Raw genomic sequence first — 72,089 nt, 5'->3', positions numbered from 1 at the left:
CCACTTATCTCTTGTAACGGACAGTACTCTTGATATGGAGAGGGAAGATCAAAATATGATCGTCTTCCATTTCTTATCCATAGCGGAGGGCGAAGTCCGTTTTTCCCTACATCCATTGCTTAGGGCCTTCCTTCGCTATTGGAGTCTGATTCCTTCTAAACCCAACGTAAATTTCTTTCGAATCATCATGGGGCTGATAGAGTTGAACCGACGCCTTAGGATCAACCTTGGCATTCCGGCGATTCGGCATTGCTATGCTTTGGACAAATCTTCCGGTCGGCTGGGGCGATACTTTCTCAGGGCCAAGGACACTGACCATCACTTGATAACCATGCTTGCCAGTTCTGGTAAGAGAGTTAACGACGTAATGGTCAATGTCCGAGTAAATTGGGAGTTCGGTGAAGGCAAAGACCGCCTAGACCTTATTCCCAGACGGAAGGGTGATCTAGGTTGCCATGTAACGCCTCGTGTTTGTTGATCTGCCTTTTATTCGACTTTTTTTCTTTAATCACCCCTTGTTCTTTGTAGGTAACAGATTGAAGAAGATTCTTCCCTCAACCGACGACGCAGTCCTTGAGGAAATTAAGTCTGCACTCAGATACTTCGGCCGTCCAAACGTACAAAAGCAATGGAGAGCTGCTCACATACTCCATCAATACGAACCTACTTATACTACATTCTCGGCCGCAGACGTCATTCCAATTCCATCCGGCGATCAACACCTTTCAGCTCATCTCTTTCCCAGCTTCAAGAGCCTTAGGCAAATTGGTCTCGAAGATTCGGATTCGGGTGAAGACGCGGAGCAGGTGGTAGAGGTAGTTGCCGAACCAACCAGAGAGGTCGCTGAGGAGGCCGAAGAGGTCAACGAGGTGATACGCTCGGCGTTCGACGCTGCCGGACTTAACCAGCCTTCACTATCCACTTCGGGTCGGGCAAAGTTTTCTTCTGGAGATATTTTTGCAAATTTGGTAGACCTACCCGGCGATTTTTTCGAAGGTATGGCTGGGGAAAACCTTACGCAGATGGCGCGAAAGAAAAATACTGAGCGAATGGCTGCTCGAAAGAAGGCCGAGGCCGCCCATTCTGAGCCCACCTTGATTAAAACTTTCGTACCCGTTATTGAAGAGACGGCTAAGGTTGCTGCGGCCGAAGTGGGGAAAGAGGTTGAATAATAGGTCATTGACGAACGGCTGATTCCGGAGGAGCGGAGCAAAAAGCGTAGTGCCGAGGGAGAGGCTGGGTCAGAGATTAGCCCTGCTTCCAAACGGCCTCATTTAGAAGAGTCGGACGTGGTTGCTCCTTTTATTGTTCGGCCAAAGATCAAAGATACGCCAATCTCTTCTGACACTTCAGCCATTAAGGATCCAGCCGTGGCGTTGAGCCTGGCGGCTTCAATTTCCTTGCCGGCTGACAACGCAGCCTTTTGCGCCGTGCCGGATGTTATGGCCGCAACCTTATCTGCACAGTTGGCGCTCCTGGTAAGTGACGATCTCAAATTCTCTTGAATTTGTTTTCATTAAGGTATCTGACGATCCCAACTTGTTCTGCAGACGGTTGGCAGGATCACAGACCTAGGCCGCCACCTGTATGATGCCCTTGGCAGGATTGATCGTTTGCAAACGGAGACGGACGGTCAAAAGAGTAGGGCCGAGTTTGAAGTGATGAGAGCCGCAATAGAGAGTGCGCGAGCTAAAGCAGAGGAGGAGAGGGCTCGCTCAGCTGAACAACTCCGCTCTGATGCTGAGAGTAGGTCAAATGCGAGCGAAGAATCGCTCAAGTTAGCCAAGGAGGCGCTTGCCGAGGTGGAGGTTCAGTTAGAGGAGCTCAAGGCGGCCAAGGAAAAAGCCAATTCTGAGGCTTCTGCGGCATTTAAGGCAGGAAAAAGCGCCACCTTCACGAAATATGTAGATGAAGTCCCCAAATTCGAGAATTGGGGGTTCAAACATGGGTAGCTCAAAGCCCTTGCTACCGCTGGAGTTACATTGGCCTTGCCAATTTCCTACGAGCAAGTGGACGTTGAGCCACTTAAATCTGACCCCGAGGATTGATCTGGGAGACATTTCAATTTTATTAAGTATTTTTAATTCCGATGTAAGTTTTTGTTCGGTAGACTTTTGTTGGTTAAGGGTAGTTTTCATGTATAAATTGGTTACTATTTGCGCTCAATTTATTAATGAAAATTTCCTTGTAATTTCACCACCACTTGTACACAGTTTGTGAAGTTATGTTAATGAAGAATGTTTTGCCTTTCACTACTTTGGATAAAATCATTGCTGTGTTTGAGCTTTCAGAGATTGAATATCTTATGACAATATTGATTTATCATTCATATGTCGAGTATTGTGGGCATTCAAGCCGAATAGGTTGGTGAAATTGCCCTGGCCCCAAGTGGTTCATGATCGTTCGGATGCCGGATGACACGACCTTAAGAATTTTGAAGAATCAATTCGTGAGCCGTCTGGGGCAGTTGAGCCGAGTATATTGATGAATCTTCAGAATTTTGAATAATCGATTCATGAGCCGGCTGGGGCAGTTGAGCCGAATAGATTGATGAATCTGCCCTTGCCCCAGGCGGTGCATGATCATTCGGGCGCCGGATGAGACGACCTTAAGAATTTTGAAAAATGGATTCATGAGCCGGCTAGGGTAGTTGAGCCGAATAGATTAATGAATCTGCCCTTGCCCCAGTTGGTTCATGATCATTCCGACGCCGGATGAGACGACCTTAAGAATTTTGAAGAATCGATTCGTGAGCCGTCTGGGGCACTTGAGCCGAATATATTGATGAATCTTAAGAATTTTGAACAATCGATTCATGAGCCGGCTGGGGCAGTTGAGCCGAATAGATTGATGAATCTACCCTTACCCCAGGGGGTGCATGATCATTCGGGAGCCGGATGAGACGACCTTAAGAATTTTGAAGAATCGATTCACGAGTCGGCTGGGGCAATTGAGCCGAGTAGATTGATGAATCTGCCTTTGCCCCAAGCAGTGCATGATCATTCCGACGCCGGATGAGACGACCTTAAGAATTTTGAAGAATCGATTCGTGAGCTGTCTGGGGCACTTGAGCCAAATATATTGATGAATCTTAAGAATTTTGAATAATCAATTCATGAGCCGGCTGGGGCAATTGAGCCGAATAGATTGATGAATCTGCCCTTGCCCCAGGCGGTGCATGATCATTCGGGCGCCGGATGAGACGACCTTAAGAATTTTGAAGAATCGATTCATGAGCCAGCTGGGGCAGTTGAGCCGAATAGATTGATGAATCTGCCCTTGCCCCAGGCGGTGCATAATCATTCGGGCGCCGAACGATTGAGGTTTTCCCAATTAATGAGATTGCCTCAAGGGCGTTGCCTCTGTAAAGGATAAATGAACAAAGGTACAACCTTTATGAGTTTGGTAAACAGTTGACTCCAGCTCTTGGAGGAAGATTTATCGTGTGAATGTCGAACAGACTCTTCTTTAACAGCAGAGGGGAAGCGAGGACGCTAGCTGAGCTGGGCGGAGACATGAATTGAGGTGGTGAACCTTCGCGCACAGGAAGTAGGAGTTCTAGGGATTGAGAGAGGCGTTAGACTCCTCGACGTCGAAGCAGGTCACCCAGGCGGGACAAGCAGTCGCAGGGTAGATCTCCGCAACCCCGAGTCAAGAGGGGATCTGACACGAATCTGTGCCCATTAAGCTTTGCGGTATTTGTGGGGAATAGACCCATGACAGAGGTGGACTCGATCGTTCGAGACCCAAATGTAGCGGTCGAGTTTGCTCGACAAATTTTTCCTCCTGAGGTTCAGCAGTCAATGGCAGGTCGACAGGACTATGACGTATTTCGCGAAGGCATTCACGGGGCGGTGAAGGGACTTTACACTGCCTATGAAATTAGCATGCAGCTGTGCGATGCCCGTCAAGAATTGGAGAATGAGGAACGTATTCGAAGTTTGGAGGCTCGCGTGGAGGCGGCTGAGCGTGAGTTAAGGAAGACCAGGGCGGCTCAGGCACAACCCGCCGGGCAGGGAAACCCAATTATGGAGGAAAGGGTTACCAGTCGGCTCATCAGTACCGCGCTCGCCGATCGTGAGACAGCGAGTATGTTTGCAATGGAATCTGTGAAGGGGAGGGCCTATGAAAAAGGTTTTCATGAAGGCCGAAAAGTTAGAATCGAAAAGACCAAGGAGAAGCTTGCCGAAGAGGTTTGCCGATGTGAGAATCGTGGATTTAGGCACGGTTGGATCAAGGCATCTCAAGCCGCGGAAGCTTTTCGAGCGTCGGGCATTAATTCGGCATCGCCACTCTACCACAGCAAACATTTTTCCTTTTCCGCTTTTGAAGTCGAGAAAAGTGAGGATGAGGGTGACGCCGTATAAGAATACGCATTGTAAGGTTGAAACGCAATAAAAACTATGTAATTTATTGTTGGATTGAATAAAAACGTTCTATTATAAATATTTTGTCGTAGTTCATATTCGGCATATACGTGTTTCGTTTTATTACATGGATGTTTGAATGAATGTACAAACATTGATCGTATAGTGATACGCCGGCTTATAGGCGCGGTCGTCCCAATCGTGATGGCCGTTTATTCTTAAATGTGGCACTATAATTTCAAGAGGCCAAAAGCCAGTACGTGGAGTGGCTGTGGCAAATTCCAGTCGGCGTGGGGTCTAAATGCTTGGCCGGTTGGATTGATAACGCTACCCCTGTCCTAATCAGTGCATGTGTTCCAAAAAGCCGTTTGGGTACCTAGGCCGTGGTGAATGTCAATCGACGTTCATCTCTTGGGGTTTTGGCGTTAATGAAATTGCCTCGGGGTCACTGCCAGCATTTAAAAATAAATGGAATGGACTCTTCGTGCCAGTGACCTCATTAATATAACGCCATTTGTTGCGTGGGGTTATATAATATTGTGGATGTAAAATAGAGTTTCTTTAATCAGCCAAACTCAAACTTTGGCCGAGCTTGATGCCGCAATGGATCGCAGCGGAGAATTCTCCGGTATGGGAGGTAGGTCGTTAAAAAAGAAACGGGAGGCGTGTCAGCCTCCAAGTCGTCGAAGCAGATCGCCCCGAAAGGAGACACAACGACCATTGCCCTTAACCTTCCTTGTCTTGGATCTTGGCCTTGACATTGTCGATGGTGTCAGAGGGAGGTCCAGAGATACGCTAATTCGGGTACGGTTGGATCGAGGCATTTTGAGCCGCGGAGGCTTTCCAAACAACGTGCATTGATTCGGGGCCTCCGCTGTATCAACATGATTAATTCCCTTATTCGCGTTAGAAGTTAAAGATAGATATTGTAATATTCGAACACGGATTGCGCCCATGTAACAACTGTTTGATCAAATAAAAAGTTTTATTTCAAACATTTGCGTCTTACTCTGGATTTTTTATATGCTTAGCTAAGCACCTTATTTCGAATGTTGGCATTCTTTGTTTCGTTTTGTTCGTGCCGAAGGGTGCTCCGAATTCGGAGGTATGATCTGCCCTAGGGTGTTACACGTCAGAGGCGCTGCGAATTCGGAGTCTTAATCGGCCCAAAGACATCTTGTGCCGATGGGGCTCCGTAACCGGCGTTTCGATGCGGAGACTTTAATCGGCCCTAAGGTGTCATGCACCAAAAGGGGGCTCCGAATCCGGAGACTTAGTTTGGCCAATCGTGATATCCACGAAGGGCGCTCCGAATCCGGAGTCTTAGTCGGCCCTAAGGTGTCATGCACCAAAGGGGGCTCCGAATCCGGAGGCTTTAGTCAGCCCTAAGGTGTCATGCACCAAAAGGGGGCTCCGAATCCAGAGACTTAGTTTGGCCAATCATGATATCCACGAAGGGCGCTCTGAATCCGGAGTCTTAGTCGGCCCTAATGTGTCTGCACCAAAGGGGGCTCCGAATCTGGAGACTTTAATCGACCCTAAGGTGTCATGCACCAAAAGGGGGCTCCGAATCCAGAGACTTTAATCGGCCCTAAGGTGTCATGCACCAAAAGGGGGCTCCGAATCCAGAGACTTAGTTTGGCCAATCGTGATATCCACGAAGGGCGCTCCGAATTTGGAGTCTTTGTCGGCCCTAAGGTGTCATGCACAAAAGGGGGCTCCGAATCCGAAGACTTTAATCGGCCCTAAGGTGTCATGCACCAAAAGGGGGCTCCGAATCCGGAGACTTAGTTTGGCCAATCGTGATATCCACGAAGGGCGCTCCAAATCCGGAGTCTTAGTCGGCCCTAAGGTGTCATGCACCAAAGGGGGCTCTGAATCCGGAGACTTTAATCGGCCCTAAGGTGTCATGCACCAAAAGGGGGCTCCAAATCCGGAGACTTAGTTTGGCCAATCGTGATATCCACGAAGGGCGCTCCGAATCTGGAGTCTTTGTCGGCCCTAAGGTGTCATGCACCAGAAGGGGCTCCGAATCCGGAGACTTTAATCGGCCCTAAGGTGTCATGCACCAAAAGGGGGCTCCGAATCCGCAGACTTAGTTTGGCCAATCATGATATCCACGAAGGGCGCTTCGAATCCAGAGTCTTAGTCGGTCCTAAGGTGTCATGCACCAAAGGGGGCTCCAAATCCGGAGACTTTAATCGGCCCTAAGGTGTCATGCATCAAAAGGGGGCTCCGAATCCGGAGACTTTAATCGGCCCCAAGGTGTCATGCACCAAAAGAGGGCTCCGAATCCGGAGACTTAGTTTGGCCAATCATGATATCCACGAAGGGCGCTCCGAATATGGAGTCTTTGTCGGCCCTAAGGTGTCATGCACCAAAGGGGGCTCCGAATCCGGAGACTTTAATCGGCCCTAAGGTGTCATGCACCAAAAGGGGGCTCCGAATCCGGAGACTTAGTTAGGCCAATCGTGATATCCACGAAGGGCGCTCTGAATCCAGAGTCTTAGTCGGCCCTAAGGTGTCATGCACCAAAGGGGGCTCTGCATCCGGAGACTTTAATCAGTCCTAAGGTGCCATGCACCAAAAAGGGGCTTTAAATCGGCGATATGACGAGTGCTACAATGGGAGTTGGGAAATGAATTTGAGCGACGAAGAAAAATGGTTTGCATTGCAGAAGTGAAATGTATACAAGTATCAAAGCCCATAGGTCGGGTCAGTGATAAGGTTTTCATAAAATCTCTGCTTTTGCCGATTGCGGGGAGCCACGGATTTCTTCAATGCCGTGGGTTGTCGGAAAGCGTACAAGCTGATGATAAGTGCTTGGAACGGCCTTCATAATATGTAACCAGGTTCGCCCAATGATGACGTTATACGGCGAAGGGAGCTTTACGACCAGGAATTCTACTTCGATCGTTCTGGAGCCCGCTCGAATAGGTAGTGTGATCTTTTCTAACGGGTACTCAGGGTTCGTATTAAAGCCGAACAATGGGTGAGGAGCCGGAGACAGATCCGACTTGTTGAAGCCGAGTTTGATGAAAGTCTTGTGATACATAACCTTTGAAGTACTCCCTAGGTCTATGAGAATGCGTTCAATGGTGAACCGATTTACGCGTAATCTGATGACCAACAGATCGACGTGGGAGGCTGTTGCGCCGCTAAGATCGGAGTCATTGAAAGTGATTGTCGGAGCTTTTTTGGGCCATTCGGTCAGAATATGTTGCTTTTGGGGGGATTGGATGCGATTGGATTGCGTGCACGATTGGGGGCGCTGGCAGGCTGTAGATTATATGGATCACGCCAAGTGGGGGTGAGTCCTACCTCAAGGCTAGTGCCTTGATTGGCTTGCCGTTTCTCACGTACTGCTGTAGTCGGCTGTCTTGTACCAGTTCTTCCAGATGATCCTTTAATGCGTAACAATTCTCAGTCTCGTGGCCGTGATCTTTGTGATACTCGCACCGCCTATCCCTTCTTCGCGTGTCGGGAGGTCCCTCCATCTTCGACGGCCATTTGAAGAATGGAAGGTGTTGGACCTTGGTCATTATCGCAGTGATTGGTTCGGACAATTCTGTATACTTCTTGTCAGCACGCCTCAAGCACCTGCTGTCGACTTGCAGTTGTTCATTCGTCCGGTGAGAGCATTGATCGCTTGATCGGTGAGAGTCCCGCATTTTGTCTCTTTTAGCGCGTTGCCGTGGCTCAGGGCTCGGAGGTGGCATGGAACTTATTGGTTGAGCAATTTCAAGGAGTGTTGTTTTGTTAGACGTTTGTCCGGCTTTAATTCTCAAGGCATCGTCTTCGACTTTGCAATACTCCTCAACTTTCTTCATCAACACTCAGACTGTTTTGGGGGGTCTTCTGGTCAGGGAACTGCGAAGAGCGCTGTCAGGGTGTAGTCCCATTTTGAAGGCGGTGATGGCCATGGAGTCGTTGCAAGCGTCGTCAATGAGATTGAAGCACTCCCAATAGCGCGTCGAGTACGCTCTGAGCGTTTCTCCTGACTGGATCTGCATAGCCCAAAGAGAGTCAGCCTGTTTCGGTTCAACCTCATTAGTGATGAACCTGGCTCTGAAGGATTTCTATAATTGATGGAAGCTTTTGATCGAAGCCGGCTCCAGCTTGTAATACCACCTGACAGCTAATGGCCCCAGGCTGTTAGGGAATATTCGGCACATGAGGGCCTCGTTGTCTGCATGCAATGTCATGGCCTGCTTGTAGTGACGGATATGATCAGTGGGGTCTGATTTTCCGTTGTAGAGAGTGAATGACGGAGCTTTGAACTTCTTGGGCAGGGCCGCCCTTGCAATCCGTCGGACAAAGCGATCATGTTGGTCGTCTTCGTCTGAACCGTTTCTTCTGCGCTTGTTCCTTGTACGAAGACTCTTTTCGGAGGAGCTAGAAATTTCGGATCGTCCCCTCTTGTTGAGCTCCGTGGACAGTGAGTTGGAGTCGCTATCAATATCCCTTGGTCGAGCTTGAGGTCGTTGTCCACCTGCCTTCAGAGGATGTTCGGGATCTTGGCGCACAACTTCTCTGGATTTTGCCACTTCTAGGGCCAAGTCTTGACGGAGACGTTCATTTTCAGCGATCATGTTCTCCAGCCTTTGTTCATTCTGCTTTGCTTGTTCCATGATCGCTTGCATTGTCTCTTACGCTGAAGTCGTTGGTGAATCGAAGTTCAAGGCGCGTCTTGCAGCGATGGTTTCTTTTCCGAGCATATTTGCTGGAGTGAGGTCATCTCTCTGTGTGGTCTCGTCGGTGGCTATCGGAGGATCTTCAGTCACGCCTGCCATGGATGTATTTGAGTATTCCCACAGACGGCGCCAATTGTGGAGAAGTGGTTTTGGAAATACTCTTCAGATCCTGGGAGACGCTAGTGATCCTCAGCTAGTCACCTGAAAAGACACAAACACTCCAGTCGGGGGGGCCGGAATTAGTACTTCGACGGACAAGTCAGTTCTTGTACTCAAAATAGCTTGTCTTCTAAGTTAAGCAAAAAGTGATTGTTACCTCCCTACTAAATCTGTTATTCCTGTATTTATACCTGTTTCTTTTGGGCCTCGGGGCCAGGGCCTACTTTTTAATCATTGTCCTTTCTCTTATTCGGCCCATATATTATATTCGGCCCCTAATTCTCGCAGGATACAGCCGATTAATATCAGCCTTCTATAGTGCGCGCCTTCTGACTTTGCCATTATTCGGCTCCCATAATTACATTTAGTTTGATTAAAACTTCCACTACAGTTGATTATTTTCTTTTATTTTCAACACTGTACTCTAGTAATTGTTACTTGCATTGGTTTCTAATACTAACTTATTATTTTCATTAGGCAGTGTTATGGTAGGCAAATCTTTGCACTTTTCTTTTAAAATTTTTTACTAATGTGAAGTCGGTTAAGTTCCAAGTCTAACTTTCATCATTTTTTAATTTCTTTTGCAATGATTTTCTTATTTTAGCCAAGTCTTTTATAAAATCTAAGGCATAAGTCAAACATCCTAAAAATCTCTCTAATTATTTTCTATCTGTTATTTTATCAAGAAATTTATTAATTTTTTTGGAGAACATGACTTTTCATTTTTATTAATCTTGCCTTGATTTCAAGTCCTAAAAATTCTATTTCCTTTGTGTATACACACATTTCTTTTCACTCAACACTATTTCATATTCTTCACATTTTTCTGCTATTATTTTGATATCTATTCTATGTTGTTCTATGGATCTAGAAAAAGTTAAAATGTCATCTATATATACAAGACAAATGTTACTTGGTTCCTTAAAGATGTTATCCATTCTTCTTTGAAATATTTGAGGTGCATTTTTTAATCCAAATGACATTACAAACCATTCATAATGTCCTTGTGTCATACTAAAGGCTATTAGTGGTATACTATCCATTTTGATTTGCCAGTATCCAATTTTACAGCCTATTTTGGAGAACTAGGAGGCACCCTATATTCTGTTAAAAATGACTTACCTATTTGGAATAAAATAACCATCTCTTTTAGTGTTATCATTTAATTTTTTGTAATTTATTACCATTTTAGTTTTTCCTCTTTTAATCTCAGCATGGTTTCTAACCATAAATGCTGGACTATTATGTGGACTTTTACTATCTCTAATTAATCCTTTCCATTTGAGATCTTTTATATATTTTCTAAATTCCTCTATATCATTATAAGTATATACCATTTGTTTTACTGTAATTATTTTATTATGGTCAATTAGGTCTAATTTAGCTATGCTTACATTTTTTTATCAAAATTCTAATGGATCTTCGCTATATAGATTTTTGCATCTTTCTTGTTACTCTTTTTGCATTTATTCCTGAATACTAATTTCTTTCATACTTAGTGTAGTTTCGCGCCCGGTTGGAGAGATTGCCTCCTTACCACGCTTGCTGCGAACAAAGTCAATGTTGTGATGTATAACATCCGTTTTTAGCTTTAAGACTTCAACTAGTTTATTATTATTTATAATACAACAGAGTGTAATGTTTGAGTACAAGAGCTGTATAATATTTGAAAGTTATTTCCTATGATTACATCATGTGATGGTTTATCAGTTGCCTAAAGTTTAGGAATGATAAAGCTGATGAAATTAATTTCTATAACTAAGTTTTCTATAGCGTCATTATATATTATCGTACTATTATTAGCTATTTGAACTATTAATGGTAGATTTTGCTTTTTCCATACATACTCGGAAAAGAGTTTCATTTCCCAAAACACACCGAGCATCCACTGTCTAAGTAAGCACATAGTTTTTAAGTATTAAATCCTTCTATTCGTATTTTTATGGGTATACATATATAGCTTGCTTTCGTGCTCCTCAGATACGATAGCCCTACAGTTCAGATTCTCGTGGTTCTAAATCTAATTTCACAAGTGCAATGTGAAATAGATAAACACAAAAAAAGTCCAAATCCGACAAATTTTTTGGAAAATTGATTTTTACTTAAAAATGCCAAAAATAGACTACCTCGCCAGATTTCAGAGTCATAACCTAAATATTTTTGAAAAATTTAGGAAATCCGTGACTCGTGCCAAAGGCCACTTGCCCGTCATAACCAAAGTGTCTCGGCTTGGGAACTTAGGTATAAGAAGGGAAAGTCATGAATTGAGCACCCCACTCACCCGATCAAAGATCGGCCTCTACTAATCATGATGTGATTCTTATATACAGTATATGCTCTTGTTCCCTTTATTATGTTATCTTTACTATGTGATGAACACAAGTATAGACTAATTCACCCAATTTGAAATATTTTGATTTCATGTTTGTTTTGAAATGTGTTTGAATATATACCACTAGAAAAAGTGATCTCATATATACATTAATCAAATTAACCCAATTTAGGCAAATAGTCTTCATCTACAGGCATTCAAACATGTATATCAAATAAGCATATAGCCTCGTGGTGATATATATGGCAACACTAACATACATGCAATATGCTAAAGCAAGAAATGTTCACCTAGTACTCAACCGAGACAAGTCAAAAGAAATAAAATCATTAGAAAAATACATGCTCTACTATGCAAGTGACTAATGCAACACATACAAAATGCAACTACGAGGCTCAGTTTGTTAACATGGCATATGACTTAACTCAAAGCATATGATATCACACATATTCAATTAAGTAGGAAATGACAATATCGGTTAAAATGATGAACAGAACCCGATGTATGCAAAATGGATACAAGTCATGGTAATATTGTGAAATCAAAATATGAATGCAACATGCAACCATTATAAGCGGATAAATAAAAGGGAGAAAGAAATGGGGACTGGAAGACATACACAATATTACAAGTGTTACAAATTTGCCCTCGTGCAAGAGGGTCCAAATGAATGTCCTAATTAAACTAACTATTACAACACAAAATAAATTAGCTACACTAACTAATTATTACAAATTGAATGAATCTAATTAATCAATTACAACACGGAATTAATTAACTAAGTAACTAGCTATTACGAATTCAAAGGAATTTAACTAATTAATGAACTAACTATTTACAAGTTTCAAATAAATATACTAATTAGCATTAACTTCACGAGCCATGGGAAATGGAGAATCACATATGCATGAACAATAATTTTCGCTCGAAAAACCCTTCTGTTTTGCTGCCAAAACTGTTTTGTTTGTAGTTAGAAAATAATTCTATTTTTGCCCCAGCCTCTGCTCTGTTCTGCTATGAAAATGGTACTGGCTATATAAAATCAAGCGGTTGGCCGGATGGACAGGTGGCCGGCCGGCCATTGTTTTAGGGGTCTGCCCTACTGCAACAGAAAGGAAACAGAGCACAAACAGAGTGTTTCCAGGGAATGTTTGTCCTCTCTGCCTCTCCTTATCATGAAACTGATCAAGGGAATGGTAGACTCGATTCGCAAACCATCAATGGACGCAAACTCATTGCATGATGATCTATGGATCGATGGGACAAAGTCTCAATACATAGAAATAAATGACCAACGAAACCTCCTCCCTATCATGAAATTGCCTCTCTAGGGAAGTGGTCGACATCACTTCTCGAATCATTAACATCACCAATGAGTATATAATGACTCAAGATACAATAGTTTCAATTAATGTCCGATTGAACCCAAACCAATTTTATTATTCTTGTTACCATTTTAGTACAATTTTATTAATCCTTTTTAATTACCTTTCCATTCTTTAATCATCTTAGTCCAAAAATGATAGCTATGTCCACTAATGAAGAAAAGTGTCACACAAGGAATTGTTCTTGGCATGAGAGAGATGCAATACCTTGGTAATGAACATACAAAGAGATTAAATCATTAAGCACGGAAGGGTCTCTTTCGCACGCCTTAAACAACACTCGTTTGAAACGACTCTCAAATAAAGAAAACCAAGAAAGGAGGGAGGGTGTAAAGATCATTATTTACAAGTGTGAGCATATGTATGAAAGTTATGAAAATAAGAGCTATCAACTCAAATAGGTTGGTGTCTAAGGCCTAAACCACAAAATCAATGAGGACTACTACACTACAAGCATATTATGCAAAGCATAAATAAAATAAACACACTAAAACAGTCCTAAAATGAGTAAAAATAGTGCTAGAATTAGTATTAAAAAGCTAGAAAAAGTGAGCTAAAATAGAAGAGAAATAAAGCTAGTAAGTAAGCGAAAGAAATGGGTGGCTAACCCCTCTATGTTTGGACTTCAAAACCACATATTTTATCCTTTTAAAACTCTAAAAATCAGTGGCCAAAAGTTGAGAAAGAAGTGGGAAACACAAGGACAAAAGCTTGTAGAAGGGTGGTCAACTCCTCCACCTTTGGTAACTTTAAATCACAAATTTCAGCCCATAAAAACAGTAAAAAAACAATAAGAAAAGATAGGGAAGTAGTGTAAAGATGACCAAAGTTATACCTCTTGAAGACGAGTAGCTCTTTGATTCACAAACCAACAAGTGATCACCCTCATGAGCTAAAATTTTAGCTCAAGAACCTCATCAAGGAGCCTCAAATATTTGCTTTAGGAAGTATTTGGGTAGTGTATGTGTGTTGCAAGATAGAGAAAGAGAGTGTGTGTGTTTTTCAAGAATTTGAGCTTTGGTAATTTTTTCTAACCTAAAACATAAGGTATGGTTAAATATATATAGAAAAACTGGTTACTATCTCGGAAATATCTGTATTGAGCCAGCTGATACAATGCATGTACATGGAGGGACAGTTGGCAACAAATATCTGTTCTGCTGGGAAACCTGGCTAAATGGCCAGGTGGGGGACGGCTGGCCACTAAATTTTGGCTAGGCGGCCACCTGTTGGCCAACAGGCCTCTGGGTGGTTAGGCTTTGAAAAATCAGGTTTTGGCTGAAAAGAGGTGCAAGATTTTTATGTTATGAAACTCAAAACCGAGGCTCTTTACTGAAGAAAATAAACATTTGCACAGCGTACTAATTTATCATCGAGTGATCAACCTGAGGTGCCCAAGTCTTAAGAGCAGTAAAAAATGGAATGTCTACAATATAATATTAACATTAGTGTATTATTATGACATTTTATTTTCTTCATTCTTTTTCCTGTGTTTTTGCACAAATGTGTTGTATTTCTTTTGTGCATCTTCATCGTCATCATCTTTTGCCTCGGCCATATTATTTTCCTCATCTTCATCTATTAGGACACTCATAGTGTTGTATCATATTATTCTTTTGCTAATTGAACTTCTATCATATTGTATGCTACAATTATCTATAGAGTGTTTTCCTTACTTACATTATCCATTTTATCATTATTTTCTATCGTGCTAGGAGTTTCTATTTTGATATTTCCAGTATTATCGATTTTAATTATATTTTTTCTTTTTGTAATATTTTTAGGGTTATCGAAACTTGCTATCCATCGATTATCTAACTTAATCTCATTATGCTTTTATTCTTTTAGGTGTAATTCTATCTATTGGTATTTTATTAGTAGATTCAAATTTATCTGCTTCTATAATTTTATGTTGCATTTTTGGATCTATAGCATTATCTAACTTATATATTATTTTTCAAAATATTCTTAATGGATAGGTAGTCTCATGCATATCGATTCATACAATTTTTTTTTTTTTTAATGTTAAGTATCTATTTATGAATCTATCTCTTAAACTAATATAATATCTTGGTCTACAATTAAAACTTAATAGTCCCCTACATAGATTATTTTTTATTCCACTGATTATGGACATTCCAAAATTTCGTTGTCTAATATCACACAAAAATACATACATATATATATATATATATATATTCTGTCACTTATCAAATAACGGTATAATTTGTATTTGTACACTCCCTATATACATATATTTATACTCATTATTTTTATTATCTTTAATATATTTTTATAATTTATAAAATTTATTTCTCCTATATCATATTGACAAATATATATATATATATATATATATGTATGTATATATGCTTTTCAATTTAGATATTGATTTTTGATATATTTTGTCTTTTCTTATTATTGTAATATCCAATCTTCTTCTTTTATTTTCTTTCTTTTTTTTCTTTTTTTCTTTTTTTTTTTTTTGGAGAATTTTCTATGGCAAATTGTTATCCTCTTAAATTTTCTATACTTATTTCTTCTGTCATAAAATTTAGCTCTTCATCGGTATCGTTATAATTTTTCTCTTTTATTTCTATTTCTTCTTCAATTAATTATAATATTCTTTTATTATTTTCAAGAGTCAATTCTAATGTTTCTTCTTCTTATAACTCTACATAATCCAAACTTCCTAAAATGTCTATTACTTTATTATTATTTTTATTTCTACATTGATTAGCAAAACGACCTATTTTTCCACATACCCAACATTTACAAGTCTTTTTTTTCCCCTTTGGACAATAATTATTTTTTCTAAAGAATCATACTCTTTTGTTGAAATTATAGGTTTTTTTTTATAATATTTTCTTTTATATTTTTCTCATCTTTGTTATTAAAATGTTTTCTTTTTCTTATTATATGTTTTTATTCTTGAAAGCTTACATTCCCATGAATTAGATGTTTGCCAACAATGTAAACAATGTTTTTTTTTTTTCATTTTTCTTCTTTACTTCATTTTCATATATTCCTACTCTACCCATTCTTTTAAATATTTAATTCTATGATCCAAGATGTCACTTGTGGCATCTCTTAATTCTTTTAAATATTTTTCTTCTATATTAACATTTATAGAATATGGTAATTTAGGAAAAAACATAATTAGATGAATTTTATTTCTCCCTATTTGATAGTAGTAACAGGAATATTAGCATATATAATTTTTTATATATTCCATATTACATATTTCTATATTATTTAATTTTCTCGCACAATCTTTTTTTTTTTTTTATCCTCATCCTACTCTTTTCCTATGAATTCATCTTCAATATATTTTACAAATATGTTTCACATACCTTCTAGGGTAGTTTATGCTATTATTATTATTATTATTATTATTATTTTGTCACTTTCTCTCAAGTTATCATACCAGCTTGCTATTATACCCATAAAGTTATGTTCGATATAATTTAAAAAACTTTGTGCGCTCCAACTGCTATTGATATTTAAGACATAGTACATGTCTCTCTTCTATTGTTTTATTACTTCACTTGTATTTGTAGCACAATCAATGTCTAATAAATATCTTATATTGCTTATTGGTTTTAGTGGTATGTCCCTTAAAAATACTTCATTTCTAAAGGTAAAGTCTACATAATTAAATGTTTCCCTAGCAAAAGATCCTCTATTTAGATAGCTGCAGTGTCCCGTTCTTCTTTTTTTTTTTATAATCATAATCTCTAGTGTTATTTTCCAGTTGTTATTTGGTAAAATTTCTAAAATCTGAGTGATTTGGATTAGGTGGGACGGATGAACTACTCCATTCTTGTTTTACTATTGTCATTTTAGTATTATTAACGTTATTTATTTCTTCAAAATCTTCTAAGATACTATTTTCCTTTTCTTTTTCCGCATCGCTATTTCTTATTAGTTGTTTTAAATCTTCAAGTGGAATGTGCTCTATTTCTCTCAAACTGATTAATCCTTATTGTTTATATATATATATATATATATATATATCTTCTTCTAATTTTATTCTATCATTACTTAATTCTTCATCTATCGTATCTAATTGTTAAGCTGTTTCTAATATTATTTTGTATTTTATTTCATTATCATTTTCCTTTTCAGCCATTTCTTCTAACTATTTTAGGCTATAGTTACTGAACTCTATTATTTTTTTTGGGTTTTTAGGTGAAACTAATTCAAATGGCTCTTATGGATTATTTCCTTTATATGAGTGTGGATATAGATCTAATTCTTTTTATTTTTCTTCGAACATAGCTAATTGTTTTCTGAATCTAGTATAAAATGTCTAATTTCGTTTATTATTTCTAACTGATTAGTTCTAAATTTTTCATTAATTTCTATTAATAGCCTAATTAATGTATTATTTCATTATATTATTATTTGTAAAGAAGTATTATTATTTAAGTCCTCAGATTTTACTTCTTCACTATATTTAATACGCATGCAAATGTTATTGGCAAGGTTGAGACATCAGACTTTAATACCCATTTTAATTGCAGGTTTGCGGATCTAATTTAATATTAACTCACTTTTTAAATCAAAAATATAATCTAATTTTTTTTTTTTTAATTTTGAGTGTTATAATTAAACACATATAATTATTACTTATAAGATTAAACACTATATAATTTTATTTTATTTTTTTTATACCTTTTGTAATTTTTTGAAACTTTTTGGGGGTGAAATTACAATTTCTAAATTCTAGGATGATTGGGCTTGGTGATTTGCCTTTGACTGTCCACCTGTGTTCGGGCAGAAACTTGGGCAAGGAAAATTCGGACCATAAAGATTTCCGTAATTTCTCGATGGAGGGTCACGTGGCTTGTTCCGATTGCGACTGACTTTTCCACTGGACATAACAATAAAAAACTGCCTCTTTTAGGTGATACGGCGGTGCTAAAAAATTATTAATTTAGTGATTTTAAACCTACTATTAATAAGGTGACAAAGTATAGGAAAAAAAAAAACAAAACAGACACAACACATGTCGTGGCAGTGCCACTCATCTACCTTAGGCGATAAGGTCGAATATTAATCGTTGCAGACACCACTATCTACTTCAAATGAATTCGTGGACCAATCATCAAACAACAAATTTATAAAATATAAAACCATTGTGATCACGTAAAATATTAATTTTTTAATTTTTTTCACATAAAAAAGTTTTAAATTTTTTTTTTTAAAGTTAATTTTTTTAACAAAAAAAAAAATTCTCAAACACTAAGGGTATGTTTGGTAACGTTTACGTTTTCAGTTTATATTTACAAAATTTTATAAACTAGTTTTTGTTTATTTTTTGTTTATTTTTAAAAAAACATAAACTACAAACGCGTTTGGTAATTGACAAAATGTTTAAAAAAAATTTAAAATATAAAAAAGATTGAGAAATGACAAGTGGTGGCAAGTGACGGCGGAAGACGGTGGTGAAAAGTGGTGACGGTGGGTGGTGGGTAGCTGGTGGCGATGGGTAGTGGCGGGTGGGTGGTGGTGGTGGTGGTGGTGGGTGGGTGACGGTGGCGGGTAGTAGTGAGTGGGTGGTGGTAGTAGTGGTGGCGGCGGGAGGTTGGTGGTGGTGGCAGGTGGGTGACGGATGACGGGTGGTAGGGGGTGGTAGCGGGTGGGTGACGGTGGCGGGTGGTGGGTGGTAGCGAGTGGGTGGTGGTGGTAGTGGTGGTGGTGACGGGTGGTGGTGGCGGCAAGTGGGTGGCGGTTAGGTGGCGGGTGGGTGGTGGTGGTGGTGGTGGCGGCAAGTGGGTGGCGGTTAGGTGACGGGTGGGTGGTGGTGACGGGTGGTGGTGGTAGGTGGGTAGGTGACGGTGGCGGGTGGCGGGTGGTAATGGTGGTAGTGGTGGTGGTGGCGGCGGTTAAGTGGCGGATGGCGGGTGGGTGGTGGTGGTGGGTGGGTGGGTGACGATGGCGGGGGGTGGGTGGTAGCAGGTGGGTGGTGGATGGTAGCGAGTGGGTGGTGGTGGTGGTGGGTAGTGGGTAGTGGTGGCAGGTGGGTGGTGGGTGGGTGGGTGACGGTGGCAGGTGGTAGCAAATGGGTGGTTGTGGCTGTGGTGGTGGCAAATGGTGGTGGCAAGTGGATGGCGGGTGGCGGGTGGTGGTGGTGGTGACGGTGGGTGGGTGGGTGACGGTGGTGGGTGGTGGTGGCAGGTGGGTGGCGGGTGGGTGGTGGGTGATGGTGGTGGCGAGTGGGTGGTGGCTGGTGGTGGCTAGTGGTGGCAGGTGGTGGTGGCATGTGGTGGTGAGTGGGGGGTGGGTGGTGGGTGGTGGTGCCGGAAGACGGTGGTGGAAAATGGTGGCGGGTGGTGGCTAGTTTTGGGTGATAAAAAAAAAAAAACTCAAAACTCAAAACGGAAACACATTTTTTGTGTTTTCATTTGTTGACCAAATTTAAAACTGAGACTACTGATTTATAAATCAAAAATTTTACCAAATAAATTTTTATTTGAATTTTTAAAATTTTTATAAATATAAATAAAAAATTAAAAACGTAAGTATTACCGAACCACATCTAAACATCGATTTTGTTCGGATTGGACGAGTCTGGTCAATTTGTTCGGTGCACACTTTTTTATGTATATCGGAGTGTTTTAAAAAATTAATAAAAAATTAATTTTTTCACTTTTTTAATGACTTCTTTTGACAAAAAAAAATTGGTGTCTTTTGGATAAAAAAACTGAATTTTTTTGACTAACAAAACTTAAAATATTAAAAAATTGACTTTTTTAAGTGTGTTCCTAAATAGTCCATAATAACGAATTTTTATTACAAATTTAATAATTATGAAATAAAAATGTTAATTTATAATTATTTTAAAATAAAAGAAAGGTCATTACACCTAATAAAACCTTTAATCCGTCCAAATCCTAAAAACTTTAATCTTCACCACAATTTCAGGCAAGATTTTCATGATTTTCATTATTAGTCTTGGAAACTTTTCATTAGTCTCAGTTCTTGATATATACCAAAAATTAGTCTCAGTTCTTTTTTGGCCAAAAGATTTTTTTTTGAGTTTAGGGACTAAATAAATTATTAAAAAATAAAGTTTATTAAAAAGTTAATAAAATATTATATTTAAATTAATTTTTCTTTATTTTTTTCATAAAAATTAAAAAATTAATCTGAATAAACATTTTAACTCTAAATTAAGATAATTAAAAATCAAAAAATCAACTTTACTTTCCAAACGCCTATATTATCCCAACCAAAACTACCAAGTACTTGTGTTTCAGTAAAACAAAAAAATTACCCTTTACTTTAGGATTAGCGGCCATGGAGTTCTTCCTTTCATTCATGACTGCTGCGGTGGCCATATTTGCCTTTCTTCTTTTTCTCTATTATGCTGTGTGCATAGTAAGCAGTGGACATAGAGACAACACTGGTAAGGGAAGAGAAGCACCGGAAGCTGCCGGTGCATGGCCTTTGATGGGCCACCTCCATTTGTTGGGAGGACCCGAACTGCCATACAAGATACTAGGAGCCATGGCCGACAAGTACGGACCGGTCTTCACTATCCGGCTAGGAGTTCACCGAGCCCTGGTGGTGAGTAATTCGGAGATGGTAAAGGAGTGCTTCACCACCAATGACAAAGCCTTCTCCAACCGCCCAAAATGCATAGCAGTGGAGCACATGTGCTACAACTATGCCATGTTCGGCTTTAGCCCTTACGGTCCATACTGGCGCGAAATGCGCAAGATTACCACCCTTGAGCTTCTCTCCAACCACCGCCTCGCCACGTTTAACCACATCCGTGAATCTGAGGTGAAGGCATCGATTAAAAACATTTATGAGCAATGGGTGAAGAAAAACAACAGCACAAGTGCTTCAAATTATAAGGTACCGGTGGTGGTGGAGATGAAGAGATGGTTTGGGGACATAAACTTAAACTTGATTTTTAGGGTTGTTGCGGGGAAGCGGTTTGTGGAGGGAGACACGGCGGAGGGTGAGAGGTGCCGGAAGTCGTTAAGGGATTTTTTCGAGCTGATGGGGGTGTTTACGGTGGCAGATGCGGTTCCATTCTTGAGGTGGTTGGATTTGGGGGGTTATGAGAAGGCCATGAAGAAGACAGCCAAGGAACTAGACTGTGTGCTTCAAGGGTGGTTGGAGGAACACAAGCATAAAAGAATTTCCGGCGAGGCCAAGGCTGAGCAAGACTTCATGGACGTGTTGCTGTCCGTTCTCGATGATGGTGTCACCCAGGAGGGCCCCAAATTTGATGCTGATACAATCAACAAAGCTACTTGTCTGGTAGGTGTTTCATGACAAAGTTATTCTGAATTTAGTTGTATTGCTTAAATTTAAATTTTAATAAACCTAATATACACGTTTTAAATTGGAAAAAATTCTCAACAAGTTTTGTCTAAGGAAAATGTTTGAGGGCCACAATTTTTGTAGTTTAAATGGTTCAAAATTGTCAAAATAACGTCGTTTTGACAATTTTGACGTCGTTTTATACTCAAAACAACGTCGTTTTAGCAATTTTGAACCATTTGAACTACAAAAATTGTGGCCCTCAATCATTGCTGTTTATCTAATATACACATTTTCGTTTCATGAAAGGGTTTGTAAATCTTCAAAGTTCAAATCTTCGAAGTTTAAATTAAATGGTGAGTAAAACCGTCAAAAAAAAAATAATAAAAAAAAAAATAGCAACAGATTTATCGTGAGATAGAAGGAGAAAAGAGAGATTGGCATCATGAGACAAATAGCAACTGATTTACAGATGAGATGAGATATTGATATTTAGAAGACAATAAAGGTGAGAGAAATAAAAGGGTTTTACAGAGCTAGACGAATGTAAAAGTGAGTAAGAGACGAAGTGGGAGAGAAACAAAAGGGTTAGAGAGAGAGGGGTGGAGTCAGAATGGTAGGTTGGAGAGGTGCAAGGATCCTCTTCTCAAATAATCCTGTTTTTTTTTTTTTATTCACTCACGATTATTAAATATATTTAAAGATTTTTACATTTTAAAATTTTTATATAATTTCATAATTATAAATGAATTGAGATAAGAAGCAAGGTGGAAAAAAAAAATAAATAAAAAAAGGCAAATTACAAGCACTTTCTCGAGATTTGATAAAAATACAGATTCTTCTTGAGGTTTGAGAAATTATAAATTATCCCTTGAGAGTCAAATTTTCATAACAAATTAAGAGAAATTAGGGAAAAATATGTATGAAAATAAAAATCTCAAGAAATAATTTGTTATGAAAATATAAACTTCAGAAGGTGAGATGTAATTTCTCAAATCTCAAGAGAGAATCTGTATTTTAACGAAACCTCAAGAGTGTTTGTAATTTACCCCAAAAAAAAATTACAGTTTGTCACCCCCACAGGGATCCAATGTATTTTCCCAAAAATTATTTAGAGATGGGAATCCGTGCTAGATAGACAAAACATGAGAGAGGAACCCAAGGGTGAGAGAGAGAGAGAGAAAAGAGTTTGAGAGCCACAAGTCATAGGTGTGGAAAAGTGATGGCACAGGTCATCTTTTCAATCTTGGAAATCGGGAGTACTTGTTCCGTGTCAAAATACACTTGTTAGATTTTTTTTTTTTTTTGAACATCTAAAAAAAACTTGCTCGTTTTTACTTCTCAAAAAATATTTTTTAAAAAATTTTATTTTTTATTTTTCTTATTTTTTTGTTTTTACTAAATTTTTTTAATATTTTAAGTAATTTTTTTATTTTTTAGACACTTCATATTGTAATTTTTTTTTAAAAAAAAATTCACTAAATATCAAAAATATAAAAAATACAAGAATTCAGTACATTTTTTATATTTTTATATATTTATTAATTTTTTTAAATATTTTTTCACAAATTTTTTACTTTTTAGATACATCTAACTAAGATCCATCTAAAAAAGTAAAAAAATATTTAAAATTTAAAAAATATTCACTAAAAAACAAAATAATACGAAAACTAAAAAATTCAATTTTCAAAAAATTTAATCCACAAATTCAAACCAAACACACTGTTTATTTTTTTATTTTTGGTATTTTTTTGTTTTTATTAAATTTTTTTAATATTTTAAATAATTTTTTTTTTATTTTTTAGACATACCTAATATAAATATACTTAAAAAGTAAAAAAAATTATGAAAAAAAATCTTTTACAAATGTATTAAATACCAAAAATATAAAAAAAAAAAATACCAGGATTCAGTACAATTTTTTTTTATATTTTTATGTATTTATTAATTTTTTAAAATATTTTTCACAATTTTTTATTTTTTAGATATATCTAAGTAAGGTACATCTAAAAAAATAAAAAAAATGTTTAAAATTTTAAAAATATTCACTAAAAACAAAAAAATACGAAAATAAAAAAACTCAATTTTTAAAAAAAATTAATCCAAAAAACTCAAACTAAACCCACTGAATTATTTTTAAAATTTTTTTTTTAAAAATATAATTATTACATTTTAAAAATATTCAGTGTGTTTGGTTTCAGTTTTCTGCATTCAATTTTCTGAAAACTGAGTTTTTTTTCCGTATTTTTTAGTTTTTAGTTAATATTTTTAAAATTTTAATTAAAATTTTCTTATTTTTTAGATGCACCTTATTTAAATATATCTAAATAGAAAAATATATGTGAAAAAATATTTTAAAAAATTAATAAATACACAAAAATACAAAAATTGTACCAAATTTTCATTTTTTTTTTGTATTTTTTGGTATTTAGTGTATTTTTCAAATATTTTTTCACAAATATTATACTTTTTAAGTGTATTTATGTTAAGTGTGTCTAAAAATTTTCTGAAAACAGTTTTTTAAAAATTGGAACCAAACAAGTTGATTAACTTTTTTAAATTATTATTTGATAATATATTTTTAAAAAAATATCAGTTGTCATAATTATACTTTGAGTAATGTTAGAGTTTCTAAAAGTTTTATCAAAATTTTTATTAAATGTCTCACATGGGTATGAGACCCAGGTGAGTCCCACGTGAGTTCCACACCTATGTCAGATATTTGATAAAAATTTTAGTAAAACTTTTGAGATTTCTAATATTTTTGTTATACTTTTTGTGCTGTTAATAAATTTAAAAGAAGGATAAAATAAAAAATTCATATTATTTTAGTCATTGATTTTCGAAAGCAGATTAATATTTTGAAATAATAAAAAATGAAATAAGAGATATTATTTTGAGACGGAGGGAATATATTTTATCAAAAACAACAGGAAATCTATAAATTCATAATATTATATAATAACCTGTATATATTAGTCAGGTCGATTTTAATAATTTATTACATACAAAATCTGAAGCTCGACCGAAACCTGATATTTAATCATGGCATTGGGTTGATACTGACCGTGTAACTCTCGAAATAGTTCGTGTGTGACTTGGGTCTATTAGGATGGGTCCGTTTGAGTGGGTGATTCGATTATATGTATAGCCCTATGGAACATAACCAAGTAACCGTTGAACATGATCGTCACATGGCTATATCCCAGCTTCTCAAATGGAGTCTGGTGATTGGATCACGTAGGCTTCTGCTTGAGAAGAGGCAGATGATCCTCTCTAACACTTTCGTCATCCAACCATTATCTAGTCCTTGATCTAAAAGTCACAAAATATGATAACGACTAGTTATTGAATTGTGACTTTTAGATCAAAGGTTAAATAAAAAAAATAAATAAAAAAAATGTTAGAAAAGATCCAGATTCTTTAAAAGAAGTGTAATAAATTGATTATTACAATTAAAATTTAATAGATTGAAGTGGAATTTGTGTATTGCCACAATCAAGTGGCAATTGTAGCATGATCGCCATTTGATTATTTTCCATTAACTTTGTAAATAGAGGTAGTGTTTGGCAAATGTTATTTTTTTGTTTTTTGGATTAAACTTCATAAAAAGACAAAATAGGATAAAATAATCAATAAAACAAAATATCGCATTAAACTCATAATCATTTCATTTTTTCTCTCATAAACATCACATCTAACTATCAAAAAATCTAACTATCAAAAAATCTATCTTCCCAAACATAAAAATTTTAGTCTATTAAAATAGTCAAAAATTAAAATAATTTTCTAAAATAGCAACTTTTCAAACACCCACATAGTCTCGTGGTTGGATCATATTGACACTTCATAAGTGTAAGAGATTGATTATTATATAATTAAAACTAATAAGGTTCAAGGGGGATTTTTTTATCCTAGTGTTTGTAAGTGTAATTTATTTAATATTTCAATGAATAAATGTAAATAGATCGTGTCATTAGGTTTCTATGTAAATTCGTGTTGTTTATCATTACCTTTTACAAAGTTTTTTTCTTTTTTTTTTAAAAAATTTTAATTTATAATTTTTTTTATGTTGCATATATAGGATGTACTTAATTGTTTCAATGAATGTGTGCTTTGCAGAGTCTTACTTTAGGGGCCACTGATACCACAACAGCTACTCTTACATGGGCTCTAGCTTTGCTTCTCAACAATCGGCAAGTGCTAAAGAGGGCTCAAGATGAGTTACAAATCCATGTTGGCAACCATAGGCAAGTGAAGGAATCAGACATGAAGGAATTGCCTTACCTACAAGCCATAGTCAAGGAAACACTACGTTTATACCCACCTGCGCAACTCTTACCACCACGAGAGGCTGTGGAAGACTGCTTTGTGGGCGGATATCATGTCCCCACCGGCACTCGCCTTTTTCTAAATCTTTGGAAGATCCATCGCGATCCTCAAGTATGGGCAGACCCCTTAGAGTTTCAACCAGAAAGATTTCTCACAATTAACATGGACGTCGATGTGAGAGGCCAACATTTTGAGTTGATTCCATTTGGAAGTGGTAGGAGAACATGCCCTGGAATCTCTTTTGCACTTCAAGTTGTGCAATTTACGCTTGCTAGTCTACTACATTCGTTTGAGTTTGCAACTCCATCTCATGAGATTGTTGATATGACCGAGAGTAATGGGTTCACCAATATCAAAGCAACACCATTACAAGTCTTACTCATTCCGCGTTTGCCTGCTGAAATTTATGGATGATGCCTAGCATGATAGGTATACTCATATGTGGATGTCAATAACATGGAAATATTGTAACTCCAAGATATGTTAATTGCTACGATTTCTATTGCGTTGATGTAGAGTAATAAACATTTAGAGTAATAAACATTTAAAACATGTGATAAAAAACATTTAGACCACAGATTTTAAGTGTGATTAATATTTAATAAAACCTGTGATTAATAATGAGATAAGATCACATGTTGTGGGTGTTTGGGAAGTAGGTTTTTTTTAGTTGTAGCATATTATTGGAGAAAATTTTTTTTATGTTTGGAAAGATAGTTAGATTTTTTTGTGGTTGGATGTGATGTTTATGAGATAAAAAGTGAAATGATTATCGGGTTTGATGTGATATTTTGTTTGGATTTTTTTTTTTTTTTTTTTTTTTTTGTAACCAATTTATCTTTTAGTGAAAAAAAAACAAAAACCAAAAACCAAACTTCCCAAACAACGCCGTTATATGCATTTCTCATCACAGTTAATGCATGTTAGAAAAAAAGATTCGACATATTTGAAGAATAATCAATATTATTTTTGTATGCACATTTAAAGAATGTAATGCACACTATATACTATACTTTGAATCGCAACCACATATTGAATGGAATAACGTCATATATTTCATAAATGAAAGTTGAATGTTCAAAAGTATATATACAAAGGAATTAATAAAAAGTTTTTAACTGTATTTACATAAATTAAAAAATAAAAAAGCTTGAAACACTAAAGTAACGTTTGGTAGAGTTTTCTAAATATGATTTGAGAATAAAAGTTATGTTTTGAGTTTGTGAGTTTTGGAATTATGATTTGAGTGTGAAAAATTTGTTTGGTGAATGAGTTTTGAAAAGAGTTTTGAATTGAGTGGGGAATTTTGATGTGACATATGATATTTGATACAAAAACTTACAACTCATAATCAAACACACAACTCAAAATTCTATTCAAAGCTCATAAAAAATTTTAAAAAATTCTAATTTCTTTTTTATTTAAAATAAACAAGTGGCAATTGTAAAAATAAAAAAATAAAAAAAATACACTGTTTCAGTCAACCTGCCGAATGTCCGGGAGGACGACCAGCCGGACATCCGGTAAGCCCAAATTTTCCCACCTTGGACAGAGTTTTCAAAAATGAGTATGGAATTAACTCTTGAAAACTGTAAACAAACATCATATGCAAACCAAATGATGGAACTAAAGTTTCAAAGGTCTACAAAACAAAGCCTAAGTTCTTAAATTTTTTGACCATATTTTGCATATCTCCAAAAAAATTCTAACTTGAAAAATAAAAACACAAATTAATTCAAAATTCGCTAGAAAACATATGAATAAACTAACTATTAAATTGTTAGAGATTTTAAAGGTCACCCTATAGAAAGTCAAGTAAATGTGTTTACGGTGATGATTGATGATCCTCTCTCCAAGGCCCCGTTCAATTGTCATGAATGCTCCGTTTAGTTGTCAAAAATTTTGTGTGAGAAAGTTAGGGCATCCACAATGGATATTTTAAGTTTGTGTGTTAAAATGTGTTATATGACAAAAAGTGTTAAAAGTGGGACCAAAAAATACATGTTAAGAGCTTGTTAATTTAGTAAGTGAATAGTGAATGAATGGTAATACAATGGATGTGTTAAGGAATGTGTTAAGGTGTGTGTTAAGAATATATATATATATATATATATATATATAATAAATAAAATAAATAAATAATTTAGTTTAATCAAAAATTTCAAGCCCAAAAAAAATCCCAACAAGTAAAAAAAAAAAAAATGTTGTTGACCGATCAACTGACCGGACGTCCGGTCGGTCAACCGGTCAGATCAATTTTTTTTCCCTCTTTTCTTGAAGGGTCTAGAAGTCACGGAGGACTTCTGGCCGGACATCCGGGGGGAGTTCCAAGAGGACGTCCGGGGGGACTTCCTCCAGGCAACTCCTTTCTCTCTTCGTTGGCTAAAACGTTCGTTGTAGTTAACACAATTTCTAACATCTAACACTAACAAAGTGTGCTAACGCTGCCCTTAGCAGCTCCATTGCAGCACCAAACAACAAACATTGCTAGCCAAAAATTAACAACTGACACTAACAGCTCCCTTAACAGCTCCATTGTGAATGCTCTTACTCCCAGGAAAAGTGTAGTAAAGGAAAATGGAACTTCGTTTCCCATGTGTATTCATTTGTTAGGAAAATGAATGGATTGCTCAGATTCCTGCAAAATCTTTTTTACTTTCTCGCAAACTGAACACAAAAAATATTATGGAAAAATTGATTTTCATGTACTTTACTTTCTTTTCCTACAACTGAATGGGAGGGGGCTGAAAAGAAGGTGAAGTACGGGGAAATCAATTTTGCCATAACTATTTTCGTGTTCAGTTAACAAGAAAGTTGTGGAACCATCTATTTAACTTTCCCACTAAGATAATTTTCTTTTCAAAACATGTCTGGAAAAATATACAAGATTTTGTAGGAACGTCAATAATACACTTTTCTTGACAAATGGACCCACAAAAAAAAAAAAAAGCCTCATTTTCCTTTCCTACACCTTTTTTCAGAACAACTTTCTCATACAAAATTCTTGACAACTAAACGGAACTTAATTGGTGAGAATGTGAGAAAGGGTACTACTGTAATATAAAAAAGCTATGTATTCACCCATTGGCGTTGGCAATGGCATTCACTACCTTCACCAAGATGTATATTGGCACAATAATTCCAGTAGTTCGCAAAAGCAACAATTGCCATAGAATGTAACAGAGTGAGTTTTATATCACAATGAGTCTCATAATTGTCAATATTCTACTTTGTGTGTGTGTGTGTGTGTGTGTGTCAATATGAACTAAGTATTGTCTTACCAAGAACAATGGAAAAGAGTAGTCATGTGCTTCATTAACTAATATGGGAAGAGTATGCCGTAAGATCAGAAGAACCATGAATTGCATACAAGAAATTAGAGAAGCCGTCAAAATGCTAACATCAAAATCAAGTAGCCAAGGAGACATATTTCCCTACTTTAGATATTGTTGTGAACAAAATATACACAAGTGCTCACACACCCAGAGAGAGAGAGAGAGAGAGAGAGAGAGAGAGATTAATTACAATTGTAGCAGCAGAATGACAGCAAAACTTGCATCTTGATTCAGAAGCTGCATACTCATCATAGTCTAGATCAACAAGATTAGGCTCAGTTGTCACCATAGCTATAAAGCGAGGGTTATTTAGGCCCCTTCTAGAGATCTCCCAATTTCCCCAGATAAAAACATTTGAATCACAGACTAAATCTAACAAAAACATATGAAAATAGAATATTAAAAACGAAAAAAGAAACTTAAATCAGAAAAGTACCTAAAGTTCATTGGAATACTCCCAAGTTGAAACATAGGAGGAGGTGTATAGCGATTCCGGTTTTGACCCGACTCTTATAAAATCCCAGACTCAAGTTTGATGCTTTCATATTGTTGTTTACCTCTCGTTTCCCTTGTATCCCTTTAGAATTGTCTTTCAGGTTGTTGTTGTGTGTTTGGAATAGGTTGGTTGCTTGTTTCTTCAAACTTTTGTTGCCCTGATTTTGGCTCTTCCGCTTGAGTAAGCATTCTTGCGCTTGAGCAGGCTTCACAAATTTTGCTCCTCTGCTCGAGCGAGAATTGTCAACTCTCCGTAGTTTTGCAGGTCTGCAAATACTGAGAGAGTGAGTTGGACGCTCGAGCGTCTAGTTTCATGCTCGAGCGGGCCTTTCGTCTGCAAAACTTCTGGAAGTGCGTATCCTACGCTCGAACGCCACTTTTCACGCTTGAGCGGAACTTTGTGTTTGACGCTCGAGCGGGGCTTTCCACGCTCGAGCGAACTTCATGTATAATAGTCCGAGAAGATGACATTTTGAATCACTTTTTCTCCTTTCTCTCTCTAAAACTTTTCTAAAAGCTTGTTCTTCAGTCTCTCTCTCTAAAACTCACCTTCTCTCTAAGATCTCATCTAGATCCATTGGGATTTCCACCCTAGTACCTTTGAGAAAAAGGTAGAGCTCATCAAGATCTTCATTTTGAACCGAATAGAAGTGGGTTTCGACATTCTTGGGGTTCCACTCTTGCTTAGCTCGTCTTCTCTCTTTGAGGTAGGGATGTTTTCTACACTTTCATATGATATTTAGCTTAGTTATTTGTATATTGTGTAACAATGATGTGATTTGGAGGTGTTTTAAACAAACCTAGTGTTTGGGCATAAAATGGAAAGAGGGGTTTTGGGTGAAGATGAAATCAATGCTTGTGGGATTTGAAAATGATGTTGTGTTATGTTTAATTTGATGATTTTGCACTTGGCTAATATTTGGGAAAAATGTGGAAATTGCCCTAATTGGATCAAAATATTATTTTGTACAAATAATTGGAGTTGGCATTGAGAATGTGAAATTGAGAGGGTATTATTATTAATGGTGGGATTGGTTATGTATTAACTCATTCTTTTGGAAGTCTTGAATAAACTATCTGTTTGAGATTGAATATCTGTCTAGTGATAACTGTATTGGGCTATCGATGGAGGATAACTTTGACTGTTGTAGAAATTACATGTGAATTTTGTAAATTGAAACTAATCTATTGATGGCTGTCATTGAATATAATTGTGTTTATATACATTGTATATGTATGTTTGTTTGGGAGTAGAAAGGGGATGTGCCCCATTTTTGATTATATATTTAAATACATTTCATATGTATGGGTGATTGTTTGGGAGGAGAAAGGAGATAAACTCCATTATAATTAAGTTGGCCGGAGTGTCCTGGGTGAAAGTCTCGAAATTATACATGGGTGCCTAACCCGCGGACGAAATATCCATAAAATGACAATTGTAGTGCTTGTATAGCTTACGTTTACATGGGTCCCGTTTGACGGTTGCCCGTGGACGAAATATCTGTGAAAAGGAAGTTTAAAGTGTTAATGTACCTGTGTTGTATGATTTGAAAATCATTGAGATGTGGCCTTGTTTGGATTGTCAAAGAGATTATGAAATTGACTCATGAATTAAGAAAGATAAGTGAACGGAATATGAATTGAAGAAAAAAATGGGTTAAGATTTGAATATGGTATCTTTCAAATATATGAATTCGTGGATGTTTTATCGTAGACAATGTATACACTTCTTGTACTTATACCTTTGCTAAATTTCATATACTGTGTTAGATGATTCCTACTGGACTGTGGCTCACCCTATTTGGGAATAACATTTTTCGGTGTTGGTAACTTGCCTCCACCAAGGCAATAACTTAGAGCGACATTTTGAGAGCAAGAACTTCTTATCTTGATTGTCACACCCCAATTTTAATTACACGAAAACATTACCAAAAGCCTGAAATTTAGGTCCATTTTTTTTATTAAAAATATCTATTACCCTTGAGTAATAGAAACATAATAGTACATGTTCTCTCTCATGATGAGCACAACAATAAATATAATACATGCCAAGCTCCCGCTACGGAGTTACAATTAAATAATTACAACCATCAAGGTACAAAGAGATTACACACAAGATCTACATAAACTTCCTAATCCTTCAACCAATCAATCCGAAATCCCTTCCTGTAAAAAAAATGAAACAACAAGGGATGAGCACAATTGCCCAGTAGGAATCTCATAGTTCTAAAACAATAACCATCCTATAGATAGAAATGATCATGTATGCAGGGTGATACCATAGAGTAGAGGACGTTTTGCAATTTCAAAATATCATACGTAGAGTATCTTTATCTCAAAGTTTATTTCAACATTTAAGAAAAACCTTTGACCATAAAAAAACTATCCCTTTTCATTAGAAAACCATAAATCCGTTTTAAAAACAACATATTTAAGGAATCACATAATTTTATATATATTAACCCATTCCAAAATATTCCTTTTTAAATTCCCATCTTAACATTCATCTTTTTATTCCCATTCCCCCCTTTTACTAGTTACATTTATTAAAGCTCCATAACCTGAAATTCATGTTCCCTTAATACCCAAAACGACCCTCATACACTCCATTCCCACCTGTCAATCATCTATTGCTACAACTCTCTAATGTAGAAATCCAAGAACAATTGCATCACATCCGCATTTGCATTATCAACTATAACTCAACACATCACACGGACAATAAACCCTTTCTAATCCAATTTCTCAATTAATCACAAAGTAAAACTCTTAATCTTTCCTTATAAATACAAACAACCCGGTGAGTTCTTTATCACCAATCCCTTATTCAATTACCATTTCATTATCCATTCTTTTCAAATAATTTCTATGTATTCCCATTCCATACCAATTTACACATCAAATGGTAATTTCACAATTTCATCACAAGTCACATATATCAACACTGAACTCAACACACTTCACAACACATTCCACCTTTTGCCGGCTTTATACGGCAGGATAGTGGGCACCCAATTCATAGCATATTCCACCTTTTGTCGGCTATTATACGGCGGGAAGCGAACACCCAAAAATCATTTTCTCAAAAACATATCTTTTTTTTAAAACCATTTTCAACCTTTTAAAACCATCCCCCAAATTTGTCGGCTATTATACAATAGGACGTGCGCACCCAAAATATTTTCGAAAACCATCCGTTTTTCCACTTTTGCCGGCTACAATACGACAGGACTGTGTAGACACTTGTAGACATCCCCAAACGTCCCAGGAGGGAATCCCGTTTTGTTTATTTGGGCTTACTACAGTTCGGACTCAACGTCATGGTCCTGTATCTAATCTCGCGGAGTGCAATGCAAGACCGATGAATCATCAAAGTGTCCAAATCCGGCAAATCATTTTGAAAAACTGATTTTTAGAAAGAAGTGCCAAACATGGACTGCTTTCCTAGATACAAAGTCGCCACCTAAATATTTTATTTTGGGAGAATTTAGGAAACCCTGACTCGTGCCTAAGGCCACGTGTCCGTCATCACCAAAGTTGCCTCGGCTCGGGAACTTGGGTACGATTGGGGAAGGTCGCTTCGTGAGCACCCCCACTCGCCCAATCAAAGATCGGTCTCTACTAACCATAATATCGAGTTTTGAAAACATTATGTGCTCTTATTCCGATTATTAGCCTAAAATTACTATGTGATGCGCACAACATATAAGTATAGACTGGATCGCCTGAGTTGGAACAAAACATTTTATGTTCGTTTTTGAAAGCGATTTGCTACTCACAAGTAGGCTAAAATGCGGATTTTACCACCCTCAAGTGGGCTTAGAAAACATGATTTTACCACTCTCAAGTGGGCTTAAAACTCTCAATTGGTGAATTGTTCCAATTCAAATAACCCAACCTTCACCCACAGGCATTCAGGCAGTTATATCACATAAGCAAATAGCCTCATAGTAAGCATGCTATCATGGCGGTCACTCACACGCATGCAAGGATGCTAAAGCATAAATACTTACCGAGTACTCTAAGCCAAAGAAAGAAGCTAACTAGAAATCATGCATGAATCCTAACTATGCTGAAATGCCTAATGCAACACACGCAAAAATGCAACTAAGATAGGCTCAGTTATTCTAAAAATGCCATATGAAATGCAACAACTGATACACATATTCAACTCGAAATTGAAATACAATGCAGTTAGTATGATGCGCCGAGCCCAGTGTATGCAAAATAGATGAATGGATACAAACATACAAGCATAAGGATGCTAATTTAAATGTGCCCTAAAACTAACCATCATAAGTTGGTAAATAAAAGGGAGAAAGACGTGGGGTTGGAAGACATACATCACACACACGCACACTTATTATAACATTGCCCCCTTCGGAGGGTCCGAATAAATAATACACAACCGAATGAATAACGAATTACAGTTAATTATTACACAACCCTAATTAATTAACAAATTAACTAAAATAAATAAGCTAGCATGCAAAACATATGAAATGGACTGCCTCAGCTCGGTCTTGAATGACAAGGAATGCATGCATGCTCGAGTCGCCTTGCCAGAAAATCCATCACGATGCCCCGATTTGCCTCTGTTTGCAACTGGTCCCAGAATACTGAACAAAACTCCAGAAGGCTGAAACTCTTCCATGCTGTAGGGATACTACCGACCAGTTTTTGCTGTTGGCTTTCGGTTTGCTACAATAGAGAGCAAGAAAGGGGCATGGCAAAGTATTTTCAACATATGTGTGCACGACCACTCTCCCCGTCATTGCATAAGCCCTATGGAGTGTAGTCTTCGATCCTCGTGCCACCAATCACGCATCTCGATGCATGATGACCGAGGAGTCGGATTGCATGACTCAATGTAAAATGAGTGCACATATAAACACAACAAGGCCTAAACTCCATCATGGGTAATCCGGAGTGTCGGCGACCGAGAATCAAGGCACGTTTCGTCACTTGGAGTACAAAACGTTCCTCGTTTCCCGTGTCTGGACTAAACCCTACTCCAAACACAATGCAATACACATGGCATGCATGAATGCAACTCTAACATGCAACCTAAACATAATGCCACTAAATGATGCAAACATGCAAATGATGATATGCAAACATGCTACTAGCATACACAATGCTATGAAATAATCAATGGCATACTCAATGCGCATGAAAAGTATATGGCATACGCAATGCACACATGGAGACTAACAATGAAATGATCAAGGCATACACAATGCAATGGTCAATCATGCAACAACATGGACTAAATGGCATATACAATGCAAGATGGACTTAAACCAAGATAGGTGAGCCTTAGCCACACCCAAATCAGTGGCCAAACATGATGAAATTGGGTAAAGAAAACACATGCAAATATGCGCGAATGCAAGGAACTAAACCTAAGGCACCAAATGCAACTCTACTAAAGCATGGCAAGGGATGAAATATAGCATACAATCACACATTTTCTAGCTCTGAAATGACATGTAAGATGGTCCCGAATCATGTAAACACCTCACACTATGCATGCTAGATGGCCCGGATACCGAAACTAGTGAAGTGCATTACACTAGAGGTACACAAAGCAATGCTCAAGTGACCCAACCAGCCCCAAACAGTCCCTATGCAGGTCCAAGGCAGTAGGAAAATGGTCTAAAATGATGGCTCAAAATGTATAGAAATGAAGCTCATGCAATGGTCCATAAATGAGGTATTTAAGCACGACTCTCAAACACATTTAAAGAGTGGAAAACATGGGAAGATGGCAAAAGTATAGGCTCTAAAATGACATGCTCAATGACCCCAAAACATGAAAGCACCACCATTCAAGCGTGCAAGAAACTTCAAAACTCAAGGCTAGGCAAGGGTATTACACCACGACCATACATAGCAAGCATCATTCGACCATGAGGCATAAAAATAGAGCTAAAGAAGTCCAAAATATGCACAAAATCAGTTTAAGGCATGGCCAAAAAGTGCTAGAATCAAAGACCCCAATAGCATGCAATACAAGCTAGTGAAGAGGGTTTACACTACAAGTATATGAAGCATTCAAGGGGTCACTAAACCAGAAAAAGTTAGAGGTATGACATGCCAAATAAAGCCCAAAAACCCATTGAAACATGGTCAATGCATGCAAGAATGACATGCTCCTTTGATGAGCTATGAAGAGGGTTGTTCTACACATGCAAGATGGACACCCAATATGGAAAAACAAGCTCTGAACAGAGCCTATGCAGGTCCTAAAACTTACCAAAAAATGCCTGAAACATGGCTCGGAAGCATGCAAATAAGGGCTCCTTTGTTAGGCCAAATATGCTAGGGAACAAAACAAGGGGACAGAGGGTCACCCCTCTCTGATTTTGGCACTCAAAACAGCATGATAGCCACTATTTTCAGTGGCTAGAAGGCCTAACAAAGGTCAATGCAAAGGCCCTAATGCATGGCTTAAAATAAGGCCAAATGAAGCATGCAAGGGGTAGATAACCCCCAATAGAAAAATGATATTAAACAAACATGTTAAGGACCTCAAAATAAGACTTTTTTCAGTTTACATCAAAGCTCAAAAATGCTTGCAAGTATGGCTAAAAGATGAAGCAAAATAAAGCTCAAAAGAGGGAATAGGGTGTTACCTTGTAGTTTCGCAACTCCAGCAGCTTTTGGACAAAAAATGTAGCTCTTCAACCTCTGAAAAAGGCATCCAAGAAGCTTAGGTTGGTGTTGGAGGGGTTAGGCTAGGAGATGGTGTGCAAAGGGCCAAAAACTTCACACTTTCTAAGCCTAAAGGGAGAGATATAAAGGGAGATAGGTGTATATGCCTTAACAAAAATCTGAACCTCTCTAAAGGAGAGGAAGGCCCTCTCTTATAGCCAAAGGGGTCCAAAGCTTCTCAAAGAAGCTAAAAACAAGCTTGAAGATCCTCCATACACGTGTATGGAGGATCCATTCTGTGCCTTCCAGCTGGCACAGCTGGCAACAACTCACAGAGACAAGACTGAGGGAGGTAGGCCGACCAGTTCAGGTGGTTGGCCGATCATTTCCCCTGGTCGGCCGACCAGTTCAAAAGGTTCAAGTGAGTGAATGGTGGTCGGCCATCCCAATTGGTGGTCTCCCAATGGAATACAAGCTAGTGGTGTGGTGGGAGACCAGCAAATTTGGCTCAAAAGTCAGGGAGACCAGCTACTTGACAAGAAAAATCGGCTGGCGGGGAAAAGTGGTCTCCAAGAAGACAAGGTGGTCTCCCACCCTTGTACCACTTTTCAAACAATGAAAATAGGGTCCATGCCAAAAATGAACCAAGACAGATGCAAAACGAGGGTTCGAGGGCCCAAACGCGCAGCCGGGTGCCCCGAAAACTAACTGTTAAGCATCGAAAGTGGTGTGCGACCACGAAGGTGGTCTCTCGGGCCACAGTGTCCCTCTAGAGGGAGGAAACAAGGTGTGTGCCAAAAACCAAAGCAAACGGAGAAAGTTAATCCGTCCCGAACCGAGGCGCACGACCGATGGCTCCGAAAACTGAAAATCGAAAACTGGTCTCCAAATGGGAACAGTGGTCTACGACCACGAAAAGTAGCCTACGGCCACTGAGAGATGGTCTACGAGACCTCTCCCTCCCATCGGGAAGAGAGAACAGAACCTGGTTCGCAAATCGAGGCAAAGCACAAAAGAGTCCCGAAGTCCGGAGGCAAGGCTCTCAGCTAAGACTCTGTAACCTCAGAACGAGCACAACATGCGCAATCACCGAGCGCTCAATCGATGACGTCTGAATCTTAAGGTCGGTCAAAAATTGGGTGTCTACAGTTGTCCCTCTTTGACAGAACTCGAAAGTCATAAGTGACGCGAGTGAATGTCAAAGTCCAGAGACGACCCATTTTTGACAAGGCCGAAGACTTAGACAAACAGGCGAGATAAAAGAGATGGGTCCACAGGCGCGGGGGGGGGGGGGGGGCGAAATGCAAAATGATATGCACAAAGCCGAACGTAACTCATGATCATGCAAAGAAACAAGCTATAATGAAGCAAATATTCATAATAAATGCAACAGTTTTAAGCAAGAATGCAAAGCAAAACTACATTTTATGCAGATAGGATGTAAGAGAATTACAATTCTCGCTATGTTTCACGGAGAAGATACAATACCTGTGCGATTCGTCTGGTTGCACCAGCTTGAAATGAACCGTACATAAAATATCATGCTTGCAAAAGAGAGAAACCTAACAGGCATAGCATAGTTAGCAACATATGTTCAACGCTATATCGAATGCAGACAAACATGGTGCCGATGAAAAAGTACATGGCAATGCAAGAAGAAACGTGCGCGACAACGCAAGTTAAACATGAAGGTATGACGATACCAGTGAAACATGCACAACAATGCAAGCGATGCGCATAATAATGCCAGTGACGTGCATAACAATGTAGGATAAGCACAACTTTCAAAAGCATGTTTGAAACAAAACATTGAGCAAAGAAAAGCACGCCTCGACGAGGGCAACTCAAACGTGACCTCCGATTTACCTCTCGGAGGGGTCGCAACATACTCAAAAAGGATACACCTTGCTCTTGGCGAGTAACGACGAGCCATGCGTCGAGGATTGGATTTGAAGTTCCCGCGGAGGGATTTCGCGCCGAAAAGTGCACTTTCCTTGTACTTTCTTGAGAGCCGAGGGCTCCGATCACCACCAAAATTTGCAGGGAGAACAAAGAGTCATTGGAGACCACCCAGGAGGGGCACCGACCACCTAGGGAGACCACCGACCAGGTTTTGTGCAAGGGGGTGGTCGGCCTACCAGGAAAGGTGGTCGGCCGGCCACCTATCCAAATCTGGGACAATTTTGTCTTTTTACACTTGTTTCTTTAAATCCACATGTCCCAATCACTATTCCTCATAACCTCAAGGCCGAAATCAGTCCCTCTTCCTTCCTAGACCATTTTCTCTCTCAGATCTGCGCTCTATACGCGTTTTCCAACGCCCCACGCAAAGTTGTTTCACGAAATCTTTCAATTTTCTTCACTTTGGACCGATTAAAATTTGATTTCAGAGCCTCTTTCTTCATTTTCACCACTTGGGGTAAGTTTGTCTCAAAATTTGGAACATTTTCTTGGGAGTTGACTTTTGTTGATTTTTTATTTCCTGAGAGTTGACTTTTGTTGACTCTTTCCAATTTTGGCTCATTTTTGCTCATTTTTACAGATTTCTTCAAATGGCGGGTCATTTTCCTCATGGTGGAGGTCCTCCAGGTGCTGAGGGTGAGCCGAACATCATGTCCTTGCCCCCGAGAGTTCCCGTTTGATCCCGAGAGGTATCATCCTCGGGAGCACATCCTTCCTCAGGCCACTTTCTACCATTTCACTGACTTTGATGACCAAGCGCCTGTGGATCTGTTGCTGCGGGAGCCAGAGACTTATCTCTCTCATCAGGCACGAGAGGTACGTACTTCACTTTTACATTCTCTGCAATGTATTCTGCATTTCATGCACATTTCATACTTTCTCTATGTATGCTTATCTGCTCATTCTGAACACATTTGCACAGCATATTTCTGCTTATTTTAGCACATATCTCACAGCACAGAATTCTGTTGAATGGGCACACAGCTTGTTCTGAACACTTAGTCTATAACATAACATTCTATTTGCATTTTGAACACACAGCTCAATCACTCGAATTTCTGAACATGCAGCTCTATAGACACCCCATTTTTGACCAACCTCAAGACTTGGACGTCATCGTTTGAACACTCGGTGATCATCCTTGTTCGTGTTCGTCTTGAGTTCCCGGAGGTCTCGGCTACGCGCCCTGCCTCAGGATCTCTCGACTCGACTGTTTTGTGTCTGGTTTTGCACCAAACACTTGTTGTTTTGCTTCTGAGGGTGGGAAGTAGCTTGTAGGCCATCCCCACACCTCACCGGCCATGGCTTGAGGCCACCGGCCTTGTTTCCTTGCCACCGGCCATTGGTGATGGCCGGTCGACACTATTTATGGTCGGTCGGCATTGTGTTTGGTCGGTCGGCAACTGTTTCTGATCAATCGGCCACTTTTCCTAGCCGAGACCTTTTCTTGAGGGAGCTTGACCCTCTTGAACCTTTTTTTAGCTTCTTGAGGAAGCTTGAACCTTTTTAGCTTCTCCAAGAAGCTTGACCCTTTTGAACTTTTTTTTTAGCTTCTCCAAGAAGCTTGACCCTTTTTGGCTTCTCCAAGAAGCTTGACCTTTTTTAGCTTCTCCAAGAAGCTTGACCTTTTTTTTAGCTTCTTGAGGAAGCTTGAACCTTTTTAGCTTCTCCAAGAAGCTTGACCTTTTTTTTAGCTTCTCCAAGAAGCTTGAACCCTTTTTTTTTAGCTTCTCCAAGAAGCTTGAACCCTTCTAAGCTTCCAAGAGAAGCTTGCACCTCTTGAACCGTTGTCTAGCTTCTCCAAGAAGCTTGACCCATTTGCCTAGCTTCTCCAAGAAGCTTGGCCCTTTTGTCTAGCTTCTCCAAGAAGCTTGGCCCTTTTGTCTAACTTCTCCAAGAAGCTTAGCCTTCTTGGCCCTTTTGCTCCAAGCTTCTAAGAGAAGCTTGGCCTTTTTGGTCAAAGCTTCTAGAAGCTTTGCCCCATTGGTTTCTCTATATAAGGAGAGTCTCTCCTTCCATTAGAGAGGTTAGAAAAATCTGATATATCACATATATATCACTCCCTCTCTATATCTCCCTCTCTCTCTATATTTGTGTTGGTTAGAGGGTTCAAAAGGGTCTAGTTCTTGGCCATTTGAACTACAACTCTTGGCCTAACACCTCCATCATCAACCTAAGGAGCTTGGAGGCCATTTTCAGAGGTTGAGGGTTGCATTTTTGGGTCTAGAGGCTGCTGTCCCCTTTTGGCGACAAAGGTAACCCATTTTCCCTCTTTATTCCCCATTTTTGCACACCATTTTAGCCTATCTTGCTTTCGGATTTGGGCTTTGTGTATAACATAAAAAAGTTCTGTTTTTTTGTGTTTAAGATACTTCATTCAGACCACTTTTCTGTTTGGGGTCGTTTACCCCCTCTTAGGCCTTGTTTGGCCCCATTTTGTGCTATTTTTGGTGAGTTTCGGGACCACCTTGTTTGGGCCTCCTCACCACTAAAATCTTGAGGGATTTCAGTGGTGAGAATGGTGGCTTAAGGTCCTAAGAAGGAGAGGTCCATCCCCTCTCCTGGTTGTCTTCAAAACTTGTCATTTTAAGCCTCATGTGTGAGCACCATTTTTGAACTCATGTTGGCCATGTCTTAAGTAGTATTTGTGCTTATTTTGCCATGATATAGCACTGTTTTAAGTTGGTTTAGACACACCATGCATGCTTAGCATACTTGTCTTGTAATGCCATGAAATTGCCTTAACATGCTTTGTGCTTTGAGACTTGTTTCTAGCATGATTTTGGCTTAGCTTTGTGAAGCTTTTATGCATATTTTGGCATGACTTAGGTCTGTTTTTGGTTATTTGGGTCATCCATGCTTTGCTTTGTATAGCTACCATGCAATCTCCCTTGTAGGCCTTGAGTGTTGACCCCCCTAGCATGCTTTACTTGCTTTGTTTCAGTGGTTTGGAACCATTCATCATGCCATTTCAGACCTTATAGCATGCTTGTATGCTTGCATTTGATGCTCCTTTAATGCTTTAAAAGGTTGGTATCTTATGCTCCATGTTTGGCCCCTTTTGTATGCTTCCATGTATAGGCCATTTAGATGCCATCTAGGTGTGTCTTTGACCTTAATTTGGCATGATTTCGGACTGTTTTGATTCACTTTGATCATTTGCTTCGTGTGTCATATGATCATAGTTTAAGTCCTTGGGCTTGGATGCATGCTTTGCTTGCATTGGTAGGTTGATTTGGCATCATCTTCTACATGTTTTTCAAAGCTTATCATGTATGCTATGTGCCAATGTTTCCCCCTTTTAAGTGTGCTTGAAAGTTGCTTCTATATGCTTAGGTATTCAACCATGTTTGCATGCATGTTTGTATGCTTAGGTACTTGGCTCATGACATTTTGTTGCATGTTTAATTGGTGTTGCATTTGGCATGCATTTCTTGCTAAGTTTCCTAACATGTTACATGCCTTGCATGTGTGCATGGTTAAGATTACACTTTGCATGTTTGCTAACTTGTATACTTGTCCTCATGTTCATGTTGCATACTTAGCCTCCATGCCTAGGTTGCATTGCATAGAGCATGCATGCTTTGCCTCTTGAATTGAGTATGATAGAGGTTGGGTTTTATGTGTTTAATTGGTTTGCATGTCATTTGAAATCGAAATGCACAACTTGGTTTCTTGGGCCATCACGCATTGAAATGCGCGATTGGTGGTCCGAGGGTCAAGCACCATCCTCCTTTGAGTCATAAACATGATAAGGAGTGTGGTTGGTGCAAACATTGCTTGAATTGTATTGCCATGCAAGTTCTGTCCTTTGCTGCTGTGAGTTGCAAGTCCTGCAGGCATTCTTTGCCGACCGGCAGTATACATTGCCGACCGGCAGTAAATCACCAGTCGATGGATTCATTTTATGCCGGTGACCACAATTCACTGCCGGTGGTAATTCTACTCAGCCGGTGGTGATTCCCAGTATCCAGAGAGGCATCCTTGAGACTTTGGCAGTCTTCAGGGAGGCAGAGCAGGGAAAACAAAGGCGGACTATGCATGGCCGTGCACTTCCGAGCAGGACCCGAGCATGCGCTGCATTAGGCTCTCTTCCCGAGGCGGTTTATCTGTTTTCCCTAGATTAGTGTTAATTAATTAGGTGATTTGTAATATTTAATTAGCTTGTAGGTTAATTATCTGTAATATTTATTCGGTCCCTCCGAGCAAGGGCTAATTTGTAATAAGTGTGGGTGCGTGTGTGCATGTCTTCCAACCCCCACTTCTTTCTCCCTTTTACTTACCCGCTTTGATGGTTAGTATTAGGACACGTTTAATTTAGCATACCTTATGCAATGCATGCGTGCATTCATACATTTGTCTTGCATGCACCGAGCTCGGCGCATCATTCTAACTGCACTTGTATTTCAAATCCAAGTTGAGTACTTGTTAGTTGCAGCATTTCACATGCCATTCTTTAGGATAGCCGAGCCTATTATAGTTGCATTTTGCATGTGCTGCATTAGCCATCTTAACATGAACTAGGATCATGCATGTGATTACTAACTAGTTTTTGTTTTGGCTCGGAGTACTAGGTGAGCTTTTATGCTTTAGCATGCCGCATGCGTGTGAGTGTTGCCATAATTGCATGATTACCATGAGGCTAGCGGCTTATGTGATATAACTACTTGAATGCCTGTGGATGGAGGTTGAATTACCTAAATTGGGATAATTCATTAAAACTGTGAGTTTTAAGCCCACTAGATAGTGGCAAAACCATCTTTTCTAAAAGCCCACTCGAGGGTGGCAAAACCTACATTTTAGCCTACTTGCGAGTAGCAAACCATTTTCAAAACAAGCATGAAATGTTTTGTTCCAATTTAGGCGATTTGGTCTATACTTGTTTGCTGTGCGACAACATAGTAATTCTAGGCTAATAACCAGAATAAGAACACATAACGTTTTCAAAAACGGATATCACGGTTAGTAGAGGCCGATCTTCAGATCGGGCGAGAGGGGGTGCTCATAGCTGACCTTCCCCGATCGTACCCAAGCTCCCGAGCCGAGACAACTCCAGCGATGACGGACATGTGGCCTTCGGCACCGAGTCAGGGTTTCCTAAATTCCCCCATAAAAATATTTAGGTGGCAACTCTGTATCTGGCAAAGCAGTCCATGTTTGGCACTTCTTTCCTAAAATCTGTTTTCTCAAAACGATTTTCCAGATTTGGACTCTTTGGTTCAAGATTAAGAACCGTGACACGAATCGAGTCCGAACTGTAGCGAGGCCCCCACGCGGGCGCGTCTACAAGCTCATACTTTTTATCGTGAACAAACAACCCACAGTTTTTTAAAGTTGAACACACAGCCCAAACTCTTGATGGTGAACACACAACCCACTTTTTTTGAAAGTTGAACACGCAGCCCAATTTTTTGATGGTGAACATACAGCCCACATTTTTCTGAAATCTGAACACGCAGCCCAAACTCTAGATTATGAACACACAGCCCACAGTTTTTGAAATCTGAACACTCAAACTCTTGAGGTGAACACACAGCCCACAGTTTTTGAAATCTGAACACGCAACCCAAACTCTTGAGGTGAACACACAGCCCACAGTTTTTGAAATCTAAACATGCAGCTCAAACTTTTGAGGTGAACACACAGCCCACAGTTTTTGAAATCTGAACACGCAGCCCAAACTCTTGAGGTGAACACACAGCCCACAGTTTTTGAAATCTGAACACACAACTCGAACGCTTGAGGTGAACACACAGCCCACAGTTTTTGAAATTTGAACACGCAGCTCGAACTCTTGAGGTGAACACACAGCCCACTTATTTCATTTGCACGCAGCGCATATTGAACACACAGTTCTTACATTTCACTTTTGAACTCACAGCTCACTCATTTCATTTGCACGCAGCTTATACATTTCATTTTGAAACTGAATACATTTGTTCATTTTGAATGCAGGTACCCTCTCGTTCTACGCGAGGTTATGGCTCGATTATCGCTAGGGAGTGGTATGCAGAGCTCCCAGAGACCGTTCGTCACATGGTGGACGGGGCAGGATTTAGGCCCTTCTGCGTGAGGCTATCTCGCTACCCTGCGAGCAGGACCTTGATGGGGGCACTCGTGGAGAGATGGTGGGACACCACCAACTCTTTCCACTTCTCAGCTACCGGGGATATGATGATGACCCAGTTTGACTTTGCGATGCTGACTGGCCTTGATGTGGCCGGCCGACCGGTCCCCTACGACGAGAATATGGGCCAGTGGGAGGCTGCTTGGATCTATCTGTTGGGAGCTCGCCTATCGATTGACCGATCTTTGGGCAAAGTCAGGTACACTTGGTTCCCCATGTAGTATAGAGGGAGTATGCCCGAGACTCTTGAGGAGATAGAGTAGTACACTCGAGGTTTTTTGATGTTCCTTCTTGGGACCACTTTGTTCTCCGACAGGGGGAACACAGTTAGGCTGTATCTGCTTAGTCCTTTGGTAGACCTATCACCGGTCAGCCAATATGACTGGGGTGGCGCCAGCCTCGCTACCCTCTACTGCTATATGAGTGCGACCTCCCGCGGACGGGGGAACATAGTTGGCGGCTACTAGAGAGCCTGGGAGGTACCTTCTGCCCTCTTGATTTACATTTCTGCTTTTCATTATCTGTACACTGCACACGGCATACTTTACATTCTGTAGTCTACACTCTGCACTCAGCACTCTGTATTTTCTGTATATTCTGTATTCTGATGGCCGCTGCCTTGTTTTCCACAGCTATGGATTTACGCGTACTTTCCGACGCTAGCCCCAGAGTTTGAGGTGGAGGTGCCTCTTACGATCCCTTACTCTCACGTATTTGAGGGTCGATGTCGGGCAAGGGCTCGAGAGACTCTGCCCTTTTTGCGACAGTTTTTTGACACGGTGCGGGCGACGAGGTACTTCAGAACTCTCAGTTTTTCATATTTTCAACTTTGATTCATCTCGCATATTTATGACATCTGATTAGCTCATGCACTTGTTATCCTCAGATTGCTTGGCGGCCTTGGGCACCCTTGGGAGGAGATATTCGTTTCCAGTTCCTGGGGGCATGGGCTTCTTCTCCGTATAGGACTCTGTTTGAGGGGCCAGTTGGTAGGGCTTGGTTTTTGGGAGATCGCTTCATGCGGCAGACGATGGGCGTCCCTGAGCAGAGTGTCCCTTTAGCACCTCCAAATGACATGCGGTCCGCTGAGGGACTCACTCCCGAGGAGGTCGATGTCGCTATGTTAGGTACCGATCCCGCTCTGCACACGGAGGAGGGGAAGTATGCGACTTACCGCCACACGTACTTGATGCCCCCACTGATGGGTGTCCGTACTCCTACTAGGAGGGCTGCTGGTGCATCATCGTCAGCTCGAGCCCGGGCTGCAGACGTTCCTTCGTCTAGCAGGGCCGGCACATCGAGGAGTGGGGCTAGATAGATTCCCCCGATTCCCCCGACTTATCAGCACACCGGGTGGCCAAAGCTTCCGACCGAGTTGACTGGATGGCGATACGGGTCATCTTACCCGATTCCAATAGAGCCTCATATGCCCGATCATCGATATGTTAGTGATCCTGACTCACCACCGGTATGTTCCACTGCTTTTCATTTATCACTTAGATACTTAGGCATTCATTTATTCATTGATGACTTTAAGCTTGTATCTGCAGCCTCCCAGGGAGTATTCTGATGATCTGCTTGGATTGGTGACCTCACTTGAGGGCATGGTCTTGAGGAGGGAGACACAGCTATTCATCGCCGGTGTTACAGTATTTTTTAATTTTCTCGCATTTATCATATTTCTGATGACATGTTGTATTTAATCATTTCACTGCATTGCTTGACTTTATGCATAAAGCACATCTGACACACACCATATTCATCATTGTATCTGCATACACCCACTCTATGTAGCATTCTTGTCTCTACATCTGATATACATGTTGGCTAATGTACTCAAATTGTCCTTTACAGATGCCACCACTACAGGCCGGGCCATCCAGGCCTTCTCGAGGAGCTGGGAGAGGGAACTCGTCTCGCAGACGAGGCAAGCGCAGAGCACCTGTCATAGATAACGAGGAGTCCAGTGAGGAGGAGTCTACGCATCCTCAGTCAGAGACATCTGCAGGTAGAGAGGATGACTCTGGGTCCAGTTCTGAGGGCGGAGGTGATGTCGGGGAGGATCCCGAGGATGATAGCTCCGATTCAGATGATGGTGCTGGTGGAGGTATTGTAGAGACTGCTCAGGCGAAGAGGATGAAGAAGGCCTCCCGATCTTGAGTCCGAGAGCACTGATGCAAATGTTCCTGCTTTATTTGCCTTTTTTGTTTTTACTAGTAGTTGTAGCACATTGTACATTATTAGGCAGTTTTATTTTCTGTGAAACTTGTACCCTTGTTGTAAAATGTTGTAACAAAGGGAGTATGATGGAATGAAACGGCTTTTTGTTGAAAAAGTGTTGCATTTTATGTTCTTATCATCGCATCGCATCATTTTGCACAAAAATGAGATTGAATGAAAATTGAACAACGAATATTGCCAAGTTAGGTAGCGAACTGACGCAACAAACTAAAACAACTTAACTTACTAAGAAACAACAAAACCTTAGCAAGTTTACAACTCGATAAGCAAATCCTGACAATGTTGATCAAACAAAGAGTAACAACTCGAAATATAAAACTCAATGACTCAATAAGCAATGACTCGATAAACGAAACTTAACAACAACTCGATAAGTAAAACCTCACAACAACTTGATAAATAAAGAACAACAACTCGATAAGCAAACGCATCTCGGACAATCGGTGGTGACGGAACGCATCCGAAACAGAGGAAAACACAGACCTTCAACACTCCCAACGCATGGAAAAGCTCTCTTCTAGAAACTAGGAACAGACCAAAGACCAATTTTTCTCCATGGCCGACCACCAGAAGGGGCTAGCCGACCAGCTATTTTCTTTGGAGACCAAAGGGGTGGTCGGCCTACCAGAAAAAGTGGTCGGCCGACCACCTGGTTTGGCGACCACCAGATTGTTGACACGTGTCCCCAAACAGTGCCTTATCCTCTATAAAAGTTCCAGCTTCGTGGTTCTTTCATTTTATCCCAGTTTTGCATCAAAATGGAGGCATTCCTCATCGAAAATCTCGCAGCTTGGATTGCTACTTTAGACGGCTCGAAAAAGTTGAACTTCCCGGGCTTCGGCTTGAATGCACTATTCACGTTGAGCCGCACTCCACTGCATCTTCCTTTTCTCCATGCCGCGGCAAGGTTTTGGAATCCGATAACACATGTCTTTAGCTTCGGCGGACAAGAGATGTGTCCTACCTTCGAAGATTTCCAAGCTTTTATGGAGTCCGAGCGCAACGAGGAGATCTTGCCCCAACTCCGCTTCGGCTATGCTCAAGCCTTAGGACGAATGTGTGGGCTCACTATGCATGATGCTCGGTCTCTGATCTACAACGAAGAATTGGACATCCTCAGCTTGATTCAACGTTTTTCTGATCCCGGTGACCGCGGTGACCATCATTGACAGGGCTTTCGGCAACATGCCCTTTGTTTGTGCATGCTATCTCATTTCTTGCTCGTCTCAGGCTCCGGAGGATCTAGTGTTCGTCTGATCGAAGTTGCTCAAGGCTTGAAAGCTGGAAAGAGCTGCATTGCCATGTCATTGGCCGAGACATTGATGAGCTTGGATGCTTTTCATCGCCGAGAGATGACCAGGTTTGCGGGGAGTCCACTACTGCTGCAGGTAATGTTTCTCACCCTATCTCACATATATATTGCTCACATCACTCGGCCCTCAGGCTCGGTTTTTCTCACAAAACCCTTTTCTCAACTTTTCTCTCAACGTACACCTCTCTATTCTTTAATCTCTCATTTTTCATCCCTCTCCGGGTGTGGTTGATGGACAAGTTACAGGTTGTGGACTCTTACCCAGCATACTCGGCTCGTGGCTACTTCTTCCGACGACGCCTAGTCGATTCCCTTGATGAGGGATGGTTGTTCGACTGGATGTGCAATTTGTCCACAGACTGTATTGCTTGGCGGTGTCCTTGGTTCAATTTGCCGGCAATGAGTTACAGCATGTCCCGGCAGACCGGGATTCAGTTGATTGGCCTGACACACTGCGTGTTTTACTTTCCTTTCTGGTTCCAACGCCAGTTCGGCCATGATCAGACTTGCCCGCCAGAGGGGATAGAGTACCTTGCTGCATTCCCGGTCTGAGGCGCACAACTTGCTCGGTATGCCATAGCATGGAGGACAAGAGAACTGGCCCCCGCTCCCATTTTCAGTTGCACTTTGTTTGATAAGTGCATAGATTAGCTCAATAAAGAGGCACAGATTAGGCTTATTTTGGCGTCAGAAGCTTCGACCAGCTCTGGGAGGAGGCGCAGGAACACCTGACTTAGCTATGCCCCAAATTTATTGCTTTATTAGTACTTTCAAGTTTTCTTTATGAATGTAATCAAAAGCAACTTCAATATGTATTCAAGAGCAGGAGAACTCTATATTGAAATCAATAAAATTTGAAGGTTGTGGGTATTGAAAATTTTCCACTTTGGTCCAAAAATGGTCTAAGTTGTAAAAAGATTAATTTGAACAAAATCAACTTTTATTAAAACTTTTCAAAACCATTTTTGACATGGATCAGAACTGGACACGCCTGAGATCTGACACTGAGATGCACAACCCCGGATTCCAGCAACTGGAAAGTTGCCCCTAGTCTGAGTAGCACTGCACCGGAGATCACAACCGAACTCTTGAATGTTGAATAGACAAAGATGACAGAGATGATCAAATGGAACAAAGTTGATCGGGGAAAAGTTTATGGCTGAACTTCAGGATGAAGTTGCCTACGTATCCCAAAGATGGGAATCAAGCCTTACGTAGTTCAGGCTTAGGTTCACTCGTGTATTAACCCTCACCTTTTACGCTCTAACTTTTGCCAAGGCCGCTCTTTGCGGGTTTTCAACCTTGCGAGCTCAGTTTTTGTAATTTTAAATTTTTCATGTTCTAACTTTTGCCTAGGTCGCCCTTTCGGGTTTTTGGCCTAGCGAGCCTCTCAGGGGTAATATTTCTTCAACTTGTCCATATTGATCGATTGTGAGAACTCTAGGCCATCTAGGTTCATCAGAACAACAGCTTCACCCGACCAAATAGACTTAATGATGTAGGGACCAGTCCAATTGGGTCTGAACTTGCCCCTAGGGTCATGGATGGGGGCTCGGTTGTCTTTGAGCACCAAATCTCCTTCCTTCAAATTCCTGGACTTAACTTTCTTGTTGAAAGTTCTGGCGATTCTTCGTTGATAACCTTGAACATGGTACAGTGCTTTCAGCCTTCTCTCATCAAAGAGCATGAGTTCTTCAAATCTGCTTTGCTGCCAATCTGTTTCGGCTATCTGACACTCAGCTAGTACTCGTAATGACGGAACCTCAATTTCGATAGGTAGAACAGCCTCTCTCCCATAAACCAATGAATACGGAGTCACTCCAGTAGAAGTTCTAATTGAAGTCCAGTAGCCCCATACAGCAAATGGCAGTTTATCTGGCCAGTCCCGGTAGGTTTCCACCATCTTTTGTAAAATACGCTTGACATTCTTGTTGGCGGCCTCAACTACTCCGTTGGTTGGCGGCCGATATGTGGACAACTTATGAAAACCCACGTTGTATTTCTCTAACAAGTCAATCACTTTCTTCTTGAAGTGGGAACCATTATTTGAGATAATCTTGTTCGGGACGCCATAGCGACAGATGATGTTGTTCCTGATAAACTTTGCAACGTGCGACGTCTTCAACACCGCATAAGATTGGGCCTCAACCCACTTTGTGAAATAGTCTATCACAACCAGAATGAACTCATGCCCATTGGACCCTTTTGGAGTGACAGCCCCGATCACATCGATTCCCCAAACTGAAAATGGCCATGGCAAAGTCATATTGTACAGCTTCGACGGCGGGATGTTCATGCGGTTTGCATGGATTTGACACTTGTGGCATCGCCGAACAAAGCTAATACAATCCTCCTCCATGGTGGACTAGTAGTAACCCTATCTAAGGATTTTTCAGGCTAGCATCACCCCGTTCACCAGTGCTCCGCATTCTCCTCCATGGATGGCCTCCATTAGGCGCTTCGACTCTTCAGCCTCAATACACAGCTTATGCATTCCCAGATGACCTCTCTTATACAGTTTTCCTCTGTAGATGATGAATTGAGCAGCCATTCTTCGGATTGCCCTCTTGTCTTTGGCATTTGCCCTTGGTGGATACGCTTCTTTCTCCAAGAAGTTCCAGACATCGTAATACCAGGGGTTCTCATCTTGAACCTCATAGGCCGGTGCAAACTTCTGGTCGGTGCAAACTTCTGGTCAATGATGATCGGACGCATTCAGACTCCAAAAGGGATGTCTATCATGGAAGATAGAGTTGCTAGTGAATCTGCGAACCTGATGTCTCCCTTAACAGATGAGCAAAGTTTAGTTTCTCAAACCGAGGAATTAACAAGTCCAAGGTTTGGTGATACATTATCATCTTTTCTTCTTTGACTTTCCAATCTCCTTTCCCTTGAGATACAACAAGGTTCGAGTCCCCGATGACGTCCAACCGTTTTGCCCCTAGTTCCAGGGCTGCTTCTAAACCAGCAATGCATGCTTCATATTCTACTTCGTTGTTCGAAACTTTGAAACGGAGTTTGAAAGCTAGAGCGATGTGGGAATTGTTGGGTGCTATTAGCAACACTCCTACCCCATACCCGTATTGGCTTGACGCTCCGTCAAAGTACATCGTCCAAGTTTCGTCTTCAATATGCAAAATGGCCTCATCTGGGAGTAAGTACTCAACTGCTTCACCTCCTTCCACTGGATGATCGGCTAAGAACACCGCTACTACTCTTCCCTTGACTGACTTTCGTGTCACATATTTCAAATCGAATTCGGAAAGCAATAGCAACCAACGAGCTAGCCTACCCGTAAGTGCCGGTTTCTCGAAGAGATATTTGATGGGATCTAATCTTGAAACCAACATTACAGAGTGAGCTAACAGGTAGTGCCGCAGCTTCCTGGTAGCCCATACCAAGGCTAAGCAAGCCTTTTCCAACGGTGTGTAGCGGGTTTCATACTCCAGCATCTTCTTGCTTAGATAGTAGATAGCCCTCTCCACCTTGTCCTCAGACTCTTGTGCGAGCATACAGCCCATTGTAGTCTCAGTTACTGAAAGATACAAAATCAAAGGTTTCCCTGGATCAGGCGGTGACAACACGGGTGGGTTCTGTAAGTATTCCTTGATCTATTCAAAAGAAGCTTGGCATCGGCCGTCCCATTGGAACTTCTTTCCTTTCTTCAGGAGACCAAAAAGTGGTTCACAAGTCAAGGTTAATTTTGAGATAAACCGTCTTATGAATTGCACTTTGCCCAGAAAGCCTTGCACATCATTTTCAGTCCTTGGTGGTGGCATTTCTAAGATGGCCTTGATTTTGGAAGGGTCGACTTTGATACCTCTCTGTGTAATCAGAAACCCTAGCATTTTCCCTGCTGTAACACCGAACGTACACTTCTGAGGGTTCAGCCGTAACCAAAATTCTCTGATTCTTTGGAAGAACTTTTGCAAGGCGGTGTAGTGGCCCTCTCTTTCCTTAAACTTGACAATCATGTCGTCCACATACACCTCAACCTCTTTGTGGATCATGTCATGCAATATTGTGGTCGCGGCCCGTTGATAGGTAGCTCCAGCATTCTTCAACCCAACTGGCATCAGCCTGTAACAGTAAGTCCCCCACGGGGTGGTGAAAGCAGTCTTTTCCCGGTCTTCAGGTGCCATCACTATCTGATTATAGCCTGAGAATCCATCCATGAACGAAAGCAAAGCATGCCCCGCTGTGAAGTCCACTAACTCATCAATATGCGATAAGGGGAAGTCGTCCTTCGGACTGGCTCTGTTCAAATCCCTGAAATCCACGCATGCCCGGATCCTGCCATCCTTCTTCGGCACCGGAACAATGTTGGCTAACCAAGTTGGGTATTTGAATACCAACAGGAACCCTGCGTCAACTTGCTTGGTGACCTCTTCTTTAATCTTGAGGGCCCAGTCCGGTCGGATCCTTCTGAGTTTCTGTTTAACGGGTCGGGCCTCTGGGTCAAGAGGGATCCAATGCTGTATAATCTCAGGATCGATTTCAGGCATGTCTTCATAGGACCATGCGAAAACATTTTTGAAATCTTTTAATAAAGCAACTAAGTGCTCGCGTTCCTCCGAAGACAACGTGGACCCGATCTGGACCAGCCGCGGGTCGTCCTCAGTACCAACATTAACAGTAGTGATTTCATCAACTAAAGGTTTAACAAATCTTTTCTGGTTTTGATCAATTAAGCGTTGCAAAACTAGAAGAATTTCTTCCTCGTTGTTTTCATCAAAATTTTGAAAGTCCTGATTAATACAATAAATCAAGGGCACAGAAAAGTACCCAGAAACCACATCCATTTCATTCTCATTAAGCAATTCCAAATCGTCTGATTCTTCTGTTACAATAGACTCAAAAGAGAAAGAAAAAGACGACCTAGAAAGGACTGTGGCATCCGGGTTATCACCCCCAGGAATACCGGACTCAGACTCAGATGAGCTGGAACCTAATTTCGACTCCACAGATTCGGTGGAATCAGATTCCAGCTCACTACCTGACCTGGTGCTGCTTGACAAAAATCCTTTCTCGTACTGCCAGATGAGAGAGGGTGCGATGGATGCATCCAAAATGCTTGACGGTAGGCTCGCAGCCGTTTCATTCCCAATCATGGACGCCGAGAAGTTATCCCCCAAGCACTTCTGTACGATCGGAGGATTTGAAAGTAGACAAGCCAGTGCTACCCCCATTTCAATTTCAGCGCTCTCGGAATCCACGTTTTTACATTGCTCAACCTCAGCTGATGGGTCTGTCTGCTCCTCAGCAACATCATCCCCGGATAACTGCAGGTCGAAGAAAATCTCAAAACCTGGCACGCGCTTCCTCTCCGCATTCAACCATGGCTCTGGGAAGCCGCAGAATGGAAAATCCTCCTCCTCGCGGACGAAGCGTCCGTTTAGGGTACCCTGGATGGGTCGGTGCATTGACTCATATGGCTTCCCTGCCTGCTTTGCTCTGGCTCTTCCAGGCATTTCCTTGCCTTTCCTCACCCAATCCTCTTTGGTGGGCAGATAACCCAAGCCAAAGGTATGTGGGTTGTGCGGCACTTCGGCCGATACTGCAATGCCCTTCCGGCCACTCTTCCCTAATCCCATCCCGGGGATGTGTTGAAGCTTGTTCATAAGGTATATTGATTGTGCGCTGACATACACCCCCTCATCAACAGCCAAGATGTTTTGCACGACTCGAGCCTCAGCCAGAGTAAACCCCGATAAGAACACATCCTCCGTGCCGTGCTCGATTTAAGACTGGTGTAGACACCTCCGGTGGCGGATGGATTGATGAATTTCCAAAAACTATAGCTACCCCCTTCCCGTGAGGGTATTTCAACATCTAGTGCAAGGTGGAAGAAACTGCTTGTACCTGGTGCAACCACGGTCTCCCCAAAAGTAGGTTAAAGGTTGCGGGAACGTCCAAGACATAGAAATCGATCTCGTGTTGTCTTGGACCAACCTGAGTCTGAATTTTGACAGTCCTCATCACCTCCCTACTTGTGTTGTCATACGCCCGAATCACCTGGGCAGTTGGCATGAAGTCCGCGGGCTTCAACCCGATTGCATATGCCGTCCTCGACGGGCACACATTAATGGCAGATCCCGTGTCGACAAGAACCACCGGTACCCACTTGCCTCTACATTCCACAGAGATGTAGAGAGGTTTGTTGTGATTTACGCCCTCAAGCAGTAGTTCTTTGTCAGAAAAGGTCAACGTCGGGGAACCTCCTCCCGGAAAGACCAATCCCACCAGCTATTCAGGCATGGTGTCTATCGAGAGCTTGGCCTTGTCCATTGCCGATAAGACAGCCTGTCTATGCACACGTGAAGCCATAAGCAGTCCCCAGATGGAGATGTCTACTTGTATCTTTTTCAATTGTTTTAGCATAGCCTCATCCTCAAGTAGCTTTTCTTTCTGCTTCTTCGACTCCTTGTCCTTCCCGGACGCCTCTGGCTGATCTAGGTGTAGGGGCTTGAAATACCGCCCACTCCTAGTCATATGGTCAACTTCGCCAATATACCAAGTATCGTCCGATTGATTGCTCCCCCAGTCCTCATCTGTGTGGGCAAGACATAGATCATCGTCTTCCCACCACATTCCATCGGTAGCCGACAGACACCTGTCCGGCTCTGTTACCACTATCTTTGTTCTCACGGTACCTTCTGTCCATGTGCTCGCGGCACCCTCTGTTCTCGTACACACAGCACTTTCAGTCCCCACAGGGCCTTGGCTTTTCTGGCTCTCTCAGAGTCTTCGATTCCTTCTTGTTCCAACTGCGCCAGTACAGTTTGCTGTTCAACATTTCCTGTATTCAAAATGCCCAGATCCTGAGTGAAGTTCTTGGCATCGGCGCTCCCCGGCGATGTATTCTGATACCCGGCTCTTCCGGCCACAATTGATGTCCTTGCCCCTGACGGGCCCTTTTCCAACTGAGATTCTTCAACAATATCTGGTTGGTTGTCAAGCCACCCCGTGACCTCTACTGACTCCTCAAAATCGAACCAGTTGACTGTCATGTCCCCCAGATCTTGTTCGTTGAAAATCTGAAGGTCAGCCATGTCCCCTTCTAGAATTGCTAAGTCATCTATCCTCGGATCAAGTCCATCCCCCCGTAGTACACAAATTTCTGCCCCTACCGGCAATTCCACATTTGGCCTAGCCTGGCCCACTGATGCAATATAGCCATTCGGATTGTATACCTCCTCAGCAAAGCTCACAACTTCCTCTGACTCTGACTTAACAATCCCATTCTCCTCCGAAGTCATCCCGGTTCTGTCTTCGACAGTCACCACCATTGGTTCAGGTTGGGTTCGGGAGATGTCCAACATGCACAAGTCAGTGCTGTCGGGAATGAACACCTCCGGCTTGGGTAGGTGAGATGGGGTGATATATATGCTGGGGTTGTATGACATGACCCCGGTCTGGATAAAGTTGATTCATTTGGGAGGTGGAGCTTGGTTGTGTGGTGGGAGAGGGTTGGTTGTGACGTTGGGTTTTTCTGGAGGCACAATCACCCTATTGTCAACGAGATCCTGAATCTCGTGATGCAATCTAAAACAATGGTCGGTATCGTGACTATGTTATTGGTGATATGCGCAGTATTTGGCTGGGTTATAGGAGGGAGGAAGTGGATTTGGCAATGGCCTCGGCTCCAGGGGCTTCAAGTGCCCTTTCCTGATTAATACCCCCAGAGCTTTGGACAGGGGCATATATAATGGAGTGAAGGTTCTTTGGCCTCGAGGTTGGTATTTGGTTGTTTGTGTGTTACTTCCGGACGCACCGGAGAATGGTGTAGCTGCCAAGGTTCTTGGAGGGGTGGTGGTGACCATGCTTACTTCCGAAGCTCTAGCAGTTGCAGCTCTGCTTGTGCCTGCATTGTTGTTTCGGTTGAAGGTTCTCCTGGGTTGCTCTTTGTCATTGTCAATCAAGCCCTACTTCAAGGTATCCTCGATCTGTACTCCCATCTCATGCAGATCTGAAAAGGTAGGGAATGGGAGCACGATCATTTTCTGCATCAGTTTGGGTTGGAGGTTACGCACAACCATCCGTATTTGATCCTTATCCGCTGGCTTTATGGTCATCATTGAGGCCTTAGCCCTCCAGCGGGTTACGAATTCAGAGAAACTCTCCTTAGGCCCCTGCCTTGTTGTCTCGAGATCACGGGTTGTAATCTCGATTTGTGTGTTATAGGAGTACTGTGCAATAAAAGCCTCGGCCATCTCATCCCAGTTCCGCTTGACATCGTCTTCCTATTTTGCGTACCAAATGGCCACCACACCCGACAAGGTCCGGCCAAACAATGAAAGCTTTTGTAGTCTGGTGAGGCCCATCGGCCTTAGTATGTCCGAAAACAAACGTAGATACACCATGGGATCCCTGGACCTGTCAAAGCGGTCGATTTGTGGCATCTTGAACCGATCTGGCAGCTTCACAGCCGCGTCGGTATACCCGTCCTCAATGTCTGGGATGGATTTTACCCCTTGGTATTTCTTGAACAACTTTTCAAGCTTGCTTAACTTCAACGCTATAGGGTCCACCTCGAACTCAAAGGGAGAGTCCGGTTGATTGATAGGCGTAGGTGCCTTGGATAGTTGAGGTAGAATCGGGGGTGGAGCCGACCTTGTTGGGATGTCTGTATCCTCCTGGATATTCTGGACATTTGGTGTCTCCCCGGGTAGTGGGACCCTTAGTGGGGGAGGAGCTTGGTGTGAAGTTGATGCTCCAGCTTGTTGCTGTAGCTGGGTAATTAGCTCTGCCTGTTGGGCCATTACAACGGCCTGCTATTTGGCAAATTCTGCTTGTCGAACAGCGTCCTCCTGCATGGCTTTCATCCTCTCCTGGAGCTGACACACCATTTCTTCCATTCCTGCCATGTTCTGCTGTTCCAGCTGACTGACTGGTATATCTATCTCTGTAGTAAAAACTAAAGCCTCAGCCTGACTGTCCACTGACGGGGTAGACCACTGTTCTGGCAACCTCTGCTCGGATACACTGCGTCTTCTCGACCTCCGCCTGACAACCGGGGGTGAGGAATAAAACACTAGTTGTCCGTCGACTAGATCCTCAGATCGATTGAGTCGACGACCTCTAGTCCAGAGTGCTTGGGGAATATCTGCTTGGTCGGAAGCAATTGTGCTAAACTACCTAGCAAAAAGATAAATAAAGCACTAATAAGGAAATAAACAACCAGAAAACGGACAGCATAACGGCTTAAATAAACACAACACACAGTTGGGTATAACAACACGCAGTTGATAAGCTGAATACACTGTTCTCAAACACTGATCATTGTTCCCAAATCACTGCCCCCAAAACTGAATCTGATACCCGCAGATAACTGATTCCCAAAATACTGAACTGGTGCCCGCAGGCCTGATACCCAAACTTGTAAACTGATACATGCACTCCTGTAGAGACACACTCTAAAAGCACATAGCAAACAAGTGAGAGCCAAAACAACCCTATGTTGGGGTAAAGTTTCCCTATCCTATTTTGTCAGGAGCTAGGGTTTCACTACGCATGCAGCGGTTTCAAACAACCTATAATCGGGTAAGCAACCTGTCCTAGCTTGGAATGGTCACTATGGATTCCAAATATGCACTAGGTCGAATGGTCAAAAAGGGTGCCCCGGTAAAAATCGGGGTTTATGTTCCCATCGTGGCAGAGCCCGTAACCGGTCAGCCTTATGGCACGCTTCTCAAAGCGAGCCTCCGACAAACCGTTCAGGAATAGCAGACTGCAAACACTGTGTCCTAGGCGCACCAATGCAAATGCAATACAAAGAAACACATAAGTGTAATCAAAACAAGATATCATGAGTTCGAGTCAAGTTCTCTAAGTCCCCAGTAGAGTCGCCAGAAACTATAGACGTCCCCGAACGTCCCGGGAAGGAATCCCGTTTTGTTCATTTGGGCTTACTACAGTTCGAACTCAATGTCACAGTCCTGTATCTAATCTCGTGGAGTGCAATGCAAGACGGATGAATCATCAAAGAGTCCAAATTCGACAAATCGTTTTGAAAAACTAATTTTTAGAAAGAAGTGCCAAACATGGACTGCTTTGCCAGATACAGAGTCGCCACCTAAATATTTTATTTTGGGGGAATTTAGGAAACCCTGACTCGTGCCTAAGGCCACGTGTCCGTCATCACCAAAGTTGCCTCGGCTCGGGAACTTGGGTACGATTGGGGAAGGTCACTTTGTGAGCACCCTCGCTTGCCCGATCAAAGATCGACCTCTACTAACCATGATACCGAGTTTTGAAAACATTATGTGTTCTTATTCCGGTTATTAGCCTAAAATTACTATGTGATATGCAGAGCATACAAGTATAGACTGGATTGCCTGAGTTGGAACAAAACATGACATGTTCGTTTTTTAAAACAGTTTGCTACTCGCAAGTAGGCTAAAATGCGGATTTTGCCACCCTCAAGTGGGCTTAGAAAACATGATTTTGCCACTCTCAGGTGGGCTTAAAACTCTCAATTGGTGAATTGTTCCAATTCAAATAACCCAACCTTCACCCACAGGCATTCAGGCAGTTATATCACATAAGCAAATAGCCTCATGGTAAGCATGCTATCATGACAGTCATTCACACGCATGCAAGGATGCTAAAGCATAAATACTTACCGAGTACTCCAAGCCAAAGAAAGAAGCTAATTAGAAATCATGCATGAATCCTAACTATGCTGAAAATGCCTAATGCAACACACGCAAATATGCAACTAAGATAGGCTCGGCTATTCTAAAAATGGCATATGAAATGCAACAACTGATACACGTATTCAGCTCGGAATTGAAATACATTGCAGTTAGTATGATGCGCCGAGCCCGGTGCATGCAAAACAGATGAATGGATGCAAACATACGAGCATAATGATGCTAATTTAAACGTGCCCTAAAACTAACCATCATAAGCTGGTAAATAAAAGGTAGAAAGACGTGGGGTTAGAAGACATACATCACACACACGCACATTTATTACAACATTGCCCCCCTCGGAGGGTCCGAATAATTAATACACAACCAAATAAATAACGAATTACAGTTAATTATTACACAACCCTAATTAATTAACAAATTAACCAAAATAAATAAGCTAGCATGCAAAACATATGAAATGGACTGCCTCAGCTCGGTCTTGAATGACAAGGAATGCATGCATGCTCGAGTCACCTTGCCAGAAAATCCATCACGATGCCCCGATTTGCCTCTGTTTGCACCTGGTCCCGGAATACTGAACAAAACTCCAGAAGGCTGAAACTCTTCCATGCTTTAGGGATACTACCGACCAGTTTTTGCTGTTGGCTTTTGGTTTGCTGCAACAGAGAGCAAGAAAGGGGCGTGACAAAGTATTTTCAACATATGTGTGCACGACCACTCTCCCCGTCATTGCGTAAGCTCTAGGGAGTGTAGTCTTCGATCCTCGTGGCACCAATCACGCATCTCGATGCATGATGGCTGAGGAGTCGGATTGCACGACTCGATGTAAAATGAATGCACATATAAACACAACAAGGCCTAAACTCCATCATGGGTAATCCGGAGTGTCGGCGACCGAGAATCAAGGCACGTTTCGTCACTTGGAGTACGAAACGTTCCTCGTTTCCCATGTCTGGACTAAACCCTACTCCAAACACAATGCAATACACATGGCATGCATGAATGCAACTCTAACATGCAACCTAAACATAATGCCACTAAATGATGCAAACATGCAAATGATGATATGCAAACATCCTACTAGCATACACAATGCTATGAAATAATCAATGGCATACTCAATGCGCATAAAAACTATATGGCATACGCAATGCACACAAGGAGACTAACAATGAAATTATCAAGGCATACACAATGCAATGGTCAATCATGCAACAACATGAACTAAATGGCATGTACAATGCAAGATGGACTTAAACCAAGATAGGTGAGCCTTAGCCACACCCAAATCAGTGGCCAAAATGATGAAATTGGGCAAAGAAAACACATGCAAATATGCGCAAATGCAAGGGACCAAACCTAAGGCACCAAATGCAACTCTACTAAAGCATGGCAAGGGATGAAATATGGCATACAATCACACATTTTCCAGCTCTGAAATGACATGCAAGATGGTCACGAATCATGTAAACCCCTCACACTATGCATGCTAGATGGCCCGGATACCGAAACTAGTGAAATGCATTACACTAGAGGTACACAAGGCAATGCTCAACTGACCCAACCAGCCCTAAGCAGTCCCTATGCAGGTCCAAGACAGTAGGAAAATGGTCTAAAATGATGGCTCAAAATGCATAGAAATGAAGCTCATGCAATGGTCCATAAATGAGGTATTTAAGCACGACTCTCAAACACATTTAAAGAGTGGAAAACATGGGAAGATGGCACAAGTATAGGCTCTAAAATGACATGCTCAATGACCCCAAAACATGAAAGCACCACCATTCAAGCGTGCAAGAAGCTTCAAAATTCAAGGCTAGGCAAGGGTATTACACTACGACCATTCATAGAAAGCATCCTTTGACCATGATGGATAAAAATAGAGCTAAGGCAGTCCAAAACATGTACAAAATCAGTTTAAGGCATGGCCAAAAAGTGCTAGAATCAAAGACCCAAATAGCATGCAATACAAGTTAGTGATGAGAGTTTACACTACAAGTATATGAAGCATTCAAGGGGTCACTAAACCAGCAAAATTCAGAGGTATGACATTCCAAATAAAGCCCAAAAACCCATTGAAACATGGTCAATGCATGCAAGAATGACATGCTTCTTTGATGAGCTATGAAGAGGGTTGTTCTACACATGCAAGATGGACACCCAATATGGCAAAACAAGCTCTGGACAGAGCCTATGCAGGTCCTAAAACTTACTAAAAAAGGCCTGAAACATGGCTCAGAAGCATACAAATAAGGGCTCCTTTGTTAGGCCAAATATGCTAGGGAACAAAACAAGGGGAGAGAGGGTCACCCCTCTCTGATTTTGGCACTCAAAATAGCATGCTAGCCATTGAAAATCCACTGGATTTCAGTGGCTAGAAGGTCAAACAAAGGTCAATGCAAAGGCCCTAATGCATGGCTTAAAACAAGGCCAAATGAAGCATACAAGGGGGTAGACGACCCCAACAGAAAAATGATCTTAAACAAACATGTTAAGGACCTCAAAATAAAATTTTTTTCAGTTTACACCAAAGCTCAAAAATGCTTGCAAGTATGGCTAAAAGATGAAGCAAAATAAAGCTCAAACGAGGGAATAGGGTGTTACCCTTGTAGCTCAGCAACTCCAGCAGCTTCTGGACCAAAAATGTAGCTCTTCAACCTCTGAAAAAAGCCTCCAAGAAGCTTAGGTTGGTGTTGAAGGGGTTAGGCTAGGAGATAGTGTGCAAAGGGCCAAAAACTTCACACTTTCTAAGCCTAAAGGGAGAGATATAGAGGGAGATAGGTGTATATGCCTTAACAAAAATCTAAACCTCTCTAAAGGAGAGGAAGGCCCTCTCTTATAGCCAAAGGGGTCCAAAGTTTCTCAAAGAAGCTAAAAACAAGCTTGAAGATCCTCCATACACGGGTATGGAGGATCCATTCTGTGCCTTCCAGCTGGCACAGCTGGCAACAACTCACAGAGACAAGACTGAGAGAGGCAAGTCGATCAGTTCAGGTGGTCGGCCGACCACTTCCCCTGGTCGGCCGACCTGTTCAAAAGGTTTAAGTGAGTGAATGGTGGTCGGCCATCCCAATTGGTGGTCTCCCAACTGAATACAAGCTAGTGGTGTGGTGGGAGGCCAGCAAATGTGGCTCAAAAGTCAAGGAGACCAAGCAACCTGACAAGAAAAATCAGCTGGCGGGGAAAAGTGGTCTCCAAGAAGAAAAGGTGGTCTCCCACCCTTGTACCACCTTTCAAACAATAAAAATAGAGTCCATGCCAAAAATGAACTAAGACGGATGCAAAACGAGGGTTCGGGGGCCAAAACGCGCAGCCGGGTGCCCCGAAAACTGGCTGTTAAGCATCGAAAGTGGTGTGCGACCACGAAGGTGGTCTCCCGGGCCACAGTTTCCCTCTAGAGAGAGGAAACAAGGTGTGTGCCAAAAACCGGAGCAAACGGAGAAAGTTAAGCGGTCCTGAACCGAGGCACACGGCCGATGGCTCTGAAAGCCAGAAACTTGTCTCCAAACAGGAACAGTGGTCTACGACCACGAAAAGTAGCCTACGGCCACTGAGAGATGGTCTACGAGACCTCTCCCTCCCTTCGGGAAGAGAAAACAGAACCTGGTTTGCAAACCAAGGCAAAGCACAAAAGAGTCCCGAAGTCCGGAGGCAAGGCTCTCAGCCGAGACTCCGTAACCTCAGAACGCGCACAACATGCGCAATCACCGAGTGCTCAATCGATAAAATCTAAATCTTAAGGTCGGTCAAAAATGGGGTGTCTACAACACCCAAACACACTTTTCCCACATTCGTCCAGCAATAAGCCTAGACAGGGCAATTGGGCACCTTGAATTCAAACCACCCCCACATTTACCGGCTATTATACGGATGGTTGTGGGCACTAAAAAACCATTTTTTAATTTTTTTAAAACAATCCCCCATATTTACCGGCTATGATACGGATGGTTGTGGGCACCGAAAAACCATTTTTCAACTCCCCGCGTGGGTACCAACCACAACACAACCCAGCACAACTCAATTCCACACAACACAATTCAACCAACGCAACACAACATAACCCAATACAATTCACATAACACACAACAAGATTCAACACAACCATTTCAACACAAAGCTCATATCATCCATACCATTAGTAAGTTCCTTTCCCCCAAGTTTGGTTCACATTATAACATAATTTAAGACATCAACATTATGAGTTCAATCGTAACTTTTACATAAATTTCTCAAATTCTTTAAAATTTCAATTAAATGTGTACATGTGTAATTTAACACCTCAATTTCACGATTCTACTATTAATTGAAGCAAAACCATTAACCATCTTCATGAGCCAAACTAGGTTTTTTTTTTTTTTTGAGAAATTAAAGCTTTTCACAAAACACATTTTATGCCAACCCTTCTATTACTTTTACATCCAAACTCATGACCCAAGATCATAACCCAACAAACAAACCCAACTCTCTTCAAACCCTAACCCCAATCTCGTGATTCATCACAATATGCATAAAAATATAAAATTTTGTTTTTATATATAGAAAATATCACAAATATTTCCATGAACGAGGATATTGAAAGAGAACTAGAAACCCCTACCTCTTGAAGCCAAGAGATAACAACCCAAAAATCAATGGCGACGAAACCACGAACCAATCGAACCAAAAGGAAGCTTTTGACGAGATCTACACTTTTTCTCAAAGGGCCATGGTGAAACAATCACTCTAGATGAGTAGATCTAGAGATCTTATTGCCAAAAACTTGAGTTTAGAGAGAGAGAGTAGAACTCACGGTTTGAGAGAGTGGAAAGAGGAGAAAAAAGTGAAATGAAATGTATTTGGAGCCTATTTATAGTAGTAGATAAGTATCCCTAAGGTCAATAAAAGAATAGGCCCAAAACCCCTAAAAAATAGGGCCCAAACCAGCCTAAAAAGCTGAAAATTACACACAGGGGTCGACCCTTCGGGCAGAGGTGTCGACCCTCCAGGAAGAAAAGAAATCTGTGCAACATGCAAGATGTCGACCCTTAGACAGGAAGGGTCGACCCTATTTTCCAGCAACCAACACAAACAAATTTTGCAATATACAAGGGTCGACCTTTCCCAGACTGGTGTCGACCCTTGTGTACAGGAACAAGAGGCAAGTGTCGACACCACCAAGGCTGGTGTCGACCTTATTTTCTAGCAAAACCTCTAGAAACTTCATCGAGGGATAAGGGTCGACTCTTAGGAAGGCTGTTGTCGACCCCAGAGTAGAATTTCTAAGTTCCCAAAAAACTTTTTGACGAGAACAAGCGCAAACAAACAAACCCAACGAGTTTAAATCTAATCATAGTCGTCCAAGACCAACATTCAACAACTCCAGAAACTCCCAAAAAGAAAATAATAGAATTAAATACACTCTCCGATGGATTAAAGGATGCGGGTGTTACATTGATTGCATATTTTCGTAAAGCCAAGGGCTTAAGATGTAATGAGCGAAGCTCACTTTTGTTGTAACCAAGTCAAGGCTTGGAAATGTGTAAGCCAATAGGGCATTTATTTTTATTAAACTCTTTTGTATCTTTAACTTTCATGTAATGAAAGGACTATTTACCCCGATTTATGTTGTTGTTTATAAATGTTCTGGGATATATTTATTGCATATTTTGAGGGCGTTACAAGGTGCCGTATAGCCTGGCTTGAATGGCTGCAATGAACATACATTTGGCAATAAATAAACTAACAAAAAAAATGAACAAAGACTCTGTTAAAAAAAATTCCAATTTGACCAAGGAAACAATTGTATAAAGAAATAGTTTCCAATGTAAACTCAAAACAGTTTTATAAAAAGATAAAACGCATTCATAAGATTAAAAGTAGAATTGAAACGGAATTAACCCACCTGGTGACATATCTCACACACAGTGTCACCCTTCTCGTTACACCATCTGTATATGCATCTGCGATGAGCATACTGCAAAAATCAAGCAGAATTGCTCAACAAAGAAATTGAGGGTTCTTTTCTTGGTCTTGGTTGATTGGAAAAAATAAAAGATAGTGATGTTTGCATGCATTATATGTTAGTATTGGGTAATGCATTGAATGTAGGGGACAAAAAATCTATTTCCCTCAATAATAACCTTCAACTAGGGCTATAAAATGAACCAAGCTACTCGCGCTCGACTCATGTTCAACTCATCAAAAGCTTGTTCGAGGTTGACTATTATGTAAACAAGTCAAGCTTGAACACATTTTTGAACTTGTTAATTTTTGGGCTTGGCTCAAACTCGACTTGATAAACATATGTGCACTATTAAATTGTATAAAAAACCAAATCTATTCAAGCTCAAGTTGTGATAGGCTTGATTGAAGCTCATTTGAGAATAAACAAACCAAACTTGAACATATTTTTGAAGCTCATTATGTTTTGAAATCAAGCCTGAACAACTCAATACTCTACTAGACTCTTCTCGTTTACCACCATACCTTCAATAACAAATGGGAAAGTGAAATCCATACTCCATTTGAAGATCACATCTATAATTAGAAGCTATAGGGTACACAGGTGATGATAGCATGATTTTAAACAATAAATTCACAAAATAATCAAATAGAGCCAAAAGGTTCCACTGAGGCTCATCAAGACCAGTTTAATCAAATCAATTTGAGGGGACTATTTGCAAAAAAGAACTGAAAACTGTACTTAATATTCATGGTTTGGGTGTCTGTCTTATTGTTTTTCTTATTTGTTTTGGAAGAGAGGGGGTAAATTTTGTCCAATTATTGAAAAGCCATGGCTAAAGATTAATACCTTCGGATCAAAAAGGTTATGGACCACAAATCATCAGATCAAAAAAAGATTCATAGGTAGTATAACATGATTTTGTACAAATAATTACAAAACACTTTAAAAGGACAAAATTATATGTCAATTCACAAAATGATGAGGTCAAAATTTGAAAACAATTAGAAAGTTTCTAATTAGAGAAGCAATCATAACAATTCATATGAAACTAGCCTTCAAGCTGCCACAGCAAGAGCAAGGTGTCTCCATATTTGAATCTTCATCCTCATCCTGGCATATCTTGCACTCTACAATCTTCCTTGGGAATGAACAATCTATTGAATGTATGTCACGTGAAGAGATATCAATTTGACGTCTTCAGTTCCTAAGGTTGTCGTCTGCTTTTTTAAAGTACCCAAAAAAAAAAAAAAAGCAACGATATGAATAAGTTATACTACAACCATAGCCATATCCTCCAAACTCCACTTACTTCCACCATATATAACCAAAGAATCATAATAAGTTATACATCCAACTTTCTTAAATAGTCTGAGAGACTACAAAAAAAGACCAAGAAATTTCACTGATTGAATTCACATTTAAGGACATCTGACTACCAATTTCGCAATCACACGTGGCTATAATTTTCTGATACATCTCATGACTAGAACAAATTTTCAAATACATGGTGTGCAACTTTGAATGGTGGTAAGATTAAACACAAAGAAAATTACCATAACCTTTATAAAGTAACTATTGTGGCCCAAATTTAAGCCTTTCAGACCTATAGATGGAAATGATTATTGAAAATTATTACTTACACATGCTGAATTCCAGCAATAGAAATGAAAATAATAATAAATAAATAAATAAACACACACACAATTGAAAAATAAGACAGGGTACATATTAAATCCACAAACTAAACCCTTAAAGCATAAAAAAATAAATAAAAAATTACCTCAATGCAAAGAAAACTGGCTTTGGTGGTGACAGATTCAGGGACTCTCTCTTCCTCTTCTTCATAGTCAAGAAGCTCTTCATTTTTGTTTCGCCTAATAGACGGATCAAAAAAAAGTAAATTTAAGTGTTTCATTAGGGTTTCAAATTCAAACAAAGCATGAAGCCTAAAGTTTTGAGAAAAAGGTTGTTCACCTTTGAATTTGTAAGAAAATCGGATGGAATTTGGGTTAAACTTTGAAGCGTCTGGTTATCCCATTCCTTCTCGCTTCCATGCTTTTTTTGACGATACATCTACCTATGAGATGGGAATAGATAGACGAAATGGCTGAGAGATTTAGGATGAGCTCGCCCAGCAAGATTTGGGATTCGATCGATTCGCATGAGAAATGGAAGAGATTATGAGGGGAAGATAAGAACAAAGAATGGGTTTGAAAAAAGAAGCACGGGAACAAAGTCAGCTGGGTATACATATAAGCGTATATATATAATCACACTTATTTAAAAAATATGAATAAAAATAAATATTATTGTAGCAATGTATATATAATCACACATTATTTAGAAAATGTGATTAAAAAAAATAAAAATATAATGACACTTAATTAGAAGGTGTGATTAATATATATATATATAATCACACTTAATTGAAAATTGACATAAAAAATAAATATTATCACACTCAATCAAATCAAGTGTGATTAAAATATTAATGTAACAAGTGGTGCATGAACATTCAATTGAAAGTCGAATTTTCTAAGTTGTATAAAATTACACTAACGGTCCTTATAATTTGAAACTTGTGTCACTTTAGTCCCTGACTTTTTAATTGTGACACATTTGACCCTGAATTTGAATGTTGTTTCAAAGTAAGGACAATTGAAGATACCATTGCTTAATTTTAAGGGCAAAATCATCAATTTGATAAAATAAAAACTAATTTGACAAAAATAAATGTCAAAAAAATATTTTAAAATTTCTAAAAATTATTTTGACCCACTAAAGATAAAATTATGTAAATTTGATAAATCTTTTAGACATTTATTTATTTATTTGCTAAATTAATTTTTATTATGTGTTTGGATGAAGATCATATAATGTGTGTTTGTTTTTATTTTCATTAAATTAGTTTATATTTTTTCAAAAGTTAAAAATGGCGACAACTTTAATATCATTGTTAAACCAATCCATTAAATCAAAAAAATCCAAAACTAAAAGCATTTCATATATTAAATATACCGATTATACATTAAGATCCTAACAACCACTCATTACATGATCATCATCCAAATACATAATAAAAAATAAATAAATAAATAAATTTCTAAAAGATTTATCAATTTTACATAATTTTATCTTTGGTACAAAGAAATAATTTTTAAAAATTTAAAAATATTTTTTTGATATTATTTTTGTCAAATTAGTTTATATCTTTTATCAAATTGGCAATTTTGCCCTTGAAATTAAGCAATGGTATCTTCAATTGTCCTTATTTGGATCAAGATTTAAAATTCATGGTCAAATGTGTTACAATTGAAAAGTGAAGAATTAAAGTGACACGAGTCTTAAATTATAGGGATTGTTAATATAATTCGCCCAAAAAGGGCGGTTCTCTTCCGGAAATGTGCAAACAAGACAGAGCACAGGGGATTGGATGCTCTTTTTGAAAAAGTCCCTCCTAGCATGGGAAGAGGAAAAGGTTGGTAGGTTACAGGGTTTGCTATGTAATGCTCCAATGCTTAGACTGAATTGTCTTGACTTCTTAAAGTGGGAGGTTACTTCTTCAGGCTAGTTTACAATAGCATCAGTTATGAAATGGAATGATGCGAAGTATGGTCCTAGGCTGTAAATTGCAAAAGTGTTGTGGCATAATGTAACTCCACGAAAAGCACAATTTGCACAATTTTTTGGGTGGTTAGTGTGGAGTTCGGATCCTCTGCCGCCTTTTCCTACGGCGATTCCTACGATGTTCTAAAACAACGTCGTTTCGGGGAAAAATTTCAAAACAAAAATACAAAATCAGAGAAGAGAAAGAGGGGAAGAAGAAAGCACAGAGGAAGAGAGAGGAGAAGATGAACACCTCTCGCTCGCATTCTTTCTCTCTCGCCGGCGAACTCCCATTGAACAAGAGGAGAAAAAAACAAAGAACCAAAGAAGAGAAAGAGGGGAAGAAGAAATAAGCACTGATAGACACTTAGAAGAACACCAATATTAACAATATTTGTGATCTTTTGAAAATCAATTAAGTTCACCAATATTAACAACCATTCAAACACCTTGAACACCAAAATTAACAACCATTCAAACAAAAGTTGGAGGTTAAAAAATCATATATTTATATATTATATAAGGAAAAGGAGGTTTCTAATCTACTGGCTTTGTGGGAGCTCCAATATCCTAATCCTAATTTACTAATTTTTTGATTTATAATAATAAAAAAAAAAAAAAACATAGCATTTATTGACTTCTCCCAACCCACTAACCTTTTTAACTTCTCTCATAATTACTGTAGCACCCTTTTCAATTTCTTCCATACACTATGGTTACACACAAAAATAAAGAAGATAAGAATTTAGCTATGGATCTCAAAAAGATATAACAACATCTAAATTTGAATTATGATTTAGTAATAAAATTATCTATTTTTTTTTATGTATATCTATCAAAATTTTAAATCACTTAATGGGACAAATTAATCAATTTTCTAAAATTATTAATTTTTTAACTTATAAAATAGATTAAAAAAACTATTGACTGATTTATTTAATAACAAAAATATTTCACAATCTCTCCATCCTAATCTCTCTCACCGATTTAAAAAAAAAAATATTAAAACTTGTCTTCCTTCACTCTTCCCCAGAAAATCAGATAATATTTTTCATGAAAGTTGTAGATATCTATCTATATTTATATATAGAGATCCCGGTTTTTCCTCTCATGTTTACTGTTTTCCAGACTCGGTTCGGTTGATAGCTATTGCTGTATGTGTTTCATTTCCGTCCCTTAACTCTTTGTATTTGAGTTTATAATTGTTTTGGGCGTGTTTTAAACAAGTTAGTTGAGCTTTTGTCCCAATTCTTGTTGCCCAGGTTTTTAGTGATCCGCTTGAGCGGATCCTTTCACGCTCGAGCGGAGTTTGCATCCTTTCAGCATTTTGTGCTTCTGCAAAAGTACAGCAGGTTTGTTTTTCACGCTCAAGCGGAGTTCCTTATGCTCGAGCGGGCCCTTTTGCGCTCGAGTGGGTGTTCAATGTCTGTAAATACTGGAAGAGGGTAATCTACGCTCGAGGGGGTGTCCCTTTGCACTCGAGCGGGTGTGTTTTGCAGTTGTGTCTTGGCGCTCGAGCGGGTATTCTTGCGCTCGAGCGGGTCCAGTTTTTGTGCTTGACGCTCGAGCGTCCTATTCTTCGCTCGAGCGGACTAGTCGTATATCAGATGGCAGCTGGATGATTTTAAATCAGTTTTCACACTTTCTTTCTCTCTCTTACTTTTCAAAACCTTCATTGGAGAGCACCTCACTCTAAAACTCCAACTTCTCTCTAGGGTTTGATCTAGTAGGAGTGATCTTCTATCCTTGGGCCTTTGTAAAAAGTATGGACCTTGTTGAGGGCTTCGTTTTGATCCGAAAAACTTTGGGATTGGAGCACTTTCGAGTTTGGCTCTTCTTTCCCTTGGGTTCTCCATTTGAGGTAGGGATTCTCCTTGTTCTTTTTCAATACTCCATCTATAGATAGACATGTGGTAGTTTTGTATTGCATGAAAATCATATCATGTTGAATTTCTTTAAAAACCATGTGAGGGAACTTAGGGTTGGTTGTTTGAGAATGATTATTTTATCATTGATAGTTCTTTGGGCTAATTGGAGTGTAAACTAGCATGTTATTGTGGAAAGAAGAAAAAGCCCTAAATTATGTTTTGATTTGGTAAATTAAAATGGAGGGTAGTAGATTAATGTTTATAAGTCTCTATTGTTAATATGAGTTGGGTGAAGGTGTTAATGCCTAAGGGATTAACTATGGCTTTGGAGTTGTTTTGAAATGAATGTATTGAATCGAGTCAAATTATGGCTTATTAATGAATGGAATTGGTTTTGTGAAATGAAAAAGGGGTTTTGGAATTGGAAAATCCTGGAAGTTGATCTTGGAAATGGGAAATGAAATGTTAACTCTATATGAGTTTTAGAAAATAAATATGAGAATTGGATTATTGCATTATGAATGTTGAATACACACATTTGGGGGTTTTACCCTTACCTGTCGTACTAGTGTTGTTGTTGGGTTTAAGATCTCATGAGAGTTGAGTCTTTATAATTGGTGTATTAAAATCATGCATCTAAAGGTTTTGTCCTTGGTTATAGGTGGGGGATGACATGGTTGTGTTGAATTAGCGTGTATGCATTACACCTGTGTTGATTAAACATTGTATGTAATGAAGTGCTATGATACATTATATATGTATAACTGTTAGGGAGGAGACAAGTGATATACTCTAGTGTGTGGGAGGAGATAGGGGATGTACTCCACACACACCTATGTGTTCATATACTTTAACACATTGCTTATGTATCTTGATAGGTTATGTGTATGTATTACACCTGTTGGTTATACTATGTTGTATTGTGATTATTGGTGTTATACCCTGCGCTTATAATCAGAGATACCGTTATCTTCCATCTAGCGCCTGGAGAACTGACTGCACTGAGAATCTAAGGTACCACACCCTTCCAGCTAGCGCCTGGTAAAATGGCATACTGTTGTGAGAGTTGCATCCTTGGCTTACTGTGCATATAGCCGGTAGAGCAGAGTTTTATTGTTATTGTCTCAGTGTATGTGAGTATATCATGGATTGCGAAGGTTACAGTTTTGAAGGGCCGAGTTGCCTCATTTGTTGATTATATACATGTTGACGATTTGTTATCTCCCTTTCTATTCAAGGCATGCATGTATAGATATGAATGTATTGGGAACAAACCAAAATGCCATTTCAAGATTTTGGAAAGTGTGAAGGAAATCGAGTATTTTGAAAATATGTTTTGGAAAGGGCACATCTGTTGTAAATATGGAAAATGGGAGAAAAGTAATGGGCATTAAAGAAATTGTTTTTCTAAGAAGCTGTCATAGTTATGAAAGTTTGGGAACAAGGGGTAATGAAAAGAAAAGAAGCGTTGAATGAAATGACTGTTTACGAGAAAAGTTCATACTTATGTATATTTTGTATAAACTGCCACATTACTATTCTAGTATGAGATTGAGCATTCATGATCATAGCTATCTGTAAGTTGTTATTGTTGAGGGTCATGTTGAGATCCCTACTGGACTATATGTCCATCCTACGTTGTTGAATCTTTTTCAAGTGATAAGCAGGATGTGCTACAAGATTTGGATCTTCTTATTTGTTAGCCACGGGGCCTCTTTCGTGTTGGCAGAATGCCATATTTGTAAAAGGGTTACACCCTTCTTCTTGATTCTTTAAAGATGTAAGCCTTCGGACATTTTATTCAGTATGCTCATGTAGTATTTAATTTGCATTCGGATGAGAGAATTGTTATTTATTTCTACTCATGGGACTAAAGAGTTTATTTCCGCATGCTATCTCTGAACTTGAATTAAGTTACTGAACTTGGTAATGACTTCGAGAAATAAAAAGTGGAGCGTCGCAACTTGGTATCAGAGCGAGCCGGGTTTGAATACTTTGGGCTCGTGGGAAGTGGTTTTTACCACAGTGGGTGTACTACGTTGTAGACACCCCATTTTTGACCGACCTCAAGACTTGGACGTCATTGTTTGAACACTCGATGATTACCCTTGTTTGTGTTCGTCTTGAGTTCTCGAAGGTTTCGGCTACGCGCCTTACCTCAAGACATCTTGACTTGTTTGTTTTGTGTTTGGTTTTGCATCAAACACTTGTGGTTTTGCTTCTGAGGGTGGGAAGTAGCTTGTAGGCCATCCCCACACCTCACCGACCATGGCTTGAGGCCACCGGCCTTGTTTCCTTGCCACCGGCCATTGGTGATGGCCGGTCGGCACTA

The 72,089-nt window shown here is 40.2% G+C and overlaps 2 protein-coding genes across 2 annotated transcripts; one reads left to right on the top strand and one right to left on the bottom strand.

The window, feature by feature from the left end:
- Positions 1 to 19,865: 19,865 nt before the first annotated feature.
- LOC114261075 (cytochrome P450 CYP82D47) lies at positions 19,866 to 26,067 on the top strand. The gene is made up of 2 exons (XM_028201285.2): positions 19,866 to 21,217; positions 25,343 to 26,067. Exons 1-2 carry the CDS (start codon positions 20,243 to 20,245, stop codon positions 25,964 to 25,966), a joined length of 1,599 nt encoding a protein of 532 aa, XP_028057086.2. The 5' UTR covers positions 19,866 to 20,242; the 3' UTR covers positions 25,967 to 26,067.
- Positions 26,068 to 28,629: 2,562 nt separating this feature from the next.
- LOC145793307 (uncharacterized) lies at positions 28,630 to 66,446 on the bottom strand. The gene is made up of 10 exons (XM_082876102.1): positions 66,361 to 66,446; positions 66,064 to 66,157; positions 65,593 to 65,659; positions 65,337 to 65,437; positions 64,221 to 64,292; positions 64,004 to 64,025; positions 29,325 to 29,369; positions 29,079 to 29,229; positions 28,833 to 28,915; positions 28,630 to 28,715 (listed from the first exon to the last, which is right to left on the bottom strand). Exons 1-10 carry the CDS (start codon positions 66,444 to 66,446, stop codon positions 28,630 to 28,632), a joined length of 807 nt encoding a protein of 268 aa, XP_082732228.1.
- Between the last annotated feature and the right edge of the window lie 5,643 nt (positions 66,447 to 72,089).

This window comes from Camellia sinensis, chromosome 6 (assembly GCF_055761805.1).
Source record: "Camellia sinensis isolate YWXY chromosome 6, ASM5576180v1, whole genome shotgun sequence".
In the NCBI taxonomy this organism is placed as follows: Eukaryota; Viridiplantae; Streptophyta; class Magnoliopsida; order Ericales; family Theaceae; genus Camellia; species Camellia sinensis.
This window is presented reverse-complemented; position numbering and strand designations above follow the sequence as displayed.

Excerpts from the sequence above, each read along its gene's own strand:
- LOC114261075 (XM_028201285.2), top strand. The coding sequence starts at position 20,243 with ATGGAGTTCTTCCTTTCATTCATGACTGCTGCGGTGGCCATATTTGCC. Across the intron at positions 21,218-25,342 it reads TCAACAAAGCTACTTGTCTG|AGTCTTACTTTAGGGGCCAC; the intron begins GTAGGTGTTTCA and ends TGTGCTTTGCAG.
- LOC145793307 (XM_082876102.1), bottom strand. The coding sequence starts at position 66,446 with ATGCGAATCGATCGAATCCCAAATCTTGCTGGGCGAGCTCATCCTAAA. Across the intron at positions 29,230-29,324 it reads GAGTATTCCAATGAACTTTA|GGGGAAATTGGGAGATCTCT; the intron begins GGTACTTTTCTG and ends ATGTTTTTATCT. Across the intron at positions 28,716-28,832 it reads CTCTTTTCCATTGTTCTTGG|TGTTGCTTTTGCGAACTACT; the intron begins TAAGACAATACT and ends TTCTATGGCAAT.